Source organism: Helianthus annuus, chromosome 8, assembly GCF_002127325.2.
Source record: "Helianthus annuus cultivar XRQ/B chromosome 8, HanXRQr2.0-SUNRISE, whole genome shotgun sequence".
In the NCBI taxonomy this organism is placed as follows: Eukaryota; Viridiplantae; Streptophyta; class Magnoliopsida; order Asterales; family Asteraceae; genus Helianthus; species Helianthus annuus.
In genome coordinates this window covers 58,535,941-58,608,029 of record NC_035440.2, presented here as the reverse complement: position 1 = coordinate 58,608,029, position 72,089 = coordinate 58,535,941, and the positions used below count along the sequence as shown (strand labels likewise).

The 72,089-nt window shown below is 36.5% G+C and overlaps 3 protein-coding genes across 3 annotated transcripts; all 3 read left to right on the top strand.

Annotated features, from left to right (window-relative positions):
• Positions 1-37,038: 37,038 nt before the first annotated feature.
• LOC118480973 lies at positions 37,039-57,713 on the top strand. The gene is made up of 2 exons (XM_035976005.1): positions 37,039-37,701; positions 57,687-57,713. The coding sequence occupies exons 1-2, from the start codon at positions 37,039-37,041 to the stop codon at positions 57,711-57,713; spliced, it is 690 nt and encodes a 229-aa protein (XP_035831898.1).
• Positions 57,714-61,833: 4,120 nt separating this feature from the next.
• Positions 61,834-62,624, top strand: LOC110870063. Its single transcript, XM_022119263.1, has 2 exons — positions 61,834-62,529; positions 62,619-62,624. The coding sequence occupies exons 1-2, from the start codon at positions 61,834-61,836 to the stop codon at positions 62,622-62,624; spliced, it is 702 nt and encodes a 233-aa protein (XP_021974955.1).
• Positions 62,625-66,030: 3,406 nt separating this feature from the next.
• Positions 66,031-68,903, top strand: LOC110870062. Its single transcript, XM_022119262.1, has 7 exons — positions 66,031-66,266; positions 67,344-67,692; positions 67,822-67,923; positions 68,086-68,335; positions 68,407-68,442; positions 68,552-68,664; positions 68,736-68,903. The coding sequence occupies exons 1-7, from the start codon at positions 66,031-66,033 to the stop codon at positions 68,901-68,903; spliced, it is 1,254 nt and encodes a 417-aa protein (XP_021974954.1).
• Positions 68,904-72,089: the final 3,186 nt, after the last annotated feature.

Genomic DNA, 72,089 nt, shown 5'->3' with positions numbered 1-72,089 from the left:
GCTAGAGATGTGTGTTGAAAATGTGCTAGTTAAATTATTTGCAAAAACAGGTTCAGGATACGACTCAGGATATAGAGATGTATCTATGATCAAACAATGAGCAAAAAAGTAAAAGGTGATACGAGATGTACGAGGAAAGCCCTTGATCAATCTAGATCGCCGGCACAAAACCTCGGGAGCTGACAATCGCAGCTGCCTTGTTCTTCTATTACTTCAAATATCAGGATACAGTGCAGGATGTGATGCGGATCAACTAAGTGTTACAACGTAATCTGAGTACAAGTGTTTGTGTGTAGTGATTGCTAGTAGCTAGAGAGCAAAGTGTGCGAAAGACTGAGTGTCAAAGTGTCCCTTAACCTGATCCGATCAATCTATTTATAGTTAAACGAAAATAACTAACCATCCTAATAAACCGGGATGCTTCGAATATTCCCCAAGTGAACGTTGTAATCCACTTCTTCCGGGTTCAACGTCTCTTATATAACCAATTTGCCCGAGTCTCAAGGAGAAGAGGTCCACTTGACCGTTAAAGACTTGCACCTCCTAATCTGCACGTGGTTAAATCAGTCAGTATCAGGATATCGCATCAGGATGTTACCAATATCCTGATCCGGTATCCTGATGACAAATAAACAATCAAAAGCAGAATATTAGTCAGGATATATGCTCAGAAAATAGCCCATAACAATCTTCATGGATGATTTCTCGATTTTTGGGTCATCTTTTGATGCTTGTTTAGACCAATTAGAAGAAGTTTAAAAAGATGTGTTGAAACTAATTTGGTCTTGAGCTGGAAAAAGAGCCAATTTATGGTTCAAGAGGGGATTGTGTTGAGACATGTTGTGTCGAGTCGTGGGATAGAGGTTGACCGTGCAAAGGTGCAAGTTGTAACACCCCAATCACATAATACAACAACACGCCGCGGAAATATCGGGGAGTCACGTTACAAATTGCTCACAACCACTAGTACTAAATTGTTTCATTATTGTTAACATTGTTTTACAATACAAAGAATTCATGTACTTGTCTTTTGATTAAAGAAGTCTAAGGCTCGGATGCAATCCTATGTGTTGCATGCTTTAATAATCGAAAACCTGAAACATATGTGAAAATGAGAGTCTGCATAAAAGTTGGCAAGTACATTGGTTTTGTAGGCCAAATAAATGGCAAAAAGTTTTGTATTGCAATGCTTTGACAACTATGAGAGTTGTCAATTTGAAAATGAACTCTTTGAAGCCAAGGAATGGCAAAAAGGTTTTAGCATTGCAATACATTATCTTAATTGTGAAACTTGTGACAAAAGAGTTTTGCATATGGCAATATGATTATTACTAGGTAATTTTTATGCCATTGAAAATTGTACTTTGATCATTGTTACCACATTGAAATCGGTCATAAAACTTGTGTGAGTATTATTAGAAATCAATCAATGATTTGTAATAATACTTTGGATATCCTTCTAAGAATCTAACATATGAAAATATGGAAGATTCTACAAGGATTTGGATATTTGAACACTGAATCAACTAAACAAAAAAAAAATCCTAAAATGATTCGGATAGTGCTACAAGGGTAATACAATAAGAACACTTATATATAGGAAGTACCAGCGGCGTATCCACCATGTTCTTAGGGTATTACACTCGTTTCGTTATCTAAATCACTAAAAATCACATAAACACATAATCATCAACTTGTAAACACTCATTAAAGTACACAAAGAATCCAATCGAGGACTTCAATTTAGTACTTTAAACATCCCACAAGTATCTAACTATGAAGATAGATAGATACTATAAGGATCCGGTTTCGGTCACAGTGAATCATAACATACGCATTAAAGTACATATAGAATCCAAACAAGGACTTCAATTTAGCACTTTAAACATCCCACAACAATCTAACTATGAAGATAAAGAGATGCTATAAGGATTTGGTTCGGTCTCATTGAATCATAACTTACGCATTAAAGTATACAAATAATCCAAACAAGGACTTCCATTTTGTACTTTACACATCCAACAAGAATCTAACTATTAAGATAGATAGATGCTATAAGGATTCGGTTTGGTCACATTGAATCAATGAATCACAAAATCCTAAATCCTAACTGTGATGGTCATTTCACTTCTCATCTCATCTTGGGTAAACGTTTCAAACCGCGATGGGTACTCAACTTAATATTAGTACGGCTTTTCATCCTCTATCGGATGGTCAAACTGAACGTACTATCCAAACCCTCGAGGACATGCTTTGTTCGTGCGTAATTGATTTTGGTGGAAACTAGGATGTACATTTACCTTTGATAGAATTCTCGTACAATAACAGCTATTGCTCCAGTATTCAAATGGCTCCCTTCAAGGCATTGTGTGGTCGGAAGTGTCGTTCGCCTATTTTTTGGCAGAGATCGGCGATGCACAAATCACCGTTCTCGAGCTTATACAAGAGACGACAGACAAGATCCTACAAATACGCGACAACTTCCTCAAAGCTAGAAGCCGAAAAAAGACACAAACCCTTGGAATTCAACATTGGTGATCATGTACTCCTTAAGGTATCCCCTTGGAAAGGAGTTGTTCGTTTTGGTAAGAAAGGCAAACTTGCACCTTGCTTCGTAGGTCCTTTCAAGATACTCGAGAGGATTGGCAAAATGGCATATTGACTAGACTTACATCAAGAGCTCAACAATGTTCATCTGACATTTCATTTGTCTAACCTAAAGAAGTGCTTAGCCGAAGAAGAACTTAAAATTTCGCTCGATGACTTACAAATCAATGAGTCCTTACACTAAGTCGAGAAACCGGTGGAAATCATGGACCGAGGAACCAAACAGCCTAGGCGTAGTTAAATTCCCATAGTCAAGATTCGATGGGAAGGAAAACGTGGCGCTGAATTCACTTGGGAACTCGAGAATGATATGAGGACCACGTACCCACACTTGTTCGTTGAGTCTTCCTCTTGAATAAATTTCGGGACGAAAATTCCTAAAGTAGGGGAGACTGTAACGCTTCACATTTCTGTACTTTCCTTATTTAGAAAGTTGTAATCGTGCTTCTATTTTTAGAAACTTGTAATCGTATTGTACTCGTTATTCAATTCCGAGCTTGTAATCCAAGACTTCGATCATAATGAAATTCATCTTTTATACTTACACTTGTTATACTAATACTTATACGCAATCAATCTTTGGATACATGTTTGGTGAAACTGAGGCTTATTATATGCTTGATTCTTATTTATACATACATTATATGAAAACTCATACGCATTATACTCACATGATATCTTGTTACACTTAAAATACCTAAAAATGGGCTAAAATACAAGAAAATGGCATTAAATGAAAAACATTTCGAAGTTTGGGGGCCAAAATGTGAGAAAACAAACTTTTAGATGAAAAAGGGCTTCTCGTAGCCAGCGAGAAAATTCCCCTTTTTCCTCGCGGGTGGCGAGAAGACCCAATCCGCAGAAAGTTGTTTCTTGCATACGGGTTGGCCAATTTTCCACCTCCATTCTCACCCAATTACCTTCTAACTCCATTAAAACACAAACCCTACTTCACAATTATAAAACCAAGCCTCCTACACCTCCATTTCACTTTTCCAACTCTCTAAACACTCTCAAAACACTCTCAAATTTGCTGGAATATCAAGTTTGAGGAAAAATTCTCTAAGTGCAAAAGTGAGCCTTTACCTCACTTTCTTCCACATTTCATCTTTTCTTCTTCTTGAAAGCTTGGAACACCTCTAGGAATGTTTACAAAAGTTTACCACGGTAAACTAAGGTGGAACATCACCATTTTGAGGTCTAAACTTTTCGTTTTAAAGTTATATGTTACAAACTTTTTCATAAACTTAACTTTCTTGTAAGAATCTTGCACATATCTTGCTTCTAACCAAACCTATGGTTAGGGGGCTTGAATAGGGTTAATTCCCATGATTTTAGGGGTCCAAGAACCTCCTAAACTTTTTGTTTTGATAAGGTTCAAACAACCTACAAGTGTTAAGACCATCCAAGTTTCATCATCTTCAATATGGTGAGACTTGTGTTTTGGTGAAGGTGTGAACCATAGAAACCTTGGCTCTCCAACCTTGTTCCACTACCTCACTTGTTGATTTAATATCTTTATACCACTAAAACATAAAAAAAAATTCCATTAAAGGGACAAGGCTACAACGCGTCCCCAAACACTTTCCATGTTTGGAATGCACGCATCTAGCTTGCTCTCTTGGTTGTTTGTAGGTTTAGTAGGTTTAAGTTCTTATGTTCCGTGACCATCTGAATCATCCTTGTGATGATTTATGTATTGGTGAACATTCGGGTTAATGGATTCTTCCAACCCATGCATGACCATACTTGATTAACTAACACTTAGACTACTAACAAATTATATAAATATAACTACATATTAGCCGAACCTAAGACACTAACCAATCGATGGTTTGAAGTCATGAGGAACATGGTTAAATTATCTTGATTGAACTCTTTGTAATTTGGACTTCCAATAGGCAAACCGCCTATGAAGAACACTACACTATGGTGTCCAAATTTGGGAATTTCGTCAAAGATAAGATTTTATGTATTTTAATACTAGATAAGCACCATGCATTTTGCATCTTGATTCCAAACTCCGTCGAACTCATACACCTCGTTCATCCTTGTAGGATAACTCGTCGGTCTCACTCATCTCTCAAACGCATCAACTCACGTTTGTGGACTTACTACGTAAACCGTGAGTATACTCGATCCCATTTTCCATTTTACACACTTTGGGTGCAACATGTAAACATTATTACAAATCACATATCACAATCAAACTTGTTTACATACACACTCTATCCGTTAAAAACATGATACTACTTATATTCTTGTATTACATATTATGTTCAAACTTGTGTTCAATATGCTCATTAACTTTGCTAGCCTCCCTTAACAATTATAGCGTTATAAAATTCACGCACCGCCCGTATTCTTGTGGCATTGTTAAGTAAACTAATTATGGCCTTGTCGTTTCGGCGACAAGGATATGCACAATTGCAGTATTCTTTGATTTGACATATGGTTAGCACATGCTAGTATGATAATGCACAATGTATGTAATTTACCATGTTGGATATGAGACAACTTTTAGACACTATTATGCGATGTATTCAAACTTGTATACTCGTCAACTTTTGTTGATTTTTATTTTAATACATGTTTCAGGAAATTAGTTGATGACGGTTGAAGGAACGTACTTAGGGTGGGTTAGAAACACACCTAGACTTTAATTTATGCATTTTGCTTCATGTTGTTATGTTTATTTGCCAAAATGTGGTACTTTCCCTTTCAAATAATGTACTTGCCCTTTTTAGTATGAAATGAAATTGAGTTATCTAAATATTGTCACAATTAGTCGTTAGGAAGTCTCTTGCAATCTCGTTTTCGTACCGCTCTGATGTTTCCGCCATCGGTTGGGGTGTGATAGCCATGATCTGAGGTGGCTGGTGGAAAGGTTGGGTCACAAGTTGGTTACTAGGGTGGGATCGGTGTTGGTTAGGTACTTGTCTTTGAGTGGCGCGACAAGTATGGACCAGGTGACCAAGACGTCCACAACTGGTGCATTGTTGACAAGGGCTATGGGCTTAGTGATAGTAGTGACAGCTGTTAAACAAGGAGTAAGGACCAGTATAAGGCTTTTTGTTCGCGTAATTGGTAGGTGCGACTTGAGTTAGAGGTGTTGCAGTCACAACGTAGTTCTTGTCGTTTCCTTTTCGCTTCTTTTTGGAGCCAAACCGAGAAGACGATTTAGCTTTAGTTCCTTTCGTCTCTTTTGACTCTTCAAAAGGAGCTTTGTCAACTTAACTCTTTGACCCCTTTCGCTTAAGGTCACCAGACTTAACACGATTATCCATGAGTTCAGCTGACAAATAGATAGCAACCTCAAGTGTTGCCGGATTGCTACTTATCACTAGAAGACCCAAATGTGTTTCTCTATGAACCTAGAGAGAGGAGTGAAGAGATAAGGAACCAGCTGCCTCAACTCATGAAAACGTTTGTTGTAAGACATGTTCTCAACACTGTCTTGTTTCATGTTCCAGGATTTATCCTCTAGGCTCTTAATTTCATTCTGCGGAGAGAACTCTTGGGTCATTATCTCTTTAAGTTGCTCCCAAGTTAGTGCCACTTCTGCTTCAGCACGGCGGGTGTTCTTCTCCCCATTCCACCAAGTTAATGTGTTCCCAACAAATATCCAGTTGCGTAATGGACATTGTGTTTATTAGGACAGCCGCAGTTCAGAAAAGTACTATCCATTTCTTCAAACCAACGGAGAAGAGCAATAGCACCCTTAGTGCCTTCATAAGTAGGAGGGTCGCATAACCTAAAGTGTTTGAAGGAACACTTGGAAGAATTAGCAGCATCATCGTTCTCCTGATTGTAAGCCCCATGATTGTTAGGGATTGTTGGTCTTGAACCCAATGTTTGGGATGACCGCAACCATTTCTTCCGCTATGTGAGCGCCATCAAAGGCTAGAGTTTCCAATGTGTTTTCCGATGCAGTAACGTCTAGCAGACATCTACAGAGATCATTCGCAAAACAGTTCATGAGTTTTTTTTTCATAGAAATTTGATTGATAAGGTGAATAAAAATCTCCACAAAATATAAAACTTATGATAAAATGAATATCCAAAACGTGACGTCTCATGCAATATTAAAATCCAAAACTTAAAACCACATGGATTATGAGGGTATAACAAAACTTATGATAAAAGTGATATTTCAAAAATAAGATATTAAAAATTCCTAGGTTTGGCACATCATAGAGTCTGGTATGCCTTCTATGCATCACTTTCGTAATCATGTGGGCCCCCGCAATTACCGAGCCTCCGCATGGTCCGCATATGTTTACCCATTGACGTACACTAAACCCAAAGAAAAATTCATGAAATGGTAAGTGATTCGAGTTTGGGGTGATATGAAATGATGTTGGAGGGTATCCATGACTTAACACGGACATGTTGACTGACCAAAGTGTTGTTAGTTCAATTGATGTTTGGTGTAACATGCTTTGGCATAATAGGTTATTGTACTCTCATCGTTGGTCCCCAGGTAGGAAAACAGGTCCGTTGGTTGATTGGATTTATACGAATGCCAGCCTAGACAGGACGTCTTAACTATTGGTACTAAACCCTTCTGGTTACTACATGTCCGTCACATGAACTCACTTTGACGAGATTGAAAACTCAAATGAAATTCAAAACTCAAAATGAAAAAAAAATCCATGAATAATAGAAATGTATTAAGAAAATAAATCGATTTAAAACTTTATATAAATGGGTATATAAATTAACTATTATTGGAAGATTTAATATTTATATATAGTAAGTGTGTGCAAGTATGACATTTAAAATAATAAACTATGGAATAATATTAAAGCACACATTAGATGTAAGGCACATAATACCAAGCATATAACAACTAAAAGTTCTCACAAGCATACGTGTGTGACATAAGAAATTTAAAACATGTGCAATTTAAATATTTATAAGCTAGGACAAATAAAAAATTAAGCATATAAGGTACCTAAGACACCTAAGTAAACTACAATCTAAGTCTAGGGGTTAGAGTATAATAACCTAATTCCCTATAGTCATTTGCTCTAATACCAATCGGTCACACCCTAACCCACAACAGATTATCGATCGGAGCGACATGATTGTCTATGGCGCATGACAACTGTCATAAGTTTAAATATTCAAAGCATGTCCAAATTAAAATTTCACACGTATCATGAAATTTCCAAATATTTCTTACAATAGCCAAAATCATCAAACATAAAATAAAATCTAATTTATTAATCTAAGGCATGTCCTATATGTCTTCGTCTTTAACTCAATTCCACCTGGTTACATGTATCATGCGAAAAAATAGTTTTTGGGTCAACATAAAATTGGTGAATAGATCTAAATTTGAATAAAATATATTGCTACTATTTTTAAAGTAAATTAACATGCAACTTCAAGTGTAAGTGATATATTCATAACAATCCAACAATAACAACATCCAACACAACCAAATATGATAATGCGACCCAATGATAATGAAACAGTGCGAGATCAAGCCCCGAAAAGCAAATCTAAATAATGTTGACGATACCTAGTTCAACCCATGGCCGTGGGGAACCGGTCAACCAGTGGATCCACATGAAACAACGACACAAAGCGAGTAACCAATAGATACAAGTATATGAAACAAATATATACAAGTATATGTAACACTTAGCGACACTTTGATTTTGCATGTTGAGGATATAATAGAGAAACATATGAAACAGTGACACATGATACACCTCAAAATATTTAGTGATATAAAGGATAATGAAATAGATCTACTCACAATTTTGCGTTTGTTTGATCTTTAAGTAAACCACACAAGTGTTAGAAGAAAATATTCCAAAAACAAAATATTACCCTAAAGAAATAAATAACAAAAATATACTAAACAATCAAATCCAAAACTATAAAAATAAATCCTATAATTTAGGGCTTTTGTCTAACCAAAAATTATAAATAATAATACCAACATAACTAATAATTATTATTCGTAACTAGATAAATAATGTGACATGTTTAAAATATTAACTCAAAAAAATATTCATGTCAGTGTTTCTATATTGGAGTACTAGGTTAAAACCCCGTGTATTACACGGGTTGAATAAATGTAATTTTATATATTAAATAACAAAACTTATATCTTTATGAACCTTGTATATTGTACGGGTTAAATAAATGTGATTTTATATATCAAATAATAAAAAAGTTATATCTTTAAAAACCATGTGTATTACACAGATTAAATAAATGTAATTTTGTATACTAAATACTAAAAACGTCGTATCTTTAAAAAAACCTGTGTATAATCGGGTTGAAAAATCTACCAAATAATAAAAAAAAAATATATCCTAAATAAATTTAATTTTGTATATTAAATACTAAAAATGTCGTATCTTTAAAAAAAACTCGTGTATAGTCGGGTTGAAAAATCTACCAAATAATAAAAAAAAGAGTTAATTACATAGTTAGTCCCTGTGGTTTGCATAAAGTAACATACTTAGGTACTAATAGTTTAAAATCACATTCTAGGGTATTAACTTTTCATTTTGTAACGTTTGAAGGTATTAACGTTATTTGTAGGTTTAAAATCACATTCTATTAGTACCTAAGTATGTTATTTTGTGCAAACCACAGGGACTAACTATGTTAATACCCTAGAAGTTAATACCCCCAAACGTTACAAAATGAAAAGTTAATACCCTAGAAGGTGATTTTAAACTATTAGTACCTAAGTATGTTATTTTGTGCAAACCACAGCGACTAACTACGTAATTAACTCTAAAAAAATTATATCCTTAAAAACCTCGTGTTTTACTCGAGTTGAATAAACATAATTTTGTATACCAAATAATAAAAAAAATTATGTTTTTAAATAATTAGGATAACATTTAATATTAATTTATTATTTATATATTTAATATAAAATAAGTAGATATGAGAGGTATTTGTTTTAAAAATATATTAAATTAACAATTTAAATTTGAGGATAATATTTTATTAAAGTATGATAAGATTTAATATTAATTTATTATTTATTTATTTGAGTTAATTACATAGTTAGTCCCTGTGGTTTGCACAAAATAACAAACTTAGGTACTAATAGTTTTTGATAACATTCTAGGGTATTAACTTTTCATTTTGTAACGTTTGAGGGTATTAAGCTTATTTGTAGGCTTAAAATCACATTTTGTTAGTACCTAAGTATGTAATTTTGTGCAAACCACAGGGACTACCTATGTTATTACCATAGAAGTTAATACCTACAAATGTTACAAAATGAAAAGTTAATACCCTAGAAGGTGATTTTAAACTATTAGTACCTAAATTTGTTATTTTGTGCAAACCACAGGGACTAACTATGTAATTAACTCTATTTATTTAGATAAATATAAATTTAAGAATACCTTCAATGAATGACACGTATACAAAAGTTGGTTTCTTTTATTATAGTAGTTAGATATATTAAGTCTAGAAATCCTTTAACAACAAATATTTATAATCCAGTTCCAAGACATTAAGTTCACATCGAAAGATCTAAAATGGTGATAATAAAATATCAAGGCAAGATAATAACAAATTTATGCTATTAGAAATTGAAAATATCAATTTCAACAATTTAGTAAAAAATCATCTTCCAATTTATTTTAGTCCAAAAATCATCCTTATCTTATATTTTAATGAAAAGACTAAATGTGTGTTTAATATTTCATTAGACCTTTTTTATTTCTAAATATTTTCCATAGGTCATGCAATCTATGAAAAAAAAATCTGTGTTCTATTTATTTTATAGTAAATCAGAAAATAATGTCCATGAGGTTATATTTTGATAAATCCATTTTTATATAATTTTTCCATAAATTGTAACATGATTAAAAATTCAAAATAAATCTATAAGGCATCCAAAAATTCTTATAAATTACACATACCTATCTAATATGATAACGAACAATATCCTAGGTTCAATTTCATCAAAACACAATTCTAAATCAAAAGCCCCAAATTCTACATACTAAGAACCCTAAAATATTAAGAAATCGAATTCAGATTGTATATGACCTCTATCACAGAAATGAATAGAGGGGTTTCGTAGAGCTAACGTTGTGTTCCCGAGTTAAGTTAAGGGCAGAAAAGAAATGATTCTCTCATTTTCTTTTCTCTTCTCTCCGTTTCTTTCCAAATTGGAAAGATTAAATTTAGGCAAAAGACCTCTCATTTTCTCTTCTCTTATCTCCTCTAATGAAACTCTGAAACACAACTAAAAATTATTTCCTTTCAAATCTTTTCTTTTCTCCCATTTAATGAAACTCGGGAACACAGTGTAAAATTAACAAGTTTGGGCTTTGGAATTACCTGATTTGGTTAAAAAATAAAGGAGAAATCGATGCTTGAATTCCCAATCCCTAGAATGTTCTTAATCGAAATTCGCAAATTATAGTGATGTTAAACAGGTTTAGAGTGTGGATATTTGCGTGAAAATGGTCCAGAATGCAAATGATATAAGTTTTGCATATTATAATGAACGATTTGGATGGAAAATGATCAGTTGCTTAGGTTCTTTACTGGTGGTTTAAGGGAGTATTAATTTTGAGTTTAATGTATCCTCACAGGAGTCTCCCCCTTAGGTTATGTGTAGTGGGGCGGTATGCCCAACCATAGCGCCGGCATAGCGCCGGGCACACCGCCACGGAGGGCGCCATCAGTCGGAAAAATGGGGGAGGCGCGATGTGTATAGCGGCGCGAGATGGTGGTGATGATTTCTGCATTTTCCACTTTGGTCCCTGCATTTTACACTTTGGTCCCTACATTAAAACATTTTGGTCCCTGCATTTTACACTTTGGTCCCTGCATTTTACACTTTGGTTATGATGAGGTAGGGGCTTTATGACTACGGGCTCTAGTGACATAACGCCCCATAAAGCCCCTGTGTGACGTGGCACGACACGTGTCGCATAACGCCCACAAAAGGGCTTTATGACTACACATGGCCTTAGCTGGTTTAAGGGAAAGCTAAAGCATGTGCTGATAACCAACATGCATTTGTCCCCTTCGCCTTCGACACCTTTGGCTCCCTAGCTCCAGAAGCTATCCGTTTGTTGACTAGAGTCCAAAAGGTTGTCCACAGCAGTTGCTCATCAACAGGGGGCAGGGGTTTGTCTTTAATAGGCTAGGGTTTGCTATTCAGAAAGGGGTAGCGGCGCAGCTTGTTGCTCGCTTACCTGCGATATTGATGTAACTCGGCCAGTTGTTTATATATAAATAAATATAATTAACTATTAAAAAAAAATGTATCCTTAATTGATGTTTATGAAACATTTAGATGGTATACACATAATTCGCCATAAATGCGTATGCATTAAACCAATCTGAAGGCTAACTGACGTGGGTCAGTTGATAACCCACTGGGTCGGGTTTGTGATTCACGGGCCGTGTGCGCAGCGAAGAAGACGAAGAAGAAGCATGGTTGGGTTTGTGTTTATAAAGCGAATGGATAGGGTATCAACACCACTAGCGCAATAGCCCAGCTGGAGTGTGTGCCCGAGTGGGCCGGGTTCGAGTCCCGCTTCAACCCGATTCCACTTTTTTTTATTCTTTCTTTAATTTCAGTTTCAGAGATTTGCATATTTGGTCCCTTGTAATTTCAACTACACTAACTTGGTTTACTTAGGTACTGTTTGTTTTTTAAAAGATAAAACATTTACAATCTGCGGACCACAACTACAAACATTTGTAAAAGAAGAGGTGGGTCAAACATCTGCAGTCTGCACGAAGAAGACTGTTTTTTTTCCCACGTATATAGACTTATAAAATAAACTGGTGGTGGAGTACGAACGATAGTGGTGTGTGGTGGTGGGTGGTGGATGTGGATGGTGGTGGACGGTGGTGGTGGACGGTGGTGGTAGACGGTGGTGGTGGGTGGTCGACGATTGTGGTGGATATGGACGGTGGTGGGTGGTGGACGGTGGTAGTGTTTAACCCTCTGCAAACCTTAGAAGTTCTTAAAAGTGGTTAGGCCAAGTTTGCACCAAGAAGAGCTCGCGCAGACGTTTTTTAATGAAACGTCTTCGGAAAAACAAACAGTCTGCAGATGGCAATATATGCGCGTGGTCTGCGCGTCGCAAACAGAAGAGCTTGCGCATATCTTTTTTAGAAAAACAAACACCATATAACTTAGTTTAAGGTTTCCTTTTAGGCTAAATTGCATTTTACGTCCTTTATGTTTAAACGAAGTTGCAGGTGCTATCCTTAACTACGAAATTACACTGCATGTCTTTTATGTTTCTATCTTCCATCAGGCGGTGTCCTTATCTCATAACCTCGTAAGTTTTTGTTGTTAACTTCCACCACGTGCCTTGCATGTGAGGGTATTATTGTCATTTTATTCCCCATTTAAATATATATATTTAAAACATAAAATTAAAATTTTGAACCCCATTACTTATAATAATAAATTAATTAATATATAGAAAACTAATGCCCCTTTCTTAGAAGTCCCACCGACAACCTTCATGTCGGGCCACCCCACCCCCGGTCATCATCGTCGGCACCCAGTCGCCTGAAAATGCCTTGCTACCATCAACGGATTCATCATCTCCTGCACCCCCTTTATGAAACAATTTTAACCAAGAAATGATTTGGGTTGGTGATATGACCGGTCCACAACTCGACCCACAAACACCCTGACTCGCCCCCTTAACAAAAATACTTCTACTTTACCAATTTTACAATTCACTTCACCCCAAACCCTAACCAAGGGTTTCAAACAAAACCATGCCAGCCATGGCTTCACAGGGCAAAATCCACCAAATCGAACTCGAAAACTTCAAATTCTTCAAAGGTCACCAAATCATCGGTCTGTTTTATGCCTTCATCACCGTTACTGGCCACAACAGCTCTGAAAATTCTAACCTAATGGAGCTTTTGATGACCGTGAGAATGACGGAGGCCGTAAGACATAGGGCGGTGGTGGCGAGTTAGTCTTGGTGATGGCTAGAGGTTGTTGGTTTGCGACGGTGGCTGGATGTGGGTCGGATGGTGTGACGGTGGCTGATTTGGGTGGAACGACGGAGATTTAGTCGTCGAGGGTCTGTATGGTGGAGGTTTTGTGATGGTAGTTAGGTGGTGACGGAGGTTTTGTGATGGCAGTTAGGTGGAGGTGGAGATCACCCATTTTGTGTTCTTCTTTTAAGAGATCTGAGCTAAGTATTAGGGTAATAAAAATATGTCTGTATAATCTAGTATTATTTTTAAAGGGGAACAAAATGACCATTATGCCCTCATGTGAGTGGCACATGACCTGACTTAACGCTAAAAACAAACTGGGTTAAGGCATAAGGACACGGCTTGGAGAGAAACTATAACATAAAGGACATTCAGTGTAATTTCGAAGTTAAAGAACAGCGCCTGCAATTTCATTTAAACATAAAGGACGTAAAATGTAATTTAGCGTTAAATTCATACACAAAATATTAAAACATTAAAGATAACAAAATTTTGCATTTTTTTATTTATAACACTTCGGATTCGATTTAAGATACGAGTCGGGTTTCGGGGATCCGCTTTTGGCGGATGCTACAAACACTATCCCGGATTTGATCAAACTTCAAATTTCAAGTTCCAGCAATTTCAGTGACCGTTGTCACAAAACCTAACCAATTATCAGGTAAGGAAGACAACAAAGTCACAACCTGAGTGTCATCATCTAACTTCATGCCCACAGTTCTTAACCTGGACAAAATCGAATTGACTTCGTTAATGTGATCAACAACTGGTCTGCCCCGTTCATTCTCATTGTGGACAACTCCCTCATCAAGAACACCCTATTACTGGCAGACGGCTTCTCATACATATTTGACAGAGTTGTTATCATACCAGAAGCAGTTGTTTCTTTTATGATATAAAGGCAACGCTCCTCGTCAAAGCCAATGTAATTTTACATATTTCCTTTTTGTCCTTTGAGTCCCAAGTTGCTTAGGCAGTTTATCCATTTCAGCAGCTTTCTTTTCCGGTACCATATCCAAAATGCATTCACCAAACAACGCCTCTTTTGCATTCTCTACCATGCAAAATCAGTACCGTTGAACTTTTCGATTCGGAACTTCCCATCTTCAGCCATTGTAAATGAGAAAACCAAAAAAAATTCAAGCACCCAACGCTTGAGCAACCTTCAATAAAACAAAAACCCAAAGCACCCAAACCAGAAACTTCTCCTGCAACCCGAGCGAAACCAACGAATAACCAGTCTTCAAGAACTAAAACCCAATCGTAAAAGACACCCAAAATCACCAGAACTGCAACAAAAAACCCAAATGCGCAAACCCTAAACCTTACGAGTCGTACCCCGAGATTTGGTACGTGTCGTAATCACGTCAGCGGCGGTGGCGACAACATCAGATCTAGGCCTGTCTTCCAGCTCTCTCCCTCTCCTGCGATAACCGTGTGTTTAACTGAAACTACGGCTTTGATACCATGTGTTAGGGTATCAGATCAGAGTAGGCTCAAGCGGAAACGTAACAAACACACACATGCACACACTAGCAGAAAATAAAGAACACGAGAATTTATGTGGGTAGGTCAAGGTGACCTACATCCACGGGTTGCAACTAGGGTTTCACTTTTATTAGATGCTCACAACTGTTCACATAATGAGTAATGACACAGACTACAATCACATCATGTGTATATATAGAACAAGTTTAGAGCTAACTCCTTAGTCAACAAGTTAACTAAGTGGGCCTAAAACCTAATTAGGGCCGGCTATCAAAGCCTACGAACCCAATACATAAACTCACATAGTCAAAATTGAGAGTTTGAATCTTGCAGAATGCAGGTTCTTATGTATTTATCATAGAAAATCTAACAATTGTTGTTAAAAGAAATATACCACCATACTTCAAAGGTTTTGAACTCACGCCAGTTTTTGTTGTGCGCAAACATCCTCTAAACAACTAAGTAGTTGAATTTTTTTTTTTTAGAATGACAACTCACACACGCCCTAGTTTTACACTTTAACTATTGAGTTACAACTTTTTTTGTTCATCAAAGGAATTGAACCCTCACTACTTGGAAAAAAAGAGTTATACAACATCTTGGTCATGGTTGTAAAAATCCCGACTAGGCGTTGATTAATCACAATTAATTCTGAATCGTTAGTCCCCACTCACCAACCGACTAACAACTAGCAATTTCTAGAACCATGATCTTGATACAGCTGGGCAAAAGGTTCATTGTTAGGGTGTAAGGAGTGGTTAAACACTTGAGAGTGGCAAACTAAAAAATCAACCAATCAGAGTGCGCCACGTCAATCAGTGAAACGTGTTTAAACTTTGCTGAAAAGTGTTGGCAATGGTTAGACACTTGGTGAAGTGGTAAACTTTTTTTTTTAAAAAAATGTGTGATTGGTTGAGATTGGAATGGACCCCACCCCACACTACCCTCTCTCTCATACACTCCCTTCACCGCAGCGGCAAGCACTCACCGATTCATCTTTGATTACCGCGCGGCAAAGGGGTCGGCGGCGGTGTTGCCGCGCGGCAAAACCCTTTGCCGCTCAACTTTGCCACACCACTCCGGACAGCCTTAGGTAGTTATTAGCTATATGCTTTTAAAGAGTCTAGTGTAGAGGGTGCTAAATGAAACCAGAAGGTAATCTCAGCCTCTCAGGCCATTAAAGAAGAATGGCTCTCAAAGCCCATGACCCATCGAGTTAAAACAACCCATTTTCGATGCATTTGACCCAACACGAAGCTTGATCCAGTCATCCAGCTAGGTTTAGAGAAACTTGATAATTACTAGTACAAAATAAAATAAATATTTATAGAATGACTCCTAATACATTTAGAAAAAAATTGTTAAAGATAATTATTGGTACAAATAATATTAATATTTAAAGAATTACTCCTAAAATATTTAGAAAAAAAATTGTTAATGTAAAGAGGAATATTAAATAATTTATTCAAAGTTATTTTATCTTTACTGCCAACCAAATATAGGAACGACAATGAGACGTGTTTCAACATGTATTGGTAATTTTCGTCTATAGTTGATTGTAAATTACTCGTTGAGATTCCCAAGTACATTTCTTATTATTATAATTTTATTATTCAAGACAATTAGATATATAAAACTAAAAAAGTTAGTGGATTACCATATTACTCTTATTACACAAAGACAGAGGAAAAGAAAAAGAAATGAAAAATTTACGAGAATGGTTCGTAAAAATAGGTATGTGTATTTCGGATGATAGGGGCAATAAATACTACACTCAAAATAGTCTCAAATAAATGTAATCTAATCTTGTACCAGGTCTTATACCGAATACATGTCTCAATGTTTTGGATTTACGCGTTGTGTTCAAATTTAGGTTCATTTGCAATCAAACTCTTACTTTTAATAATTTCCGGATACCAAACATGTAAAAACATAATTCAAATTATACTTCTATAATTTTAATTATATTAAGTTCTAGCAACTCAAACACACCTACTAATTGACATATGGATTCATGAAAATTCAGCATGGTTTATCTAATACACGCCCTTCATAATTACAATAATATTTAAAAGGAATAATATATCATAGTTAATATGAGAATAATATATCATGATTAATTATTTACTCTCTATATCCCAGTATGTAATATAATTATCATCAAAATATTATCTAAATAATCAAATAAATGTGATTATTATCTAGGACCACCCTAAAGAAGAAAAGAAATAGAAATGAAAGGTGTAGAGTGGTCCAAATAGTCGTGCAACAACAAACCTCATTGTAGTCATCGAAGCCAAGGATCATAAACGACCCCACCAAATCATAATGATTGTACCCTCTCCTCCCATAAATAACACTTTTATTTTATAGGTTCAAGCAACTTCTAAGACATAAAGGAAACACATGTAAACTATTATGATAAGTTATTAATGTGTTTGGTTAAGGAAGCCGGTTTATGTGGCTAGCCATGTGGTTCGGACTCATATATGGTTCGGGAATACAAGTTCGGACCTATGAAGTAACTAACTATAGGGGGCTTCAACTCTTTAGATGTGCAAATTCACTTTTGGGAAACATTAGAGGAATCAATGTTGGTTGGGAGTTACGAATGAAGTCCGAAAGATTAAGCATAATAATGACGTAACAGTGAATGTACTTTAACAATGTAAGTGTGTGGTCGTTAACTAGTTCACATGAAGGTACCATGTACGTGTACTCTGACATTATACAATGCACCATAAAATGAACTATATATGTCAACAAACAATGTATCGACTTAGCGACATTAATAAACCACTTGTGAGGTAACTGAGATCGGTTTGCTATTTTTTTAACAGAACCAAAATGAAATCGAGCCTAAATTGATGTTCATTTAATGAATACGCTTGACTCGAGGCTTCGTATGCAAAGTTTAATTAGGTTCATTGGTTCAGAGAAGCTTACTCTTATTTAAATATAATAAGTTTGATTTAATATAATATTATGTATAATATATATCATTAATTATTATATATAAAACTTTTTAATTTAATGAATAAAGTTATAAGTATAAAAAGTATATATGTATGTAAATTATTCTAAAGTTAATATATTAAAATAATAATAGATATTAAAGTCGATATATGAATTTATTAGTATATATAAAATATGATATATGTATGTGAATAAAATAATCAAGTAAGAATAAATGAGTCGAACTCTGAGTTTTAAAATTAATCACGTGTCAAGCTGTTAACATTTTAACAAGATGAGCTCAATGTTATTCGTATGAATCGTTTACACCACTAGCCATGTATGCGATTTGTCGTTAGACATTAATCATTACTATATAAACATTAAATAAAGGATTTAGTATGTATTATGTAATCAAACTATATCAACACAATCAAGTTAAAAATCAAATCAAACCCAAATCACACCAAAACCAAATCTAGACAACCTATACTAGAATCAATTTAAACCTTAAAAGTGAAAAAAATAAACACTTGCTTGATTTCGTTTTTAAACTTATCTAATACCAAACTTGGTTTGATTTCATTTGATTAAATAGAATATTCTTTTGATTTGATTTTAGGTTTAAAAATAATGAAGACCATTGAAGAAGGTTATGAAGATGATTGGAAACGAGATATAATAGGCCTTTAAAATAAGCACGTGCACGGCACAAAACAAGCTTATTATTAAATGCCTCCGTTAAGTGTGGTCTTATTAGGGTGCATAAAAAGTTAGTCTCCAAACTTATTGTGGGAACCAACATTTTCTTAAGTGGCAAACAATTGCATAGGCTACTAATAACCACCGGACTATAGTTATCTTTATGTTGCTACTAATAACCAAGTATTATAACCATAACCAGCGCTCTAGTGGTAGCCACGGGTATTTAAGTTCCACATATAGTGGGTCTGGATGAGTTTTCCCTTCCAGGTCTCAAGTTCGAGTCAGGGTGATAGGAGTTTCTCGTTGAGGGGTTCAAATTGGGGATCCATTATGCGAGGGGGCTCTCTAGCGCGGACCCGGTTAAGATAACGCATGCTAGACCTCCCGACATTCGCGAATAATTCACACCTTTCAAAAAAAAAAAAAAAAGAACAAAGTACTATAATTAATTTTATAATGTATAAATAAACCATTTAACTATATGTATTGAGGTTTAAATTTACTCGTGAACTTTTTTTCCCAGATACTTTTTTTCTACAATTTTTTAAGAAAATCTAACTGAATCCACTCGTCTTATCAATTCTTAAACTTATACGATTTAGGTCAAAGACTCTTTCCGATTTGTGCAAGGATCAAGTTTGAACTAGAACTATGATAAACATTGTTAAGTATGTTTAAATATGTAAATACTATTTCACCAAAAGATAACAATAACATGTCTCATGGAGTCATGGGCATTTTACTCTATGTGGTATTTCCCCATTAGGCTTTCACCAATTGCAAAAAGTTTCCCATGGCCACCCCTCGCATGGGTCTGGTTTGTGTTTTAGTCTCAGTTAGACTAATAATCCTCTCAGATCCGTCATTGATGATCACCGTATTGACTAGTGGCAGAGCTTAAATGAAAAATCAGTGGGGGCTGAACTCTTATAATCCAAATCAGTGGAGGGCCGGACTCTTAAAAATCCAATATTTTACACTAAAAAATCGAAAATTTTCAATAAAATTAACACTACGAGCGAAAAATCGGTTGGGGCCAGGGCAACCCCACCCCCAATAAAGCTTAGCCTATGGTATTGACACTATAGCTAGCTAATCAAGCGTGTAACCTAGAGTAGATTACTCCTTTTGCTCATCGGTTTACATTGTATAAACAACTATTTTCAAGTATTTACGCGTTACTCGTCACTCGGCTAATTAAAATAGTACAATCAAATAACACTTACCTATCAAGTGTAACAATTTAACATATAAAATGGTAACATATATGTTTTCAAACTACACCATCTCAATTGCTCTTGCTAATTTGGTTTAACTAAGGGGTTGTCCTTGGCTCTATGCTTCTATGCCAATTTGTCAAGCCAATTTATGCTATAAACTTTATATATTTCCTTAATATTTCACACATGTAGCTCCACACTCATATTAATATGAGTGTTATTTAATATATTAATGACTATGTAATCAAGTTTTGAATGTGAGACATATCCACTATTCATTTTTTATTCACTTTTTTACTTTTATCTTTTAATTTTTATTTTACTATAAATTTCACTCCTTATACTATATATAAAATACGCTTTTAACCGGTTTAATTTTTAATCTTTTTTTACATAATAACTTTCGTTCGTTAGCTTTAAAAAAACTTAATACGCGGCTATCTTTAATTTTTGTTTCTCGACATTCCAGTATAATAGATTTTGTTGAATGCATAATCATAATCAAAGAATCTTATCTTTTTGGTATCATAAGCTATGATGATTGCTAGTCTCGTACCGTATCGTGATGAACCAAACTGATATTGATATCAGGTTTTATCGGAAGCGATATCGGTATTCGTTTATATAAACATGTGTCACATTTTGGCATATTAGGGCTTTATTTATTTATTTGTTTTCTCTTTCGGTTGATACACCAAATATCGGTACCGTATCAGTAACGAACTGAATCAATACCAACTGAAAATGAATTCCAACCGTGTGATGAGAGAAATCCTACTAGTTAGCTTTTAATTTATATTTAAGAAACTAGTCATTATACATTATTATATCATCTAAATGTATGAAATATAAACATACGTGACGATAACCTGTATAAACTATTAAAAATAAAAATTACGTAGCTTGAAAGATAAACTAATCAAGATAAAAATTACAGTCTGAAAATTTTACTGGAAAATGAAGAACTTGTACATTATTTTTAATTTATACGACAATTATAAATTAATTCTGATTACTTTTTATAATTTATAAAGTTTTGTATGTGTATAAATACCTAATATAAATTGCACGATTTACATATTTATATTACTTATTTAAAAACTATATGAGACTATCAAGAAAACCAAATTAAAAAAGGTTACCAATTTATAGCATCTATATTATTACCTTTTACCACGTGGGTTTAGATTTACGTAATAAAAGATCGGTTGGCAACTATGCTAGAATTAAAAAGAAGAGGAATGTTACTTCGCGGGGAAAAAGAAGAAGATGCCGATCACCAGTTCACGGGATGCTATGTTGCATTGGTGTTATGGCATAAAGTTAACACATGGTGTAGAGTACAACAAATTTTTTATTTTACAATGAAGGATCTTTTGGAATTTCACAAACAAATGACAATAGAAGAAACGAAAAGGAAATTTATGCAAGTAGTAATAATAGCAACATGTTGGGATATGGAAAGCGAGAAATGAAAGTATCTTTGGTGGGAAAAGAGCTAATATAGATGTGATTTTCGGTGAGATGCAAGCAACAACATACCTATGGATTAAATATAGAGCAAAAGGGCGCAGCATGGAATGGAATAATTGAAGACGTTTCGAGGTGTCGAACATCTAATTTTATGTAATGTTTTAATTTTATTTGGCGATCATAATAAAATGGTTGGCTTAGTTGCTTATTAACCATATAATTATGTAATTCGTGTAATGAAACTTTTGGGTGATGAATGACGTTTTTTGTCGTTCAAAAAAAGATAACAGGATTCAATCTAAAATCTGTATGTAACTTTATTTCCTTTTATTTAAACTAGCTTAGAACCCCGTGTTATACACGGATTGCATAAATTTAATTTTATATAATAAGCAATATAGTTATATCTTTAAAATACCCCGTATATTTCACGAGTTAAATAGATATAATGAAATTGATTAATACACACGGTCGTCAAGATATGTATTTAAATGATAAAGTTGATGTATTGTTTACTTATTAAAATTACTAGTGGGGAACCCGCGCGTTACTGCGGGAGCAACAATTTGCTTATTTTTTAGTTGAAATGATAGACAATTCCGCTACTTACCACCAGTGTGGGACTTATATAAAACTAACAAGAAGTAAAAAAAATCGTGAAAACTCTCAAAAAGATCAATCTATTCTAACAAATTTGTTGTTGTGAGATGCGTGACAACCTGATCTCAATTGATGCATCATCTGTGGTAGAGACATTTGCTTACTGAGCTCTTCAACTATATTCTTCTAACTATTATGTTTTTTTCTTTATAAAACTCCAAAAATTCAATATCTTCCTGGGTTTTATGATATTCGTTAAATTATACATGTTTAAGTCCCACATTTCACTTCCGTTTTAAGCATTTTTGACCGAAACTTCGTCATTTAGGTACCAAATCAGGTACTTTTCCATTTTCAGGTCTTAAACAGTGTGCCAAAGACAAAATTGGAGAAAACAGGGTGATTTAAGGACGTTTCTGATGAATTTTGCAGATTCTGATGATCTTCCAGATGTTGCACGGCCGTGCATCACAATTGCACCCCCGTGCATGACCTACGACCCGGAAGCACTGCCAGTGCAGAAGCCAGTGCCATTGATTACTCGGTACGCACGACCGTGTGCCCCAAGTGCACCCCAAGTGCACTCCCGTGCACTACCTGAACCTCAAATTCTGGTGAAATTCCAGGCATTCTGATGAACTTCCAGGCATTGCACTACTGTGCGACCAAGTGCACAACCATGCACATCTGAGTGTCAGAGATCAACTTGTCCACTAGTCCACTTGTCTGACAAAATGAAAACCGACGTCAACCGACAATAGATCTACACGGCCATGCACTTTAAGTGCACGGCCGTGCCGATCTAAAAATTGCCTATAAAAGGCAGCATTCGCTACTGATCAAAATGTTGGATTTTTCTCCAAGTTTCTGGGCGATTTCTGAGGGCGGAAGCTTTCCTGATCAGACCGATTTCAAGCCTCAAGATTGAATAGAAGCTTAACCAATCCAACCCATCAAATCCTTGCTTGTTTATGGTTTGATTTCTTGTTCTTAAACATGTATTTCTGATCATTCTTCAAGTATTGAGCTGATGTTATGTTTATGTAGTATTGTGTAATAGTTTTAATGAACTTGTTTCTTGAATAATCTTTAAGTTGTAATCTCGTTTGTATGAATCTTTAGTAACTTTTTCATGTTTAAATCTTCATGATTATGTGATGAATGTTTCATTGATGTTGGATTCTTGATTATGTTTGATTGTCTTGGATGATGAGTATGTGGTTAGTGAGGATTGTTAACAATTCCTTGATTAATCACTTATTTGTAAACTTTTAACTTGTTAATATGTTTACACCATGAAACCGGACCAGGGTATTGGTTTTGTCAAAGATAAATCTTTTTTTAATTAAGAATGCTTTCTTGCACGTAAGGGTTCTAACGAATTATATGGTGTTGTTACATGTTCTTGACGCGGTTTATGATCTTTGTTTAGTAGTTTTGGTTGAAATTGCTATCTTGGTAGATCTGTGTTCAAGACTTGTAAAATGAAACAGTTTATGGTATGATCTACTTTAATGCTTGTCTTCGTGGCTGTATTGTGACCATTGGTGTTACTTTCTTTGATAAGTGAGGTTAGGAATCCAGACCATGTAAATAACCTATCTTTAAAGATTCGCATGAGAGTATATCAATAGCTCGCTAAAGAATGATTTAAGGTGGTTAACGTGGGACCATCACATTAACTTTCCGAAGAATCATTATGTTAGAAATCTAGAACAGGTAACTAACTGTCTTGCAATTGGAAAGTTGATCAAGTGTTTTTGTGACATATCTGATGTAGATAACATGTTTAGGTTGTTTGTGAAACAAGGTATTATATATTTTTTCATATTTGGAGTCTATTATGTCTTAAATATAGTTTTAGATAGTTTTAGTTAAACACGTATTCACTTATCTTTTTATCCGGTAAATCAATGACAAAGATTTACTACTCAACTCCGCCCGTGTTCCATGGATCGATATCTGGTTCTTACCCATACTTTGCTACATATATGACAGGATACACTTGTCCTTTTGTGTATGTTTTAATGTTAAGGTATAAATCATTAAAACCGAGTTCGTGTGTAAATTAACTGTAAAAACCTGTGCACGCCGTTGCCGGGGACACGGCGAGTTTTCGGAACGATCCGAGTCATTCTTTTACCGGTGTACATGCTTGTGAATACTTGTGCATTTGTACTTATTTGTTTGTTCTTCATTTATTTGTTAATATTTTTATGTTCATTTAATTATTCTGTCATTCAGTTATGTGTTCGGAATTGAACCAATTTATTCTTTATTTATTTACTTATGCACGTGTTCGGAATCGAACCGATTATTTATTTATTTCATTTATTCATTTATTTCATTCATGTTTATATTTATATTTATTTATGTGTTCGGAATCGAACCATTTGTTTATTTTTTTATTTACTTACGTGTTTGGAATCGAACTGATTGTTTATTCGTTTATTTAATTCATTTACATTTAGGTTTATTCATTCATTTACGTGTTCGGAATCGAACCGGTTGTCTATTTATTTATTTATTTACGCTTATTTATTTATTTACGTGTTCGGAATCGAACCCATTGTTTATTCTGTCTTTTAATTCATTCATATTTATTTCTTTATTTCATTCAAAAAAAATAAAATTAATTAATTAATTAATTAATTAATTAATATATATATAATAAATAGATAAATAAATATATATATATATATAATAATATTATTATATTTTTTTTTCCGCATAATGCTTGTCCTTTATTGTAGGTTGATGTCCTCAACCCCCGTGCCTGCTATTGCTGAGCCGGCCAACGAACCAGAACGTAACCTAAGGAGAAGTAGGAGGCTTCGAGAAAGGTCTTGTATCGTTGCACAATGAATCACGGTCGCGATCGACGAACCGGTGACACTTTCTGATAGTGAGAGTTCACGGGACGAGAGAAAAAGCATCATAGCGGACGACGACCGACCGTTGAATGAGACCGGCCGTCCACGAGGAGAGGGGTTGCTGCCAAGTGCCAAGCATCGCCCGACCATAGTGGTAGCACCGAGTTTTGAGATAAAATCCAGCATTATTAACATGTTACAAAATTCGGTGCAGTTCGATGGAAAGGATCACAAAGATCCGGGTCGGCACATCGCTTCGTTTCTTGAGGTGTGCTCGACTTTCAAAATACGAGACGTTTCTGAGGACGCAATCCATTTGCAGCTCCTTCCGTTTTATATAACTGGGAGAAACGGAACAGAAACGTATTTTGTAAAGGTCGTACGATCGGATGGCATGTGTCATCCGGACGGATGATCATCCAGTCGGATGACCATCCGATCAGACGACTTGGTCTCTCCCAGTTCAGCTCGCCTATAAATAGAGACTAGGGGTTCATTTGTTAGAACTTTTGGCTAGTGGTTGTTTGATTGTCTCTGAGGCGAAGCTCTGTTCAACTCTCACCGGAACCTTGTATTTTCACAATCTTTGAATGAGAATTGAAGCTTTAAATGTAGAACTCGTTGTTGATTCTTCTTTGACACTGTATATGGATTCCGCACTTCTACAGTGATCGATCCGACCTGAATTGTTCAATCTAGAACCGAACCAACCGGTCCTCACAGGCTGATGCTTGTCTATTCTTAGCTGCCTCTAACAAAGAGACAGAGTTATGGCACAGGAGACTTGGGCACACAAATCTTAAGACTATCACTACACTCTCAAAACAAGGCCTACTAAGAGGTCTCCCACAAAAACTTTTTACTTGTTCTGAGCATTGTTTTTTCTGTCTAAAAGGTAAACAACATAAAAGCTCTTACAAGTCCATTGAAGAGTCCAAAACAACCAAGTGTTTGCAATTGCTGCACATGGATTTGTTTGGCCCAGTAAAAACCATGAGTTTGAAAAATAAAAGATATTGTTTGGTCATTATTGAATATTTTTCAAGGTTTACATGGACTTACTTTTTACGCTCTAAAGATGAGACTGCAGGTATCTTGCAAGATTCTGTTAAACAGGTTGAAAAGCAATTTGGCTTGCCAGTGAAAATCTTTAGAAGTGACAATGGAACAGAGTTTAGAAACAAGGAGTTGGATGAGTTATGTGTGTCAAAAGGGATTGTAAGGCAGTACAGCATCCCAAGAACACCAGAATAGAATGGGGTGGTTGAAAGGAAAAACAGAACTTTGATTGAAGCTGCCAGAACAATGCTTGCAGACTCAGGTTTACCCTTAAGTTTTATGGCAGAGGCTGTAAACACTATTTGTTATGTGTAGAACAGAGTTTTAATCAACCCCAGACATCAAAAGACTGCCTATGAAACTCTATTCAAAATCAAACCCCTGTCTCCTATTTCAAAATCTTTGGTTGCCCATGTTTTATCTTAAACTTAAAAGATTCAATTTCAAAATTTGCAGCCAAAGTAGAATGTGATTACCATCTGGGATACTCAATCACTGCCAAGGCCTATAACGTGTTTAACACAAGGACTAGGTGTGTGGAAGAGACTTTGAATGTGAAGTTCAATGAACTTTCATCATTAAAAATCCCAACAAACCCTACTGAACTGTTTGACCTTGATAAATTTACATTTGAAGATGTGTCTGTCAAGACTAACCCTGCAGGTACCCCACAATCTTCCTCACAAGATTATGGATGTGACATTATGATCCCACAATACAAAGTCACTACCACCACAAGAGCAACAGATGATCAAAACTCTGCCACCACATCATCTCCAACATCTGTTGATAAGAATCCATCAACAGTGGATAAAAATCAACATTGTGCCACACCCATTCCTCCACCTCCATTTCAAACAAATGTTGGTTTTTCAAAATCACCAACAGATGTTAGCTCAGATGATTCACATATGCAGCCCTCACCTCTCAATGCCATTGTTCCATACAAGGGGGGTCTAATCTTCCTTAAATCTCATCCACCTGATCAAGTGATTGGCAACATCAATGAAGGGGTTCTAACAAGAAGTCAATCCCAAAACATTGTCTTTTTGCAGGCTTTCTATCACTCCATTAACCAGTCAAGTACCAAGAGGCACTGAAAGGCAATAGTTGGGTAGAAGCCATGCAAGAAAAGCTCCAATAGTTCAAAAGACAACATGTAAGGGAACTTGTACCATTGCCAAAGGATGTAAGTCCAATTGGCACAAAGTGGGTCTTCAAGAACAAAACAGATGAAAGGGGCATTGTTGTCAAGAACAAAGCCAGGCTTGTGGTTCAAGGTTATAGACAAGAAGAAGGCACAGATTATGATGAGACTTCTGCTCCTGTACCAAGGCTTGAAGCAATCAGACTGTTCTTAGCCTTTGCTGTCAACCGCAACATCAAGGTGTATCAAATGGATATCAAGTGTGCTTTCCTTTTTGGCAAAATTCAGGAAGAAGTGTATGTTTTCCAACCTCCTGGTTTTGAGGATCCTTTTTATCCAGATCATGTTTACAAGCTCAATAAAGTTTTGTATGGCTTGAAACAAGCACCAAGGGCCTGGTATGAAAATCTTTCCACTTTTCTCATCTCTATAGGCTTCACAAGAGGTAAAATTGATAAAACACTGTTTTTAAAATGGAGAGGAAAAGATTTGATGATTGTCCAAATTTATGTTGATGACATCATCTTTGGAAGCACATGTAATTCCACGTGTGAAGAGTTTAGGCAACTCATGACAGCAGAGTTTGAAATGAGTGAAATGGGTGAACTCTAATGCTTTCTTGGTCTCCAAGTGAAGCAATTGCAAAATGGAACTTTCAATCATCAAAACAAATATGTAAAAGATCTTTTAAACAAATTTGAGATGAATGATTGCAAACCATGTAGTACACCCATGGCAACCACAAAGCTTGTCATGTATGATGAAAAAGATGACTTGGTTGATCAAACACTGTACAGAAGTATGATTGGGTCTTGATTGTACCTAACTGCTTCAAGGCCAGACATCATGTTTGCAACATGTGCCTGTGCCAGATCTTAGTCAGCACCTAGGAAGTCTAATCTCATTGCTGTAAAAAGAATATTCAGATATATAAAAGGTGCTCCCACACTTAGTATCTGGTATCCTGCTAATGGGAATGTCAAGCTTTCAGGTTATTCAGACAGTGATTTTGCTAGATACAACACCACCAGGAAGTCTACATCTTGAGGGTGTCAATTCCTAGGCAACTGCTTAGTGTCTTGGCAAAGCAAAAAGTAAGCAGTTGTTTCCACATCCACTGCTAAGGCAGAATACATTGCTGCTACAAGCTGTACAGCCCAACTGTTGTGGCTTCAAAACCAGTTACTGGATTTTGGTATAACTGCTGTAAAGACTCCTCTCATGTTGGACAGTCAAGCAGATGAAAATATTATCAAAAATCCAGTATCACATTCAACCACCAAACACATTGACATCAGACATCACTTTGTGAGGGATTGCTATGAAAAAGGTTTGATTTCTCTGCATCATGTTCCAACAAAAGATCAATTAGCAGATGTGCTAACAAAAGCATTAGACACATCTACCTTTGAAAGTTTGATCTCAAGAATTGGCATGCTTAACTTGGATTAGAAGGTAAAAACTTCTTTTCCTTGAATAAAAAGCATTAAAATGTTTTCAACAAATAAAAAATTCATCCTTAAAAATAGCTAAAATAAAAATTTTTCATGAATCCTTAAAAGTCTGTCCATATCCACTGTTTGTTTTAAACCTCTGTTTCTCATTTCCTTTGTTGACCACTATTGACAAAACATCAGTTGTTTCAACCTCTGATGTCTATCCACTGATAGACAAAAATCAGCCACTGATATTTCATACACTATTCCCTACCACTGTTGTTGCCTAACAGTGGTTTCCAAACAACTGTCATCCACTTTTTCATTTGAGGTTGCCACGTGGGCAGATGTTAACCATCTGATCTTTGAAACCGCTGCCACGTCAGCATTCACTTTTCCCTTTTATAAAACCCTGAACAGAGCTTTTACTATCGTATCGAATTCAAAAATTCTCCAAAGCGGTTACCATCTTCTTCTTCATTCTTCTTCAACCTCTCGTAATTTCTACTTCCAATCATGGCTCTAATCATCAAACACCCCCACAACTACCTCTGTACGTTTGAGAAAACAAACAAAAATACAGAGTTCCACTCAATAATTGACACTTTGTCATCCTCCAAATATAAAACTTTAATCACTGCTGATGCACCCATATATCAAGACACCCTACGTGATTTCTAGGCAAATGCTGAAGTTCAAGAACAAGACAAAAAGCCATGGGGAATCACTTCAAAAGTAGGAGGTGTCCTGGTAGCAATAACCCCCATTACCATTTCAGAAACATTTCAGATGAATGATCTTGCAAGTAAAACTTCTTTTCCAATAAGTGAGTATCAATTGTACTTGATTGAACGGGGTTATGATGGACAATTAACTAAAGCAACAATGTTTAAACAAAATTTTCCACCACCCATGAAATTTTTGTTCCATACCCTGCTTACTTGTCTGTTAAACTAAACCACTGCTTTTAATGAGATACCCTTAAAAATTCAGTACTTGGGGTATGCAATTATGTCAAAAACAGATTTTAACTACTCACAAGCACTGTTTACAGATTTGGTCAATAATGTGAAAAACATTAAAGATGGGAAGAATACTGTTTTTCTTTTATTCCCAAGGTTTTTGGGCTATTATTTGCAACAAAAAGTTCCACAAAAAGCTTTTGAGCAAGGAAACCTTTTAAAATAAACAGTCTTGTTTCTGAAACCTTTACTCACCTAACGACAAAAGAGTCAAAAGTTTCTAAAACAAAAGCAAAGGGGTCTGAGCAAAATTTAGATGAGTCCATATCTGCTCCAAAAACATCTGTTTTTGAGCCTACTGCTCATGGTGATCACAACACCACAACCACTGCTGTGAAACCCCCACCATCCAAACCCAGAAAGACCAAAACAAAAACCAAAAAACCCACCAAACCCACAAATAAGGGTCCTCTGGAAGATGAGATCACAGAGGTTAACCCTGTGACAACACCAATGTCACTAGAAACCACTGTTGCTACTTCCTTACAACAGTTGGAAAGATCTCGACCTGAAACCTTAACTCCTCATGATTCCTCACAAAAGGAACATGTTGTAAGCACAGGGACACCACAATATGAAACATTACCCTCACTTGAGAGTATGTTTAAAAGCCCTTCTCCTGGGGCAATGTCTCTTTCAACACCACTCCCTTCATCTCCTATTCCACCTACCATCATACCACTGCTTGAGGCCATTGAAATTCAGACTCAAAATAGTCCCTCTCACCAACACATTACTGAGAGTATAACTTCAACATTAGCAGTGTATGAACCTATTCAATTGGCTAACCCACAAACAGTTGAGGAGGTTACACCACTTGAATTTCCTGAAATTCTTGTTGGTAGTTCAAGTGGAGCAGCTACTACAAATGTTGGATCCACTGATCTACATTTGGATAGTAGTTTCATCAGTCAGACTCCCTTGAAGGCAACCACTGCTGTGTCTACCAAGGTAACCACTGGTGTGTTTAAGTTAACCACTGGTGTGTTTACTAAGGTAACCACTGATGCAGAGGGAAGTCCCCAGAACCAAGAACAAGGGACATCTGCTAATGAAAATTTGGAGACTCCTCCTATCTCAAAAGCAGATACAACCACCTCTGGTGGGAATTCAGATGATCCTATTAAGATAGGTGATGAATTAATATACAAGGATTTGACAGAGAGGATGTCCAATATTGGAACAACTGTCGGTGAAATGAAAGATCTAATGAAGCAGTTGGTAGATGCTTCCAAAAGTCAACCTTCTCATCAGCAGTTATCCCAAGAGCTTTGGAACTCAGTACAACCCATTCTTGCAGCTCAAAGGGAACTGGCTGAAATCAACCACAACTCACACATGGAGTTGATCAGAGTTATGGTTGATGCAAGATACAAGGATACCCAGGCAGATATCAGGGGTATCAAAGAGACCTTGGCAAAATTAACTGGCTTTACCCCTGCACCTATCTTTGAAAAAGAAGATCAGTATGATGCCAAAAAGGGGGAGAATGATTCATTGAGAAAATTGTATGCTGATCCAAAAGCTAAACCAGAAGGTCAGCAACAACAAAAGCAAGGATCTGCCAAAGACACTTCTGCAAAATATTCTGAAACATCTGATGCTGGAAAGAAAAGGGGAGTTGATGAAACCCTTAACAAACAGACAGATGAAGAGATTTTAGAAAAGTGGAAGAGAAAAGAAACCAAAGAAAGCAAAGCAGATGTTTGAAGAAAAGAACAGGAGAAAAGAGGAAATGGGAAATCAAAACACAAAACCTTGGCACTTCAAACAGAAGAAAATCATTCAGAAACAACAAACCTCCTATTGCCACATTTCCTAAAACCACTGTTGGTTCTAAAAAGCCAAACACTGCTGCATCCAAACCTAAACCTTCACCACAAAAACCACCTCATAAAAAGCAAAAAACAACCTCATCACCACCACCATCTTCCAAAGCAACAGATGTTGATGCACCAAAAGCACCAGCAGATGTTAAGGCAACAGCTGTTGAGACACCAGTGGTTTCAACAGTTGTTAGTCAATCCACTGCTCCCATTCAATTTGATTCTCCACCATCAACAAAACCACCAACACCTCTAAGATTCCCATCACAATCAACATTCTCACCCAAACTACCATCTCTATCTAAAACTCATCCTCCTCCAAAGTTTGCATATGCTAGAAAAAGGAAATTTGTGGTGCTTGATGATGAAAAAGATATACCTGCACCAATTCCTTTATCATATGTTCCTGCCTCATCATTCATTCCACCCTCATCACCAAAAACCAACCCAATCAAACAACCACCCACTAGCTACATCCCACGAAACATTTCCCCTGGAAACTCAATTTCTTCTTGAACTAATTGCAGTCTAATCTAAAATGGAACAATTCTACAAAATAAAGGATCCATCCCAAAGAACCTTCCCATCTCTGTATGGCTTTAGAACTCCTCAAAACATGGATGAATACCTAAAGTTGAAAGCCAACCAAGCTCATAGCATCGCAAAAGAAGAAAGTAAAGGGCAAGGTGACAGGAGATACCAAAGTCTCTATCAACATGGGCTAAGTAAAGTCAGGAAACTGGAAGACTTTGCTAGAGACTTGAGTAAATCCATGTCTGAGTTACCACCAAGTGTTGGTCTTCAAAAGGAACTAAAGGTTGACTACTTGGATCTCATCATGAAAGACAAGCCCTAAAAAGCCAACAGGTCTCAATACAAAGACTGGTCTCTATAAGCTCTCAAAGAAGAAGTAAACAAAATTGAAATGATGAACAAAGATCCTCAAATGAAGAAATCTGCACCCAACTGGAACAAATTCAAAAGTTTGATGTGGATGATGCATTGAGGTACAAGAGAAATAGAGCAGAGCTTGTTGCAGCTAATTATGGAACTGCTAGATCCATTGCAAAATGGTCTAGAAAGAATGTTGATCTAACTTATAAAAAGTTAGAAGAGCTCAGAAAGACAGATCCAACCCTTCCTCAGAAGCCAGTATATGATGATGAAACCACTGCTGATAGGCCTCAGCAGACCCACTCTCTTAAAAAGTTGTTCTCATCATCTGCTCCACCCATCATTGCCTTGAATCAACTAAAAAGGCAGAAGCAGATTGATGAGGAAGATGAAAAGGGGGATGCTGAATATAGAAAAAAGGCTATTAGAAATCAATTACAATTTGGATTGGCTGATGCTTCTCTACAACTTCAAGCTCAATTGGCTGAAACACTCAAAAAGTTGGCAAGCAAACCTCAATCCCCAAACTCATCACAAATAAAACTTCTCCCTAGAAACCCATCAGACCCAAAAATACTAAAGTGGAAGTCTGACAAAGATACCCACATATTGACTCTGCTCAGGTCTGATGGTAGAGTTGAAAAGCTGTCAAGGAAGGCTGCATATGGTCTGAATCAGATGACCTTCAAGATTTAATGAACCTTCAACTACAAAGGGATGAAGATGACACAGATTCCATGGATTTTGAGCTCCAATTCAAAGGGAAAATCCGGGGACTGTTGATGAGAGAATAAATATCATAATAATGAAGAGTTTTGGCATCATCTGTTCTAGGGGAGATTGTTGGCTCATGTAATCCTTCCTTGAAGAACAAATGATACAAAGCCAAAACTGGTTCTACAACAACTGATCCCAATAACAGTGCTTGAACCTTATTTCCCTCCAATGGTAGTGGCTCTCAACAACTGATGATCTCTAAACTTTGATTGAATTATAAAGACTGTTATGCCAAGCTCTGTTGGATGCAAAGACTGTTGAAGACCAATCATCTGTTGAAGACCAATCATCTGCTGAAGTCAAAGTACTGCTGAAGTCAAAGGCATGATCAACCTTAATGGAAAGCATTGCTCAGCCTCATCAGTGGTTGAGCATCATCAGCGGATAGCCTTATCAGAGTTTAATTAATCATTGTATTAATGTAATAGTGTCTATAATTCATCAGTGTTTAGAGGTTGTTAAGATTGTTAGATGTCATTGTCTAGGTGATGTCAGCAAAGATGCCACAGTGTTTAGGATTGTACTATAAATAGACAGTTCCTGTACTGTTCTATTTGCTCTTTTCACACACTTGCATCTTATATGAACTAACATTGTGAGCTCAGGCTGAGGGAGAGATAGTGTTCATGCATGCATAGTCGAAACATTGTGTATTCAATCTTTTAATTAAAAAGCTTGTATGATGAAAACTGTTCTTTCCTTGATTGTATTATAAAGTTTTACTTCATTCCGCTACAAATTATTCCACTGTTTTATCTTCTTCCATTTCCATCTTATTAAAACAACACAATCAAGTAAACTCAGATCCTAACAAAAACAAATAATTAACTCAATTTCATTACATATCGAAGAGAATGGCAAACCTCATAATCTTGGGTGTAAACTTTGAGACTGTTTCTTTCCCAACTGGTAGCATTACTGGTTGCGAAAAATCTTTGTTTCCTACTTTCCTCTTGATATTAGGTTGCAAAACCTCATGTGTTCCATCTTTGGCTGCAGCATAATCAAACAATTTATATTCCATAGAGATTTCTAGCATTAGTTATTGTGATGGTGATCTAGAAATTTTCCGGATGTATATAGATGAGTGGAAGGATAGACCTTTCAAATTACCGTTGTTAATTTCACAATCTATTTAATTAATTTTTCTTCTTCAATTTAATAATTATATAGAAAGACCACTTTACCCTCAACTAACCTCATTTAGTATTTGTACTGTAAGCATAAAAATTTGTAATTTTGCAATCATCCTTGTAAAATGTATTATAGTGAAATGTATTATAATATAGTATAGATATTATAGTCCATATAAATATATTTATTATATTTATACATACTATTAAATCATGAAAATCTCAAAGGTTGCATGTCTAACCTTTAATTTAGGGTAAATTACTTTTTGAGTCCCTGTTGTTTTATGTGTTTTAACTAGTTGAGTCTAAAAGTAAAAAGTTTAACGACCTGAGTCCCTATAAGCAATTTCTTTAACCATTTGAGTCCATTTTTTGGATGTCTGTTAAGTCAGTTGTTAAGTCTCCCCACGTGCAGTCCATGTGAGGGGTATTTTCGTCCATTTAACCCTATTAAGCCTTAACTCCACCTGCATTTATGTCACCAACCTCAATTAAAACCCTATTTTCACCCCCCAAATCATTCATTCACTCACACAATTCCACTGATAAACTTCAAATCATCCCGTCGATCATCATCCACAAGAACGAAGAACAATGGCGAATCTTCACGACATCCCAACGTGGTGTATTCATGGTTATGGACAACATTTCGATCCATATGTGGAGTATGGTAAGCAACTAATAACCTAACATTTCGATCCATATGTGGAGTATGGTAAGCAACTAATAACCTAAATCTCATCTTTGTTTTAACATGAAACTTTTTGCAGTACTTTCAACTCTGTTCTACTTCATTTCAGTTGGTGAGCCTACAATGTTCAGCATTCACATTTTTCATGGTGGGGAGTTTGTTGTTAAACCTGTGTTGAAGTATGTAAAAGGTACAAGCAACCATATTGATTACATAGATGCTGATGAATTCTCAGTTATTGAGTTTAACACAATGTTTAAGATGCTGCATTATCCGAAGGATGAAGTTGTGTATTACCATTATAGGATTCCGGATAAAAGTTTGGATGAAGGTATTAGGGCTTTAGGGACTGCTCAGGATGTGATAGATATGTGTCAATATGTTGGTAGGATTAGAGAGATTGAGGTGTATGTTGAACATTGGACGACAAAACTTGACACATATTTTCAGTCACCACCTAAAGCAACATAAAATGTGGTAATTGAAGAAATTGTTGAAGATGCCCCATCAGTTGGGAATGTTCCTGTTCGTGCTAGTGCCAAACCTAGAGCTTGTGTTAGAAGACTTGCAATTGAGTGGTTGGATGATAGTGGCCCATCAGGTGTGAATGATGTAAAAGAATTAGGTGTGAATGAGGGGAATGACTTAGAAGGTGGTATTAACTTAGGACTGAATGGTGTAAATGACATAGAAGATGGAAATGACTTAGGTGTGAATGGTGTAAATACTGACTTAGGTGCAAAAGATAGTGAACAACATGAGGAGGATAATCAAAATGGAAAAGATAGTGCACAAGTAGTTGTGCAGGATACTGAAAATGCAAGTGATGATACTGATTCATCATCTTTGAAGTTTACTGATGATGAAGAGGATTCCGATGATCCGGATTACAGGATGGAACATGAGGCACCCAATACGGATGAGGATGATGACCAAAGTGTGCATGAAGGTAAAAAGGATAGTAAAAACAATAATGATGACAGTGATGAGTTAGATTACAATATTGATAAACACAATGTGATTCAAGAACTTGAAGTGGATACAGATACATTTAAAGCAGTTGTTGAAACAGAAAAGGTACCTACATTCTGGTCAATAGTTGTCGTGACCCGTGAACCGTTGGAGAAACTCGAGGAAGCGTTACGGAGGTCTTACATTCTGGTCAATAGTTGTCAAGATCGAAGCTACCTATACTTGCTTGCCATGGGATGGAATATAGTTTACCAATTCAGAAAGGCCCAAAATGAAATCGATCGTTATTTGAAGATTATTCCACTCATCACTCTTGTAGATAATGCTCGAGTCATGGTAAAAATTCCATCTTTCAATTTCTTTTTTGTAAACGTGAGAATCCATAAGGGGCTTCTGTGTACAAAAAAAGGCACATGACCAGATTTAACCAAAAAATCTAACTGGATTTGGCCAAAAGGACATAACGTGCAAGATTTTAGAACATTAAGTACAAAATTTGTCAACTTTTGCGCTAAAGGACACCGCCCGCAATTTGGTGTAAACATAAAGGACAAAACTTGTAATTTACTCATCAATTAATTCCTTTAATTTAATCAATTAGTGAATTCAATTGAATGCATTATTTACAAGAGCTTAAGAGTTCCTTGTAATTAATTTATGAAGATAATTAGTGTCATTCTTAAAACTTTTATTTAATTACTTAATTTAATTCGATTAATGGGAGATATAAGTGGGCATGGATTCCAAGGATCAAATGTCTAGATTGCCCTCAAAGTGTCTTAAAACTTTGGACAATGTCCAAGTTTCTCCCCTCTAAAATACCTTGTTTCATTTGTACATGGTGCTTCAAAATTTGTACCTATGGCAAAATTACCAAAAGGGTAAACAACCAACAAGAATATAACCAAATCAAATCCTATGATTTTGGGGACTCTTGTTAACATAAATATAATTTTTACTAAGTTTTTATTATTCGCAAGGTATGTCTTGTTTCACCATGGTTTCCTAGATCTTGACAGATCCAGATGAGATCAAAGATACATCATCACTTTGAAGGTTTTCTTGATAGTCTCATATAGTTTTTAAATAAGTAATATAAATATGTATATCGTGCAATTTATATTAGGTATTTATACAAATACAAAACTTAATAAATTATAAAAAGTAATCAGCCATGGTTAGGTTTCCAAAGCCCACATGTGAATGGGATCTTCAGGTTTCTAGATCTCGAAATGAGCAGCCATGGTGTGTAAAAACTTTCCTTGATAATCATACTTGTTTGACCATAAGAAAGGTTAGGTTATACACTGTATCTGCTGTAGCAAGAGAAGTGGAGAGCATATTAGGTTCCAACCCAGGAATTCCACTATTGGCATTCCAAGATCATTTGGAGAAGAAAAACCAGATTCAGTTAAGTTTGCAGAAGACATTCAGGGAAAAGGTAATGGCTTTACACAGAATAGAAGGTGATTTCAAAGCTCAATATTCTATTTTAAGGGAATATTGTGAAGAGCTCCTTAGATCCAATCCTGGCACAACAGTTAAGATAGATGTGGAAAGGGAGTGCAATCGTGCTAGTCCAACAAGACAGTTCAGGCGAATTTACATATGTTTGGGTGCTCTCAAAGAAGGGTTCAAGGTAAATGGGAGGCGGATTTTAGGATTAGATGGGTGTTTTATGAAGGGCCCATTCCCTGGGCAAGTACTGTCAGCTGTTGGAATTGAATCAAACAACGGGATATATCCTGTTGCATACTCAATAGTTGAGGCTGAAACTAAACTCAGTTGGGAGTGGTTCTTAGGGAATCTTGGAGATGACTTAGGTCTTGATCAACATGTAACGCCCTGCTTTTTCATACTTTCCATAGTTAGAAAGCTCGCCTTGTAATGCTATTGTAGGTCCCTCGGAGGTAGAGGTTAAACCTTATCCTTGTTATGTTTAACACTCTAGCAAGTGCGGAATCCAAGCTAGAATGCAAACCGATAGTTTAGATGAGAACAAAAGCTACAAAGAGAAAGAGTAGACACACAAGATATCAAAGTTTTCTCTTGTATTTCAGTGGACACGGTTACAGCCCTTGACCAAACTGAAAATGCTCTCTACAAGACTTGGTTCACTCACAATGTCTATCCAATGTCTCACAAATGTCTTACAACTGTCTAACTGAAGTGAACCCATATATATACCCATAACAGATACACTGGTCGAAGGATCAGAATGTCTGGTCGAAAGATCATCTATCGACCAGAAACTCACCGAAGGATCCACATATACCTCGAAGGATGATATATCCTTCGAGGTCCATTTGTATCCATCGAAGGTTATCCTTCGAGGTCATCGAAGGATATAAACAATCCTTCGATGACATCCTTCGACACAACATATGACAAAACCATGTGTTAACTGTTTGGCCAAGTCAAACCAGGAGGATGGTTGACTTGGTCAAACTTACATCAAACACACATAATAACAAACCTAAGACGTAACCCAGACTAACAAACGACATCGTTTTGTATCATGACAAAATACAGACAAAGTACAGACACAAGTGCACCAACAAACTCCCCCTTGGCTGTAGCTTTGTCTCGATTTTCGTGTCTTCAAGTCTCTGACGTCCTTTCAAGTCTTCAATGTCGGAGGATCTTCAAAGTCTTCAAGTCTTGAAAGCAGAAAGTGTATCAACAAACTCCCCGTTTCATGTAGGAAGTGTGTTGACAAACTCCCCCTTAACACAAGCTCCCCCTTGAGTTATGCTCGTGAAAGACTTGATCCTTATAGCTTGAGATCCTTGTGGTGTTGATGATGGTCAGTGGCAACTCGATCATTTTCATCTTTTGAGGGCCTTCACGTTGTGTCTTCATTCCGAAGCTTGTCATCGACCATGTTCTCCTTGCCTTTAGAATCTGCACATGCAAGAAATCTAAACGCGTAATGAGAACAACTGCTTGGAATAGAGTTTATATAAACAAATGACACACGAATAACCATGTCACAATCAAACACCGTCCGACAGTTTGAAAGTTTAGTAAATTTGTCAGTTTTAGTTTCTAACTTTCAAAACTTGCAAATTTCGACCGTTTATGAAGATTTAGTCAGTTCGGTTTTCAGTCAGGTTTCAGGTAACGAAGACTCGAGATCCAACATCGTACGATCGAAAATAAAGAAGAAATAAAATCTTTTTGGCTTTTATAAAGTTTATGTTAAAACACACCTAAAATCTTTTTGGTATTTTTGAATAGATTAAAAGACAACAATTTTAATATCCTTTGAGTGTTATCAAACGACATCACCGCTAATGTCGTGCTGATATGCACCAAACGACAAAACTGTTTAAAATAAGACAATAAACTAAGCAGTAAATAAATATATACAGACATTCTTTTTGCGAGTTTCGAGGGTAAGAGAATCATATCAGTGCACGGTCAAGCCAAAACACTCTCTTTGTTCAGTTAGTTAACATTAAGATAAGCATCCTATAACAATTATCGGTATTGTTGTCCACTTAAGCTCAACTTATCAGATGTAATCATGGCGAGGGGATACATTAAGGTATGATTTATACTTACCGACCGGTGTTCATCCACATCACGACACATTCCCGTATCAAGGTATGCACGAGGGTTCATCTTACCGGTGAGTATACCGATTATCATCTGTTTGACCGTATATGATGTGAGATTCTCACTTATTTTGATTTGAAAACAAGCCCTATGTGATAGAATCACTTATTGATGAGGAACTTGATTTTCATATGCATGAGGGCACAGGAGCAAGTCCGTGAACAGGTCAGTACTTCCGTACAGCAGAGAGACGAAGTTTACTCCCGGATAAATGTGATATTTTATCACTTATTTGTTTGGACATGTGATTGTTTATCACTTATTGAGGTCGAATGCAGTATGTACACGTATGTATAGTATCATGGAAGATCTAGACTTGCGTCCCCGTTATTTTTCGGTAAAAGATACAACCATGATACCCAGATGATAAGCAGCATAAAGACCGAATATCTCAGAACCTCGGCAATCTATCAAACGAAATTTCGGTACTAAGACCATATGCCAATGAATGGTTCCCACCTGGTCTTCAGTCGATTTAAGATTTATATCACCCTGCACACTTTAAAATGATTGTGAGCCTACCGATACATCTTATATAGAGCTGCTTATCGTTTTTCATTTAAGGTTTAAAGAGGTTTGGATAGACCACTGATGTACTATCATTTTCTCTTTTGCTCGCCAGGAAACTCATTTTTGTTTTTCTATTGTTTTTGTGTTTTTGAAATTTTTCGATGTTTTTGGATTTTCAGATTTTTGGATTTACTCCCCCTAAAATCAATAAGCTAAGACAAATTTAAAACACAAAGGTATTTACAAAAATGATTTTCCGATGTTGGTTTACTCTTGCTTCACCTTTATGCCGTTTACCAAAAGTAAATAATCGAATCTTGATTTATCAAATGCTTTGGTAAAAAGGTCGGCACGTTGGTGATCGGTATGAATGTGAACCACATCGATAAGTCTCTTTTCAAAGCAATCACGTATGAAGTGATATTTAATATCGATGTGCTTCGTTTTTGAGTGCTGTACAGGATTTCTAGTGATCTGTAATGCAGCAGAATTATCAACATAAATAGGAGTAGTTAGGAATTCAAAATCGTAGTCCCGCATCTGTTGTTGGATCCATAGAACCTGGGAGCAGCAACTAGACGCAGCAACGTATTCCGCTTCACATGTAGATGTAGCCACACATGTCTGCTTCTTGCACTGCCAAGTGACTAGGCGATTGCCTAAGAACTGACATCCTGCTGTAGTTGATTTGCCATCTTTCTTGCAGCCGCCGAAATCAGAATCACTGTAAGCCTTGAGATCGAAGTTATCATCCTTAGGGTACCATAACCCGGTGTCAGGGCAACCCTTCAGATAACGAAAAATCCTTTTGACAGCAGCATAGTGAGAGACCTTCGGATTCGCTTGGTATCTTGCGAGAAGACAAGTTGGATACATAATGTCGGGTCTTGATGCGGTGAGATACATTAAAGATCCAATCATAGCACGATAAAGTGAAGAATCCACAGCATCCCCTTTTTCATCCGGAGTAATCCCGTGATTCTGCGGAAGAGGAGTAGAAATTGGCTTCGAATCGGACATCTGGAACCGGCTCAAGATGTCTCCGACGTACTTGGTTTGATGGATAAAAATTCCAGATTCGGACTGATTAACTTGCAAACCCAAGAAAAACGTCATTTCACCCATCGCACTCATCTCGAATCGATCTTGCATCACCTTCTCAAATTCCTTGCATAACTTATCATCAGTAGAACCAAAGATAATGTCATCGACATACACTTGTACCAACAGAAGATCTTCACCTTTTTCTTTGATGAAGAGGGTACAATCGATCAAACCCCGTCTAAACCCGTTGTTCAGCAGGTAGGTAGACAGTGTCTCATACCAGGCTCGAGGCGCTTGATGAAGACCATATAACGCCTTGTTAAGCAGTAAAACTCTGTCAGGATGTAATGGATCTTCAAACCCCGGTGGTTACTCGACATATACTTCCTCTTCGACTACTCCGTGAAGAAAAGCACTTTTAGCATCCATCTGGTACACCTTGAATTTCTTGAAGGATGCGTAGGCTAGAAAGATTCTAATAGCCTCCAGACGTGCAACAGGTGCATACACTTCATTGTAGTCAATACCTTCGATCTGACTGAAGCCTTGAACAACTAACCTTGCTTTGTTTCGGACAACAACCCCACGGTCGTCCTTCTTGCACTTAAACACCCAACGAGTTCCGATCTTCTTGTAGTTGTCGGGCCTATCAACCAATTTCCATACGCCCAACTTCTCGAACTGCTGAAGTTCTTCTTGCATGGCTTCCACCCAGGAATCATCTTTCAATGCCTCCTTCCAAGATCTAGGCTCTTCTTGGCTAACATAGCAGGCGAAAGACCAATCATTTTGTTGTCCCGATTCTCGTATCTCAGCATACAAGCCAGCATTTTCGTTATTTCTGATTTGATTCCTTGTCCTTACACCACTGAGAACATCACCTATAATATTCTGCTGAGGATGAATGTTATGAATTCGGGTTTCAGAAACTGGAGGAATTTCAACATTTGACCTCAAGTTATTGATATTTAAATTCCCGATATCATTCTGAAGCTGTTGAGTTGTAGAAGATGATGCATTTTCTTCTTGGACAATTGGCGCAGACACTGGATCCATTGCTTCTGAAGTACCTTGAGCCGGACGCAGTGCTTCACCATCATTTGCATCAACATACTCCTCATCTTCCGATGACAGATTGTAATCGACAACATCATTAAACACCTCATTTGAAACGAGATTGTTGACAGAAGAAGATGCTTGTGAGTCAACAATGATTGGGCGAGCTAACTGAGAGCCAGTCGCATTCTCGCTTTCAAACAACATTTGAGCAATTGCATTGTCATCATCAAATGTCGGCAGATTGAATGAGTCGAAAAGACCATCATAATCGAACATCCATGGATCTCCAGAAGGCTTCGGAGGATTAGAATATCTTTGAACTCTTACTTCACCCCATTCTTCAATCTTCTTGGTAGTCAGGTTCCATACTCGCAGATTAGGGGTAGCATACCCAAGGAAGTAACCTTCGATAGCTTTGGCACCAAACTTCCCGTCAGGCTCAATCATGGTACATGGTGCACCAAAAGGTTCTAGATATTCCAAGTCAGGAGTCTTCTTGTGTAGGACTTCGAAGCACGTTTTGCCATGTCTTTTCACTGTGAGAACCCTGTTTAACGTGTAGCAAGCCGAGGCAACAGCTTCAGTCCAGAATCGAACTGGAAGCTGAGACTCAACCAACATGGTTCTTGCAGTCTCAATTAAGGTTCTGTTCTTTCTTTCAGCCACTCCATTTTGTTGTGGTGTGTACCGAGAGCTGTATTCATGAAGGATTCCTTTTGCAGTGCAAAATTCATCCATAACCCTGTTTTTGAACTCGGTTCCGTTGTCGCTTCGAATTCGCCTCACCTTTAGATTATAAAGATTTTCCAACAAGGTGATCAAATTCTTTAGAATTTCTGGAGTCTCGCTCTTGTGAACCATGAAGTCAACCCATGAAAATCTTGAATAGTCATCAGTGACTACCAAGCAGAAAACCTCCCCGTGCACACTCTTGTGTTTGACTGGGCCGAAAAGGTCCATATGCAGACGTTCGAGTGGCATGTTTACAGTGTTAACCTTTTTCAATGGATGTGATTTCTTGATTTGCTTCCCTTTCTGACACGCCACACAGACATCTTGAAGTTGAAAATTCTTCACATTGACACCTCTCACCAAATTGTTTTTGACAAGGTGATTCATTTTTCTGAGGTGAATATGACCCATCCGTCTGTGCCAAGAGATCGTCTCCTTTTCAGTGGCTTTTGAAATAAAGCAAGTAACTTGTTTGGACTTAGTTATTGCTTGGCTCATATCAAGGACATACAAATCATTAACTCTTGGTGCTGATAAGAGAATCCATTCTGCGGGAATCTTGAATCCTGGCTTCAGCACATAACAACCGGCATCATCAAAATGCACGGTGAACTTCTTGTCGCAGATCTGAGAAACACTCAGGAGATTGTGATCCAACTGTTGCACATAATTGATTTTGTCGAAACTCACAATTCCATTTGAGATCATTCCCTCGCCGGTGATATACCCTCCTTTGTCTCTAGCAAACGCAACATATCCTCCTCTTATACTTCGCACATCGAAAAGAAGACGATAGTCGCCCGTCATGTGCCTGGAAGCCCCACTATCAACAATCCAATGACTATTAATAGTTCCTCCTGGAGCCGCCTGCACATGCAACTAACTTATCAGTTTGAGAGGGGGACCCAAGCCTTTGTGGACTTGGGTCGTCCTTGATCATCAAGGAAGGTGATCTCAATCACTTGATGATTAGGAAAAAGAACTTGTGGTGCTCCCCCTGATTGAATTACCTGCTTTTGCTTCCAAGCTGTTTGTCGTTTACCAGTATTTGAATTTATTGTTTTAGCATTTACTGGTTTTACAGTTTGAGGTTTTGCTTGTACAGGTTTTTCTTCTTTGACCTCCGATTTTAAGGCCTTTTCAATTACCTTTTGATTCTTTTGCTTTAGCTTCTTTTCCCTTTCTTTCAAGACACGTGGGTCCTGTTTCGGGGAAACTGGTCGTTTTTGGTAATTGATTTCTTGGGGAGCACTCGTTTTTGACTTCAGCTTTTTCAGGTATGGGCAATATATTACAATATGCCCAACTGTGCCACATTCAAAACATGTTCTCCGCTCTACAAACCTCGGAGAAACATGTTGATGACCAGACGAAGAACCAGACAATGAACTTTGTGATCTAGACGTACTAGGACCTAAATCACATCCGTTGGTGTGTTGGGTGTAATTATTTTGATCATTTCGTTTTAAAATTCTAACTTGTTTTACAAAATCAACATTAGATTTATCCTGAAATGTTTCAAGTTTGTCTGAACCAGTGGATCCAACAAAGTTCATTTATGGTTCTTGTTTCTTAACAGGAGCTCTTTTGTTTTGCACCTTTTGTTGTTGAACCTTAGGTTGCTCAACCCTTGATTGTTGAATTTTAGGTTGTGCAGCCTTAGGTTGAGTAGCCTTAGACTGTTCAACTTTAGGTTGTTGAACCTTTGGTTGTTCAGTCTTAGGCTGCTGAACTTTAGGTGCTTGAACATTCTTGTTCTGAGCCTTCTTTCCCTGTACCTTACCCTTTCCGGAGTTGACTTGTTGTTTTCGCTCAATTGGTAGTTTTTGGTTTCCGTATTGTTTTCTAATTTGTTCACACGGAATTGGATCACATTGAGTGACTGTAACTTTGCCACTTTTGTTCCCTAAAAACTTATCAGTGCATCCTTCAAAAATTTGCTCAACTAAATCTTGATTTACATTTTTAATTGGAAAATCTTTGTTAGAGTAGATTTTGCTATCTCCTTTGAGCGTATACAACAAGTTATTCCATTCAGAGCTAACTACAAGGGATTCCATTGCTTTTGACATTTCAGTCTTACTCGGTTTCACTGGTGGATCACACAGAATGTGATTCTCGATAGGAATATCTGTTGTAACCGAGTTACACTGTTGTTTCACAATTTCTTCAGATTCATCGTCCGAAGAATCAGCATCCTCAATAATGGGAGAACTCTGTTCCTTAACACACGATGTATCTGTCACGTTCTCAGATTCTGATTGACCCGAGGATGATGTACCAGTTGTGAACCCGAGGCCTGCTGCAAAGTCATCTAGACCGAGTGGCACAGTAGGTTCAAAACGGGGCATATCCTCGTCATCAGGCAATTTGGAGTAATTGTGATTCATTGGGGGAGGACATGATTTGAAACCAACACATTTTGCATCCCCCTTTTTCCTTTGAACGTCAATGATGTGATCCAATACATAGCGGGAATTGGAATAGCTTTCCAATTTCGGCTTAATTGTCTCACATTCACATCGAGCTGTTGCTAACTCTACCATTTGCTTTTCAATTGTGTCAATAAGATTATTGTTAGCATGTTGTTTTCGCAAAACAGCCTTTTGTAATTCTGAAACATCATGTCTTAATGACGCAATTGTTGCTTTAAATTCCTTTTCATTTCTGGTTAAAAACAAGTTAGCTTCGGTTGCTTTAGAAAGATCTACAATCAATTCTTGATTGTGTTTGTGTGTGATTTCAAACTGACTTTCCTTTTCTGCATATTTTAAACACTTTGCACATTCAATAGGAACAGAAATAGAGTCAGAATTAGTATCACATACCTGAGAAGTCTGACCTTCTACGTGAGCCATAAAGGCTGTATGAAAAGAAAAAGATCCATCTTCAGAGAAAAACTGGGCAAGCTTCTCGGAAGTTCCAGCAGATTTCTGGCAGAGAATAGATCTCCTCTTGCATAATACTTCAGCTTCAGCCAAAAGCTCATCAACTTCCAAATCTAAAGCATCACTTGATAAATCACCAGCATCAAGTGATTCCCCATCCATGCTCCCACTATAACCCGAACTATCTTCATCTTCTGAAGATTCACCAGCAGACACGGGTTCCACTACCTTCTCAATCACTTTAGCATAACATGCTGTTCCACCATTTCCTCCTTCTCCAAGCTAAAGGTTCCAGTTACAGATTTCATCAGCTTGAACAACCAATCCTCTGTGGGGATTAGTGTTTGTGGATCCAGATGCATTTCCTCCAACAGGAACTATTGATCTGACAGAATTGTTGTTCTGTTGCTGTTGTGGCTGTCCTTGATTCCTGAAGGGATTCTGATTTCCTTGCTTAGGTGGCTTCTGACACTCCCGCTTGAAGTGACCCTTTTCACCACAATTAAAGCAAGTGACAGCATTCTTATCAAAACCATACTTGGTGTTGTTGTTGCTTTCCAAGTTGGTTCTCCCCGTCCTTTCCATAAACTCCTTTGCTCTTCGAATTGCACTAGCAAGAGCCCATTTGATATCCATCATTTCAAACTCTTCTTTATCCACTTGCTGATAATCTTCATTGGTTAGATTGATATTCCCAATCTGACCTGCAACTAATCCACAATAAGCACTAACCAAGGTATTCAACATCTCCATATGCTCCTTGGCTATTTCGACAGTGACTTTGGAAAAGTTGGAAGTGTCTAATCTGACTGTGTTCGGATTGGAAGTGGCTTGAAAATTTGAAGAGTTTCCATAAAGCCCTTGCTGTTGCGGTTGTTGCTGTTGAGCTCTGCTTGGGTCTAAGAAAGGCGGTGGTGTGAATTGCTGAGCTGTCTGTTGTTGTTGAGAAGAAGAATCTGGTCTTGAATACATCATCGTGTATGCTGAAGGATCAAACTGATTTGTTGTGGAAGGTCCGGTGTTTGAGATGAAAGCTGTTTGAAGCTTCGCGTGTTGAGAGGCTGGTTTTTCTCCACTGATACCTCCTGCAATCCCATAGTACATCTCTGGATTTTGAGGAGTTAGTGTTCTTTTTGCTTTAAGCTTTTCTTCTACATCCTTATTCTCCAATCTTTGAATTAACTCATAAACGATGATTGTGTCTAGAACACCATTTTCTTTAAGGATTTCAAGAAAACTGCTCCACTTTGATGGTAAGCTATCAGCAAATCTCTTCACCATTTCTTGTGGAGTGGCAGTGACTCTAAAAGCAAACATCTCGCTCAATAAGTGATGGAATCTTGTAGATAACTCTGCCAAAGTCTCATTCTCCATACACGTGAATCCTTAAAACTCTTTCTTCAGTAATTCTTGCTTGATCTTTCTAGATTGAGCATTTCCTTCACATCGTAACGTGAGCATATCCCACAAGCTTTTAGTAGTTGTGCAGTAAACAAACTGGTGGTAAATGTCTCTGTGAAGAGCTTGTGTGAGAATCATGAATGCTTTCTTTTCTAACTCAAATTTCTTCTTATCATCATCAGACATAGTGCTGTAAGTTTCTGGATTAGATCCTGCAACTTCCAACTCATTTTCAAATGGGGTGAAGAAACACATCCATAGATCTTGACCTTGCCCCTGAACATAAGTTCTCAGCCTTTCTTTCCACCATCCCCAATCATTGATGTGATTTAGTTTTGGCGGTTTTGTGCTTGTACCAGTTTCACTGTCGTTCTGCATCATTGCTTGAATGCTGCTGCTTTGATTTGTGACCAATGCCCATTGATTTGCAGTTATCATTGCAGCTTGAGGTGGGGCAATAGCCTGCATCCATGCAGTTTTGTTGAAATCTGACGCAGATTGTGTAGCTGATGATTGCGTAGCTGATGACTGTGGAGTCAAAGTTGTTGTAGTCCACGCGGTTGGATCCCACTGACCGTTTGTTCCCATTTTATAAAAATTAATATATTAAGTGAAAATTAATTTAAAATTTGAAAAATTAATTTTCACAAACTATGTTAAAAACTTGAATGATAACAAACAGCCGAAAGATCCTTGATCGGAAGACCTGAAAAACACAACTGTTAAACTTAAACAGATAAGGATCGAAAGATAACCCTTGTTCGAAGGATCAACAGTGTTCGAAAGATCACTGTTGAATTTCGAACAATGACTTCGAAAGATTCTCCAAGACGAAGGATCCTTATCTTTCGAATGATAACTGTAGCTCGAATAATATATCCTTCGAAAAGATTCCTTGGCTCGAAAGATAACTCACAGACTTCGAAGGATGTTCGAAGGATGAATATCTGTCGAACCTCCTTGATCGAAAGATGATCTTTCGACTTCGAAGGATATCTTTCGAACAGACCTGACTCAGCTAACAAAAGGTGACAGGTTGGTGAAAAAGGTGATTGGTTGGTAGACAACTTTCGGCAGAAGGTATGTTCAGACCTTACCTTTTCACCAACTCAGATTTGACTAATAAAAAATTGCCTAAAATAGAAGGTTCTTATCCAGAAACCGGTCACCGGAGTAAGCCGGAATTTTGGCCGGAAATTACCAAACCTTTTAAAACAAGATTTTAAGTTACCCAAACTTTCCTTTAACACACCCGGTTAGTTTAGAACACGTTTTTACGTCAAGAAATCCAAGAAAAACACTAAAAACGGGTGCTAAACCAAGTGAGTTTTGTCCAAACACTCCAAAGTCTTGTATAAACTCGGTTTTTAACAAGGAAAAGAGCCACGGCTCTGATACCACTTGTAGGTCCCTCGGAGGTTGAGGTTAAACCTTATCCTTGTTATGTTTAACACTCTAGCAAGTGCGGAATCCAAGCTAGAATGCAAACCGATAGTTTAGATGAGAACAAAAGCTACAAAGAGAAAGAGTAGACACACAAGATATCAAAGTTTTCTCTTGTATTTCAGTGGACACGGTTACAGCCCTTGACCAAACTGAAAATGCTCTCTACAAGACTTGGTTCACTCATAATGTCTATCCAATGTCTCACAAATGTCTTACAACTGTCTAACTGAAGTGAACCCATATATATATACCCATAATAGATACACTGGTCGAAGGATCAGAATGTCTGGTCGAAAGATCATCTATCGACCAGAAACTCACCGAAGGATCCACATATACCTCGAAGGATGATATATCCTTCGAGGTCCATTTGTATCCATCGAAGGTTATCCTTAGAGGTCATCGAAGGATATAAACAATCCTTCGATGACATCCTTCGACACAACATATGACAAAACCATGTGTTAACTGTTTGGCCAAGTCAAACCAGGAGGATGGTTGACTTGGTCAAACTTACATCAAACACACATAATAACAAACCTAAGACGTAACCCAGACTAACAAACGACATCGTTTTGTATCATGACAAAATACAGACAAAGTACAGACACAAGTGCACCAACAGCTATTTTTGGAAATCTTGTATTATTGTAGTCGTCTTTTCGTTGTAAAATCCGAGACTTGGATCATAAATAAAATTCGTATTTCTTTAAATTCGCCATCTACATATTCAAACATGTTCATACGTTGGAATTCATTGTACATCGAATCCTTATTTGTAATTCATACTTATACGATACTTATTCACGATGCATGTCCATGCTTGTCCTCAAATTGTTACCTAAAAACCCCTAATAATATGCTTATTTATACAACGGTTAATCATCTAATATGTGACATATACTTATCACTTACAAACATGTTACATACTTGTACATTACACTTTTTACCTAGTTAAATCATGTTTTATTTCATATTTCACCTTGTTACAAGTTAGGGGAAACATTGTTGCATATTATTACACAACTTAATTAACAAAATTACTCATTATAATGTTTTAAAAGAATAAAAAAATAAAGAAATATGGCAGCCACAATTCAGCAAAATTCAGCCCCATATAGTTGGGTTTTGTGGGCTAGTTTCAAGGTGTAACCCATTCTAAACACTTCCAAAGCCCAACCCATTGAAACCCTAATCCTTCCCCCTATAAATAACACTTATAACCAGCCTCCCTACCACTTTTGCAACACTAAAAACTCTCAAAACATCCTCCAAACCGTAGCTGAAAGCAAGGGTTCGAGCAGATTGACACCCCTTCACGAAAATGAGCATAACTCACTCATTTCTTAACGAAATCACTTGATTCTTTTTCCTACTTACTTGGATAATCATGGGGTTCGATTCCTAGACTTCTCCTTGGAGAAATCAGACCTGGAAATGCCCCGAAATCGTCCATAAACTTTCTGTTTGTTTTTATGTTCATCAAAAACTTGTTTAAACCTATGTAACTTGTGTTCAACACATCTCATACCTATGTCCTAATGCTTACAACTTATCCCATGGTTGGTTAAGCTTAAAAACAAGGTTGAGACATTTAAAATCAGAGGATTAAACCTCATAAACTTGGTGTTTTGTTTAGGGTTTCAACCCACAAATCATGTCAAACATAGCCTTTGATACATGAGTGATTATGGAACGACTTGGGTTGTCCTACATACAATCCTCACATGATTTGATGATTTCTCTATAGTTAGGTTGTTTATGTTATTGTGCAAATCCTAGTTCGTGACCCTCCTTGGTTGTTGTTACACCAAGTGAAGTGGTGAACATTCAAGGGGTTCCTAAATGGAAGCATGTCCTTCCTACCCCATACATGACATCTATAATAATACGAGGTGCCTAAATGAAGATCCTAATCTTCTACCTCCTACTTGAATTATTGGACTAAATAATATGTAGTACCTAACCTAAGTATATATATACACTCATTCGAACCTTTGATGTTGAACTTGTGTTTATATGTTAAAGTAGTAGAACATCACCTAAGACCTAAACCTTGTTGTGATTCTTATGGGTGTTCAACTCATGAAAACATTATCAAAACCCTTGTGGTTACCAAGTGTCATACAAGGGTTAAGTGTTGAAGATGATTATTTTCACATGCTATTCTCATATCTTACTTTTATGTTGTTTTAAATACCGAATCTCGACTCTAAGCATACTAGAACTTTAACCCTACACATTCAACTTTCTAACCCCATCAAGTTCGTCACATTGGATAATCGGAAAGCATATGCAAATTTGTGAGTATACTCGCAACCCCCTTTTTTATGTTTACCACTTTTTGGGGTGTAACATGTTTTACTATTAAACTACACTTAAACTTATTCTTTATGCAATGCACAAAACAATCCTTATACATGAATACTATGTTATGATACTTGATGCTTACGTGGACCATACTTATGTGATATGTTTTAGTCATTAGCTCTCACGAGCCTCCCTTCGACATGTATAGCGCTATAGGAGTAACGCACCGCCCCCTTAAACTTGGGTCATGTTGAATTAATTAAACTTACTTGCGTAAACAGAGGTTGGCTAGAAATATTGCATGCCACGATAGGTTGATCTCGTATAAACTAAGTTGCCATGTGGATTCGTTTTAAACTTTTATACTTATACTTATACTTATGCTTAAACTTGTATACTCGCCTTTGCTTTTGCATTGAACTTTATTTTAAACATGTTACAGGTTGAGGATGATGATGCTATGAAATGAAGTAGCGTTGATGCCTAGATACACATATAGACGTTTAGGTTTAATCGTTGTATCAATTTTGATTATGTTGTATTCTAATTCCTTTGAACTTGACGTTATTTGATTTCTTTGTAACGTTGACAAATGAATTATGAAATGAAATCGGTTTATTAAATATTGTCACAAATAGCGTTATGATGTCTCTAGCAATCTTCACACTTCGTCTCATCCCGATGTTTCCGCCATTGGTTGGGGTGTGACAGATTGGTATCAGAGCCATAACTATAAGGAATTAGGAAAAGTAGGAATGCTTTAACCTAGTCTATAGTTCTAGAGCCTTATTCGTACGTTTTACTAAAAAAAACTACTTGCATGCTATCTTATTTGCTTTTATTTATTCTCTTGATCTTGTAAGCATATGTGTCACTTATGCGTTAATACTTAACATGCTATACTTATTTTTATTATGTGTTAATACCTGTTTCATCGTCTTATCCTTTATGTGTGTTCTTGACATACTTTTTATGCATTAATATTCGTTTCATCATTTCACTTTTATTGTGATATTCTTGACATGTTATACTTGTTTGTTTAATCTTTAATATACACTTTTCCTCACGCGTTTTACTCGACTATTCTAAAACCGACAACACACATATTGCACAAACGAGACGAGTCAACCAAAATAGGCGTGAAACCCACAATTTGGTGAATGACTCTCAATCCTTCTAGCTTTCGTTTTACACGGAATTCACCACCAAGTTAGGAGTGAAATCCTCACCTTGATGGAGAAATTCGAATTTCAAATTCTAGTGGACCCTCGTCAACACGTCGAAATTAAATTTTGACCCGACGAGTACCAACCACACTTAGGATACGAAATCGTCAAGTTAGGGGTGAAACCCGCACCTTGTCGACTAGTTCCACTCCTTGGCATTTTTTTTTCATAAATCCCGCCAAGTCTCGAAATTTCGATTGATTTGGGACATGTAGTAACCGGAAGGGTAAATACCGTTAACCGACTTGTCGGCGAGAGTATTTTACCTATTAGGCCAAAGCATGCTCCTCAAATTCAAAAGACTTTTCGACCACTTTGGTTAGTCAAAGTTCCGTTTTGGAACACTCCAAACTTTGGTCAAACATGTGTTTCTATTGTTCATTTTATACGATGCAATCTTTCAACCTCGAGTTTACCTTTGATTTCTCTTTTCACACGCACAACATATCGAACCTTTTCGATACATTTATATATGCATGATTTTCATATAATTTAAATTTATATTCCTTGTAACAACTAGTGGAGAGGTATCATCGAGATTGGAGTGATTTCCTTACCTTGATAATTAACTCCACTCCCCTTTTCTTAAAAGCGACCTCACCAACGAGTTAGGGGTGATTCCCTTACCTAGGTGATCGTTACCAAAACGTCTCTTCAAAATATCTTATTATGCAAACTCGATCATATTTTATACCCAAATTGTTTATCATTATTCAAAATACCCACTCATACCAATTTCAAAATACATTGATTTGTCAAAACGTACTCAATTCATATACACGAGATTCTTAATCATGTCTTAAAACATTTTATTACGCAAACTTCAAAACCTTACGAAATGCTACCTATCAATTTAATCAGCCCAATGAAACTCTTGCCCATGAACTTCGTATTCGACTTAATCACTAAAACTTGCTCACATTATATCGTCATACTAGAGACTTCCATTCTTAATTGAAACCAAACCAACCTTTCTCAATTACCTATAGGATCTTATAGATATTATGAGATCGTTTTACCAAAGAATATTTCCAACATCAACGAACCATTTGTCAAAACCCTTTAAAATGAACACTAAGACCTTTGATAAATCCCTTTTCCAAGGATCAACGTATTCACAAAAACTCCAAAATTTCTTGTTTTGATGAAACGAACTTACCTTTTTCTACACCTATTTTTCAAAACACGTGGGCAAGAAGACTCCATGGGGACCGACCATCTTCGGATTTCGTAAACTCTTTTAAAACAAAGGTAGCATTTCCATTCATTACAAAATACGATATGCATGACCAATAAGTACTTTATATCCTCTTACATATGCAAACTATATTCTACCTTTCAAACCAAGCTCAATCTAAATTTGATTCAATAAACTCAACGTTTCATTTAAACAACTATACATGCATATCATCGTACACATTTTGGTCGATACCTCGCGATAACATCATTTATATCATTCGTATTTACGTACTCGACCTTTTGAATGTTTATTACACTTAGATCCGTGATGTCCCAACGAACACTATATACGCAATATTTATTTTTCATGCCTACACCTATGTTCATACGTTTTATGCTTGTACTCATACACATACTACTTATACGTTTTACGCTTCTGCTTGTACACATACTACTTACACATTTTATTTTTATGCTCATACATACATGCGTATTCATACTTAAACTTATGCTCATACTTTCATCCTTACTCATGTTTCATACATTCGTACCTATACGCGAGCGTAACCTGAGGGATTCGCTTGCGTGGGTCCCACACATACTTAAACATGGACTTGCTTATATACTATATTCTTGTACGTACACATTCTAAACTTTTTTATGTATACCCCGATGCATACACAACTAGTACAAGCTATGCGGATCATGCGACGATCAAAATAATCACGGGTGCACACGGGATTATAGTGATAGGCGTATGAGAACCATAGAGTGTGCTACTGCGTATGGTAATACACGGAACGTAACATGACACCGAAGACGAAACGGACGTAACATGGTCAAAACATGGTGGATACGCCGCTGGTACTTCCTATATATAAGTGTTTTCACCATGTTACCAAAATTTCGTAAAACGTGCCATGGGAAATTCAGTGTTTTACAGACCTCTTGGACCTAATACAAGCATTAAGCAACTCACAAACACATTATGTCCGATTATCCATGACGAGACTTCATACTTAACATGCTACTTTCATCTATCTAATGCCCATATCATTCGTATACTTGCGTTCATTTAGTGTCAATTGTTCGCCCCATGCTCCTATTTCCTTCCTTTCATACGAACCTCGTTCACAATCAAACTCGTTTAAGCATTCAAATCCTAACTTATCTTATTACCCTTAGAACTTTCTAATTATTAGCCATTACAAATCGTTTTACCTATACCTGTTTACCCCTGCTTATGCCTCAAACCCATTTCGGCTCGACAAATCATTTTACAAACTTATCTTTATCTTCCCAAAATCTCGTACTTTTCAAAACGTTTCAAAATCTCAAGTCTCGAACTGTTACCAAAACTCTTTAAATCTACCTCTTAAATAAATTTCGGGACGAAATTTCCTAAAGGAGGGGAGACTGTAACGCCCTGCTTTTTCATACTTTCCATAATTAGAAAGCTCGCCTTGTAATGCTATTTTTGGAAATCTTGTATTATTGTAGTCGTCTTTTCGTTGTAAAATCCGAGACTTGGATCATAAATAAAATTCGTATTTCTTTAAATTCGCCATCTACATATTCATACATGTTCATACGTTGGAATTCATTGTACATCGAATCCTTATTTGTAATTCATACTTATACGATACTTATTCACGATGCATGTCCATGCTTGTCCTCAAACTGTTACCTAAAAACCCCTAATAATATGCTTATTTATACAACGGTTAATCATCTAATATGTGACATATACTTATCACTTACAAACATGTTACATACTTGTACATTACACTTTTACCTAGTTAAATCATGTTTTATTTCATATTTCACCTTGTTACAAGTTAGGGGAAACATTGTTGCATATTATTACACAACTTAATTAACAAAATTACTCATTATAATGTTTTAAAAGAATAAAAAAATAAAGAAATATGGCAGCCCCAATTCAGCAAAATTCAGCCCCATATAGTTGGGCTTTGTGGGCTAGTTTCAAGGTGTAACCCCTTCTAAACACTTCCAAAGCCCAACCCATTGAAACCCTAATCCTTCCCCCTATAAATACCACTTATAACCAGCCTCCCTACCACTTTTGCAACACTAAAAACTCTCAAAACATCCTCCAAACCGTAGCTGAAAGCAAGGGTTCGAGCAGATTGACACCCCTTCACGAAAATGATCATAACTCACTCATTTCTTAACGAAATCACTTGATTCTTTTTCCTACTTACTTGGATAATCATGGTGTTCGATTCCTAGACTTCTCCTTGGAGAAATCAGACATGGAAATGCCCCGAAATCGTCCATAAACTTTCTGTTTGTTTTTATGTTCATCAAAAACTTGTTTAAACCTATGTAACTTGTGTTCAACACATCTCATACCTATGTCCTAATACTTACAACTTATCCCATGGTTGGTTAAGCTTAAAAACAAGGTTGAGACATTTAAAATCAGAGGATTAAACCTCATAAACTTGGTGTTTTGTTTAGGGTTTCAACCCACAAATCATGTCAAACATAGCCTTTGATACATAAGTGATTATGGAACGACTTGGGTTGTCCTACATACAATCCTCACATGATTTGATGATTTCTCTATAGTTAGGTTGTTTATGTTATTGTGCAAATCCTAGTTCGCGACCCTCCTTGGTTGTTGTTACACCAAGTGAAGTGATGAACATTCAAGGGGTTCCTAAATGGAAGCATGTCCTTCCTACCCCATACATGACATCTATAATAATACGAGGTGCCTAAATGAAGATCCTAATCTTCTACCTCCTACTTGAATTATTGGACTAAATAATATGTAGTACCTAACCTAAGTATATATATACACTCATTCGAACCTTTGATGTTGAACTTGTGTTTATATGTTAAAGTAGTAGAACATCACCTAAGACCTAAACCTTGTTGTGATTCTTATGGGTGTTCAACTCATGAAAACATTATCATAACCCTTGTGGTTACCAAGTGTCATACAAGGGTTAAGTGTTGAAGATGATTATTTTCACATGCTATTCTCATATCTTACTTTTATGTTGTTTTAAATACCGAATCTCGACTCTAAGCATACTAGAACTTTAACCCTACACATTCAACTTTCTAACCCCATCAACTTCGTCACATTGGATAATCGGAAAGCATATGCAAATTTGTGAGTATACTCGCAACCCCCTTTTTTATGTTTACCACTTTTTGGGGTGTAACATGTTTTACTATTAAACTACACTTAAACTTATTCTTTATGCAATGCACAAAACAATCCTTATACATGAATACTATGTTATGATACTTGATGCTTACGTGGACCATACTTATGTGATATGTTTTAGTCATTAGCTCTCACGAGCCTCCCTTCGACATGTATAGCGCTATAGGAGTAACGCACCGCCCCCCTTAAATTTGGGTCATGTTGAATTAATTAAACTTACTTGCGTAAACAGAGGTTGGCTAGAAATATTGCATGCCACGATAGGTTGATCTCGTATAAACTAAGTTGCCATGTGGATTCGCTTTAAACTTTTATACTTATACTTATACTTATGCTTAAGCTTGTATACTCGCCTTTGCTTTTGCATTGAACTTTATTTTAAACATGTTACAGGTTGAGGATGATGATGCTATGAAATGAAGTAGCGTTGATGCCTAGATACACATATAGACGTTTAGGTTTAATCGTTGTATCAATTTTGATTATGTTGTATTCTAATTCCTTTGAACTTGACGTTATTTGATTTCTTTGTAACGTTGACAAATGAATTATGAAATGAAATCGGTTTATTAAATATTGTCACAAATAGCGTTATGATGTCTCTAGCAATCTTCACACTTCGTCGCATCCCGATGTTTCCGCCATTGGTTGGGGTGTGACACAACAATCCTACTTCACATTCATATCTGATAGACAAAAGTTTAGTTGTTTATTATGCAGTCTTCTTTATTATGCAGTCTTGATTATTATGCAGTCTTGGTTTATTATGCAATCTTGCTTATTATGCAGTATTGGTTCTTTATGCAGTCTTGTTTATTATGCAGTATTGGTTTATTATGCAGTCTTGGTTTGAATTAACATTGTCATGTGTGCATAATAGGGTTTAATACCACCACTTGCAAAGATATTCCCATTTGCAAAGTATAGGTTCTGTTTACAACACATCCACAAGAATATGAAACCAAGATGGAGTGGCAATTTATTCAAGTAAATGTTATGGGATGCTGCATGTGCTACTACAATGCCACAGTTTAACAGAAAAATGAATGCCATAAGACTGCTTGACAGTGACTTGTTTGACTGGTTAAGCCAGATTCCACCAAAATCCTGGGCAAGATCACATTTCACAGGTTTGGTTTGTTTCATTACACACTAACAATTTTTTTGTTATGTTTTAAATGTTAAATGTTCTGTTTGACAGGTAGGGCCTAGAATGATGTCTTATTGAATAACATGTGTGAGTCATTCAACAACCAGCTTGTAAAGGGGATAGACAAACCAATAATCACCTGTCTTGAGTATATAAGAGAATATCAGATGAAAAAAATTGTTGTGGTTTACAAAGTCATAGCTAAATGTAATGGACCTTTAACTCCATATGCTACAAGAGTGTTTGATGAAATCAAGGCTGATGCAAGTCAGTATTCAGTGTTGATGGCTAGTAGGGGTAGATTCCAGGTTAGTGGTGGATATGCTGATCATTGTAAGGTAGATGTTAATGAGAGAACCTGCACATGCAAAAATTGGCAGTTAACAGGTATGCCATGTAAACATGGTGTAGCTGCCATATGGGATATGGCAAGGAATGGTATGAATGTGGGTGTTTTAGAGTCATGGGTTGATAAGGTTTATTGGCTTCAAACCTGGAAAATGTTCACATGCACCCAATTAAACGTATCAGTGGGAGAGAGTACTAGGCACCTTCAGAATGCCCAACAATCCTAACCCCTCCAATTCATCATACTCTAGTGGGAAGGCCCAAGAAGAAAAGAAAGAAGTCAGAGGTGGATATTTCTGAGCTTTTGATAGTCAAGAAGGGGAAAATGACAAGGAAAGAGTGCCTAAAACTTGCAAGAAATGTGGGAATGTTGGCCATAATAAGAGGAGCTGCAAAGGTCAGGGTGCAGCTCAAGGTCAGGGTCAAACAACAGCTCAAGCTCAGGGTCAAACTGCAGCTCAAGGTGAGACTCAAACAACCAAGGCTGGAAGAGGTGGGAGGGGTGGAAGAGGGGCCAAGGCTGGAAGAGGGGCCAAGGCTGGTAGAGGTGGGAGGGTTGGAAGAGGAGCCAAGGCTAGTCAAACTGCTTCACAAAGTGCTGATCTTTAGACTCTTATCTTGTTAGACATATGATGCTTTTGTTATTTAGTATGTAATGTTATGCAACTTTGGTAACTTAACTAAGATATTGTACTTTTGGATGCTTTTTTATGTAATGTTTGAAGTGTCTTTTGGTTTGGTAATGTGTCTTTTGTTTAGGTCATCAGTTTTGTTTCCAGGTAATGTCTTTTGGTTTGGTAATGTGTCTTATTGTTTAGGTCATGTCTGATTTTTCCAGGTAGTGTCTTTTATTCCCAGTAATGTCTTTTAGTTTGGTCATGTCTTTTGTTTACATTTTTTAGGTTGTGGTAATTGGTTTAGTAAAGGAAACAGTCCGATAGCCAAAACGTTAGTTGTCCGATAGACAAACACAAAGTAACTTGTTGTCATTAGCATCATACTTGGTACACTGTACAGTGCATAAACATAAGTCAAAACGTAAGTTGTCAGATAACCAAAACGTAACTTGTTGCTAGCCGAAACATAACTTGTTTTCATTAGCAACATATTTGGTACAAAAGACATCCCCACTGGCCATTTACAATAATTTTGACAAAAAAGGTCAATAGGATAAGAAGGGTACAACTTTCATGCCGACAACATATACATTACACACAAAACCCAAGTAACCCCTAACACAATCTTCAACCTTTTCACTTCGAGGTCCTTTTTTCTTGCCATTTCTTCATGACCGTCGATGGATCTTAGTAATCCATGTATGATTTCCATTGCTCGTGCACATAGTGGAGGTTCAACCCAACTTACGAACCCACAGTTAGTTCCCTGCAACCCATAAAACACAAGAATTAGGGTTCTTTACCTGTAGATCGTTATATCAAATCAACTACCTCTCTTGCACAACAATGGAATCGATTCCCTCGATTTTTTTGCAGTCCATGAGGTTCGAATGATAGTTGCATACCCACATGCGCAAACAACCTGATTGATCATGATGAAGATTTAGGGTTTTAATTTTGTGGAAGAAGATAAAAGGGAGAGATCATGTTGAAGATTTAAGGTTTTTAGTTTTTGTGGAAGAATATGAAAGGGGAACCTTTATAAAGAGAGACACAGGAGCTTAAATGGACGAAAATACCCCTCACGTGGACTACACGTGGGGGGACTTAACAGCTGACTTAACAGACATCCAAAAAATGGACTCAAATGGTTAAAGAAATTGCTTATGGGACTCAGCTCGTTAAACTTTTTGCTTTTGGACTCAACTAGTTAAAACACATAAAACACAGGGACTCAAAAAGTAATTTACCCTTTAATTTATTTAATCAATTAAGAGTAAATTACAAGTTTTGTCCTTTATGTTTACACCAAATTGCAGGCGTTATCCTTTAGCGCAAAAGTTGACAAGTTTTGTACTTAATGTTCCAAAATCTTGCACGTTATGTCCTTTAGGTCAAACTAAGTTTGATTTTTTGGTTAAATCTGGTCATGTGCCTTGCACATGAGGGCATTATTGCCTTTTCATCTCTTCAGGGATTATTATGTACAACAACTAATATTAAGGGGCTATTGTGTACAAAATAAAAACATAATAAAAGAACTTTGCACTCTCTCTCTTCCTCCCTCACATGCTCTCTCTCTCTCTCTTCTCTTTCAATTTGTAGATGGTAGAACAGATTGACTCCTGGAGATGCAGCTTCCATTATTATTATTATTATTATTATTATTATTATTATTATTATTATTATTATTATTATTATTATTATTATTATTATTATTATTATTATTATTATTACTTGTTTCTCTTTTGGTAAATCTTTCACTTTCATTAGACAAAGAAAGTTAAAGCTTTAACATGGAATCTATGAGATCTTTGATGAATGGTTTATTTTCAATTATTTGACAATTTTTTAAACCAGATTTTGTTGTTGATTATCAAGGGGATTGTTCAATTGTTTGAGAATCTACACAAGAAAAACATAACCTTTGAGAAAATAGCAAATTGAGATGAACTGATCAATTTGAGAAAGATAAGAAAATTAGGGTAACTGATTTGAAGAGGGTGAAGAATGGAAAGAGCATGGGATCACTTTGGGGAGATAGCAAATGTGGCCCAATTAACCGGGCTAGATGCGGTGCGGCTGATAGGGATGATTGTTCAAGTGGCTAGCACGACGCGTATGCACAAGAAAAAGTACAAGCAGTTTGCAATGCATTTGAAGTTAATTGGGAATCTTTTACAACAACTGAAAAGGTATCCGGAGACCCGTGAACCATTGGAGCAACTCGAGGAAGCGTTATGGAGGTCTTACATTCTAGTCAATAGTTGTCAAGATCGAAGCTACCTATACTTGCTTGCCATGGGATGGAATATAGTTTAGCAATTCAGAAAGGCCCAAAATGAAATCGATCGTTATTTGAAGATTATTCCACTTATCACTCTTGTGGATAATGCTCAAGTCATGTTAAAAATTCCATCTTTCAATTTCTTTTTTGTAAACGTGAGAATCCACAAGGGGCTTTTGTGTACAAAAAAAAGGCACATGACCAGATTTAACCAAAAAATCTAACTGGGTTTGGCCTAAAGGACATAACGTGCAAGATTTTAGAACATTAAGTACAAAATTTGTCAACTTTTGCGCTAAAGGACAGCGCCTGCAATTTGGTGTAAACATAAAGGACAAAACTCGTAATTTACTCATCAATTAATTTCTTTAATTTAATCAATTAGTGAATTCAATTGAATGCATTATTTCCAAGAGCTTAAGAGTTCCTTATAATTAATTTATGAAGATAATTAGTGTCATTCTTAAAACTTTTTTTTAATTACTTAATTTAATTCGATTAATGGAAGATATAAGTGGGCATGGATTCCAAGGATCAAATGTCTAGATTGCCCTCAAAGTGTCTTAAAACTTTGGACAATGTCCAAGTTTCCCCCCTCTAAAATGCCTTGTTTCATTTGTACATGGTGCTTCAAAATTTGTATTCGCAAAAGGGTAAACAACCAACAAGAATATAACCAAATCAAATCCTATGATTTTGGGGACTCTTGTTAACTTAAATATAAATTTTACTAAGTTTTTATTATTCGCAAGGTACGTCTTGTTTCACCATGGTTTCCTAGATCTTGACAGATCCAGATGAGATCAAAGATACATCATCACTTGGAGGGTTTTCTTGATAGTCTCATATAGTTTTTAAATAAGTAATAAAAATATGTATATCATGCAATTCATATTAGGTATTTATACAAATACAAAACTTAATAAATTATAAAAGGTAATCAGCCATGGTTAGGTTTCCAAAGCCTACATGTGAATGGGTTCTTCATGTTTCTAGATCTCGAAATGAGCAGCCATGGTGTGTAAAAACTTTCCTTGATAATCATACTTGTTTGACCATAAGAAAGGTTAGGTTATACACTGTATCTGCTATAGCAAGAGAAGTGGAGAGCATATTAGGTTCCAACCCAGGAATTCCACTGTTGGCACTCCAAGACCATTTGGAGAAGAAAAACCAGATTCAGTTAAGTTTGCAGAAGACATTCAGGGCAAAGGTAATGGCTTTACACAGAATAGAAGGTGATTTCAAAGCTCAATATTCTATTTTAAGGGAATATTGTGAAGAGCTCCTTGGATCCAATCCTGGCACAACAGTTAAGATACATGTGGAAAGGGAGTGCAACCATGCTAGTCCAACAAGACAGTTCAGGCGAATTTACATATGTTTGGGTGCTCTCAAAGAAGGGTTCAAGGTAAATGGGAGGCGGATTTTAGGATTAGATGGGTGTTTCATGAAGGGCCCATTCCCTGGGCAAGTACTGTCAGCTGTTGGAATTGATTCAAACAACGGGATATATCCTGTTCCATACTTAATAGTTGAGGCTGAAACTAAAATCAGTTGGGAGTGGTTCTTAGGGAATCTTGGAGATGACTTAGGTCTTGATCAACAGTCCTACTTCACATTCATATCTGATAGACAAAAGGTTAGTTGTTTATTATGCAGTCTTCTTTATTATGCAGTCTTGATTATTATGCAGTCTTGATTATTATGCAGTCTTGGTTTATTATGCAGTCTTGATTATTATGTAGTATTGGTTCCTTATGTAGTCTTGTTTATTATGCAGTATTGGTTTATTATTCAGTCTTGGTTTGAATTAACATTGTCATGTGTGCATAATGGGGTTTAATACCACCACTTGCAAAGATATTCCCATTGGCAGAGCATAGGTTCTGTTTACGACACATCCACAAGAATATGAAACCAAGATGGAGTGGCAATTTATTCAAGGAAATGTTATGGGATGCTGCATGTGCTACTACAAAGCCACAGTTTAACAGAAAAATGAATGCCATAAGACTGCTTGACAGTGACTTTTTTGACTGGTTAAGCCATATTCCACTAAAATCCTGGGCAAGATCACATTTCACAGGTTTGGTTTGTTTCATTACATACTAACAGTTTTTTTTGTTATGTTTTAAATGTTCAATGTTCTGTTTGACAGGTAGGGCCAAGACTGATGTCTTATTGAATAACATGTGTGAGTCATTCAACAACCAGCTTGTAAAGGGGAGAGACAAACCAATAATCACCTGTCTTGAGTATATTAGAGAATATCTGATGAAAAAAAATTGTTGTGGTTTACAAAGTCATAGCTAAATGTAATGGACCTTTGACTACATATGCTACAAGAGTGTTTGATGAAATCAAGGCTGATGCAAGTCAGTATTCAGTGTTGATGGCTAGTAGGGGTAGATTCCAGGTTAGTGGTGGATATGCTGATCAATGTAAGGTAGATGTTAATGAGAGAACATACATATGCAAAAATTGGCAGTTAACAGGTATGCCATGTAAACATGGTGTAGCTGCCATATGGGATATGGCAAGGAATGGTATGAATGTGGGTGTTTTAGAGTCATGGGTTGATTAGGTTTATTGGCTTCAAACCTGGAAAGATGTTTACATGCACACAATTGAACCTATCAGTGGGAGAGAGTACTAGGCACCTTCAGAATGCCCAACAATCCTAACCCCTCCAATTCATCATACTCTAGTGGGAAGGCCCAAGAAGAAAAGAAAGAAGTCAGAGGTGGAGATTTCTGAGCTTTTGATAGTCAAGAAGGGGAAAATGACAAGGCAAGAGTGCCTAAAACTTGCAAGAAATGTGGGAATGTTGGCCATAATAAGAGGAGCTGCAAGGGTCAGGGTACAGCTCAAGGTCAGGGTCAAACAACTGCTAAAGCTCAGGGTCAAACTACCGCTCAAGGTGAGACTCAAACAACCAAGGCTGGAAGAGGTGGGAGGGGTGAAACAGGGGCCAAGGCTGGAAGAGGTGGTGGAAGAGGGGCCAAGGCTGGTAGAGGTGGGAGGGGTGGAAGAGGAGCCAAGGCTAGTCAAACTGCTTCACAAAGTGCTGATCTTTAGACTCTTATCTTGTTAGACATTTGATGCTTTTGTTATGTAGTATGTAATGTTATGCAACTTTGGTAACTTAACTAAGATATTATACTTTTAGATGCTTTTTTATGTAATATTTGAAGTGTCTTTTGGTTTGGTAATGTATCTTTTGTTTAGGTCATCAGTTTTCTTTCCAGGTAATGTCTTTTGGTTTGGTAATGTGTCTTATTGTTTAGGTCATGTCTTGTTTAGGTCATGTCTGATTTTTCCAGGTAGTGTCTTTTATTCCCAGTAATGTCTTTTAGTTTGGTCATGTCTTTTGTTTACATTTTTTAGGTTGTGGTAATTGGTTTAGTAAAGGAAACAGTCCGATAGCCAAAACGTTAGTTGTCCGATAGACAAACACAAAGTAACTTGTTTTCATTAGCATCATACTTGGTACACTGTACAGTGCATAAACACAAGACAAAATGTAAGTTGTCCGATAGCCAAAACGTAACTTGTTGCTAGCCGAAACATAACTTGTTTTCATTAGCAACATATTTGGTACAAAAGACATCCCCACTGACCATTTACAATAATTTTGACAAAAAAGGTCAATAGGATAAGAAGGGTACAACTTTCATGCCGACAACATATACATTACACACAAAACCCAAGTAACCCCTAACACAATCTTCAACCTTTTCACTTCGAGGTCCTTTTTTCTTGCCATTTCTTCATGACTGTTGATGGATCTTAGTAATCCATGTATGATGTCCATTGCTCGTGCACATGGTGGAGGTTCAGCCCAGCTTATGAACCCATAGTTAGTTCCCTGCAACGCATAAAACACAAGAATTAGGGTTCTTTACCTGTAGATCGTTATATCAAATCAACTACCTCTCTTGCACAACAATGGAATCGATTCCCTGGATTTTTTGCAGTCCATGAGGTTCGAATGGTAGTTGCATACCCACATGCGCAGACAACCTGATTGATCATGATGAAGATTTAGGGTTTTAATTTCGTGGAAGAAGATGGAAGGGAGAGATCATGTTGAAGATTTAAGGTTTTTAGTTTTTGTGGAAGAAGATGAAAGGGGAACCTTTATAAAGAGAGACATAGGAACTTAAATGGATGAAAATACTCCTCACGTGGACTGCACGTGGGGGGACTTAACAGCTGACTTAACAAACATCCAAAAAATGGACTCAAATGGTTAAAGAAATGGCTTATAGGGACTCAGCTCGTTAAACTTTTTGCTTTTGGACTCAACTAGTTAAAACACATAAAACACAGTGACTCAAAAAGTAATTTACCCTTTAATTTATTTAATCAATTAAGAGTAAATTATAAGTTTTGTCCTTTATGTTTACACCAAATTTCAGGCGTTGTCCTTTAGCGCAAAAGTTGACAAGTTTTGTACTTAATGTTCCAAAATCTTGCACGTTATGTCCTTTAGGTCAAACTAAGTATGATTTTTTGGTTAAATCTGGTCATGTGCCTTGCACATGAGGGCATTATTGCCTTTTAATCTCTTCAGGGATTATTATATACAACAACTAATATTAAGGGGCTATTGTGTACAAAATAAAAACATATAATAAAAGAACTTTGCACTCTCTCTCTTCCTCCCTCACACGCACTCTCTCTCTCTCTCTCTCTCTCTCTCTCTCTCTCTCTCTTCTCTTTCCATTTGTAGATGGTAGAACAGATTGATTCCTGGAGATGATGTAGCTTCCATTATTATTATTATTATTATTATTATTATTATTATTATTATTATTATTATTATTATTATTATTATTATTATTATTATTATTATTATTATTATTTGTTTCTCTTTTTGTAAATCTTTCACTTTCATTAAACAAAGAAAGTTAAAGCTTTAACTTGGAATCTATGAGATCTTTGATGAATGATTTATTTTTAATTATTTGACAATTTTTTAAACCAGATTTTGTTGTTGATTATCAAGGGGATTGTTCAATTGTTTGAGAATCTGCACAAGAAAAACATAACCTTTGAGAAAATAGCAAATTGAGATGAACTGATCAATTTGAGAAAGATAAGAAAATTAGGGTAACTGATTTGAAGAGGGTGAAGAATGGAAAGAGCATGGGATCATTTTGGGGAGATTGCAAATGTGGCCCAATTAACCGGGCTAGATGCGGTGCGACTGATAGGGATGATTGTTCAAGTGGCTAGCACGACGCGTATGCACAAGAAAAACTACAAGCAGTTTGCAATGCATTTGAAGTTAATTGGGAATCTTTTACAACAACTGAAAAGGTATCCGGAGACCCGTGAACCGTTGGAGCAACCCGAGGAAGCGTTACAGAGGTCTTACATTCTGGTCAATAGTTATCAAGATCGAAGCTACCTATACTTGCTTGCCATGGGATGGAATATAGTTTAGCAATTCAGAAAGGCCCAAAATGAAATCGATCGTTATTTGAAGATTATTCCACTCATCACTCTTGTGGATAATGCTCGAGTCATGGTAAAAATTCCATCTTTCAATTTCTTTTTTGTAAACGTGAGAATCCATAAGGGGCTTTTGTATACAAAAAAAAGGCACATGACCAGATTTAACCAAAAAATCTAACTGCGTTTGGCCTAAAGGACATAACGTGCAAGATTTTAGAACATTAAGTACAAAATTTGTCAACTTTTGCGCTAAAGGACATCATTATTTCCAAGAGCTTAATTTCTTTAATTTAATCAATTAGTGAATTCAATTGAATGCATTATTTCCAAGAGCTTAAGAGTTCCTTATAACTAATTTATGAAGATAATTAGTGTCATTCTTAAAACTTTTAATTAATTACTTAATTTAATTCGATTAATGGAAGATATAAGTGAGCATGGATTCCAAGGATCAAATGTCTAGATTGCCCTCAAAGTGTCTTAAAACTTTGGACAATGTCCAAGTTTCCTCCCTTTAAAATGCCTTGTTTCATTTGTACATGGTGCTTCAAAATTTGTACCTATGGTAAATTACCAAAAGGGTAAACAACCAACAAGAATATAACCAAATCAAATCCTATGATTTTGGGGACTCTTGTTAACTTAAATATAAATTTTACTAAGTTTTTATTATTCGCAAGGTACGTCTTGTTTCACCATGGTTTCCTAGATCTTGACAGATCCAGATGAGATCAAAGATACATCATCACTTGGAAGGTTTTCTTGATAGTCTCATATAGTTTTCAAATAAGTAATATAAATATGTATATCGTGCAATTTATATTAGGTATTTATACAAATACAAAACTTAATAAATTATAAAAAGTAATCAGCAAGGGTTAGGTTTCCAAAGCCCACATGTGAATGGGTTCTTCATGTTTCTAGATCTCGAAATGAGCAGCCATGGTGTGTAAAAACTTTCCTTGATAATCATACTTGTTTGACCATAAGAAAGGTTAGGTTATACACTGTATCTGCTGTAGCAAGAGAAGTGGAGAGCATATTAGGTTCCAACCCAGGAATTCCACTGTTGGCACTCCAAGACCATTTGGAGAAGAAAAACCAGATTCAGTTAAGTTTAAAGAAGACATTCAGGGCAAAGGTAATGGCTTTACACAGAATAGAAGGTGATTTCAAAGCTCAATATTCTATTTTAAGGGAATATTGTGAAGAGCTCCTTAGATCCAATCCTGGCACAACAGTTAAGATAGATGTGGAAAGGGAGTGCAACCGTGCTAGTCCAACAAGACAGTTCAGGCGAATTTACATATGTTTGGGTGCTCTCAAAGAAGGGTTCAAGGTAAATGGGAGGCGGATTTTAGGATTATATGGTTGTTTCATGAAGGGCCCATTCCCTGGGCAAGTACTGTCAGCTGTTGGAATTGATTCAAACAACGGGATATATCGTGTTGCATACTTAATAGTTTAGGCTGAAACTAAAATCAGTTGGGAGTGGTTCTTAGGGAATCTTGGAGATGACTTAGGTCTTGATCAACAGTCCTACTTCACATTCATATCTGATAGACAAAAGGTTAGTTGTTTATTATGCAGTCTTCTTTATTATGCAGTCCTGATTATTATGCAGTCTTGATTATTATGCAGTATTGGTTCTTTATGTAGTCTTGTTTATTAGGCAGTATTGGTTTATTATGCAGTCTTGGTTTGAATTAACATTGTCATGTGTGCATAATAGGGTTTAATACCACCACTTGCAAAGATATTCCCATTGGCAGAGCATAGGTTCTGTTTACGACACATCCACAAGAATATGAAACCAGGATGGAGTGGAAATTTATTCAAGGAAATGTTATGGGATGCTGCATGTGCTACTACAAAGCCACAGTTTAACAGAAAAATGAATGCCATAAGACTACTTGACAGTGACTTGTTTGACTGGTTAAGCCAGATTCCACCAAAATCCTGGGCAAGATCACATTTCACAGGTTTGGTTTGTTTCATTACATACTAACAGTTTTTTTGTTATGTTTTAAATGTTCAATGTTCTGTTTGACAGGTAGGGCCAAGACTGATGTCTTGTTGAATAACATGTGTGAGTCATTCAACAACCAGCTTGTAAAGGGGAGAGACAAACCAATAATCACCTTTCTTGAGTATATTAGAGAATATCTGATGAAAAAAAATTGTTGTGGTTTACAAAGTCATAGCTAAATGTAATGGACCTTTGACTCCATATGCTACAAGAGTGTTTGATGAAATCAAGGCTGATGCAAGTCAGTATTCAGTGTTGATGGCTAGTAGGGGTAGATTCCAGGTTAGTGGTGGATATGTGATCAGTGTAAGGTAGATGTTAATGAGAGAACCTGCACATGCAAAAATTGGCAGTTAACAGGTATGCCATGTAAACATGGTGTAGCTAGCATAAGGGATATGGCAAGGAATGGTATGAATGTGGGTGTTTTAGAGTCATGGGTTGATAAGGTTTATTGGCTTCAAACCTGGAAAGATGTTTACATGCACACAATTGAACCTATCAGTGGGAGAGAGTACTAGGCACCTTCAGAATGCCCAACAATCCTAACCCCTCCAATTCATCATACTCTAGTGGGAAGGCCCAAGAAGAAAAGAAAGAAGTCAGAGGTGGAGATTTCTGAGCTTTTGATAGTCAAGAAGGTGAAAATGACAAGGCAAGAGTGCCTAAAACTTGCAAGAAATGTGGGAATGTTGGCCATAATAAGAGGAGATACAAGGGTCAGGGTGCAGGTCAAGGTTAGGGTCAAACAACAGCTCAAGCTCAGGGTCAAACTGCAGCTCAAGGTGAGACTCAAACAACCAAGGCTGGAAGAGGTGGGAGGGGTGGAACAGGGGCCAAGGCTGGAAGAGGTGGTGGAAGAGGGGCCAAGGCTGGTAGAGGTGGGAGGGGTGGAAGAGGAGCCAAGGCTAGTCAAACTGCTTCACAAAGTGCTGATCTTTAGACTCTTATCTTGTTAGACATATGATGCTTTTGTTATGTAGTATGTAATGTTATGCAACTTTGGTAACTTAACTAAGATATTGTACTTTTGGGTGCTTTTTTATGTAATGTTTGAAGTGTCTTTTGGTTTGGTAATGTGTCTTTTGTTTAGGTCATCAGTTTTGTTTCCAGTTAATGTCTTTTGGTTTGGTAATGTGTCTTATTGTTTAGGTCATGTCTTGTTTAGGTCATGTCTGATTTTTCCAGGTAGTGTCTTTTATTCCCAGTAATGTCTTTTAGTTTGGTCATGTCTTTTGTTTACATTTTTTAGGTTGTGGTAATTGGTTTAGTAAAGGAAACAGTCCGATAGCCAAAACGTTTGTCCGATAGACAAACACAAAGTAAGTTTTTTTAATTGGCATCATATTTGGTACATTGTACAGTGCATAAACACAAGACAAAACGTAAGTTGTTCGATAGCCAAAACGTAACTTGTTGCTAGCCGAAACATAACTTGTTTTTATTAGCAACATATTTGGTACAAAAGACATCCCCACTGACCATTTACAATAATTTTGACAAAAAGGTCAATAGGATAAGAAGGGTACAACTTTCATGCCGACAACATATACATTACACACAAAACCCAAGTAACCCCTAACACAATCTTCAACCTTTTCACTTCGAGGTCCTTTTTTCTTGCCATTTCTTCATGACTGTTGATGGATCTTAGTAATCCATGTATGATTTACATTGCTCGTGCACATAGTGGAGGTTCAGCCCAGCTTACAAACCCATGAAGTTAATTGGGAATCTTTTACAACAACTGAAAAGGTATTCGGAGACCCATGAACCGTTGGAGCAACTCGAGGAAGCGTTACGGAGGTCATACATTCTGGTCAATAGTTGTCAAGATCGAAGCTACCTATACTTGCTTGCCATGGGATGTAATATAGTTTACCAATTCAGAAAGGCCCAAAATGAAATCAATCGTTATTTGAAGATTATTCCACTGATCACTCTTGTGGATAATGCTCGAGTCATGGTAAAAATTCCATCTTTTAATTTCTTTTTTGTAAATGTGAGAATCCATAAGGGGCTTTTGTGTACAAAAAAAAAAGGCACATGACCAGATTTAACCAAAAAATCTAACTGTGTTTGGCCTAAAGGACATAACGTGCAAGATTTTAGAACATTAAGTACAAAATTTGTCAACTTTTGCGCTAAACGACTGCGCCTGCAATTTGGTGTAAACATAAAGGACCAAACTTGTAATTTTCTCATCAATTAATTCCTTTAATTTAATCAATTAGTGAATTCAATTGAATGCATTATTTACAAGAGCTTAAGAGTTCCTTATAATTAATTTATGAAGATAATTAGTGTCATTCTTAAAACTTTTATTTAATTACTTAATTTAATTCGATTAATGGAAGATATAAGTGGGCATGGATTCTAAGGATCAAATGTCTAGACTGCCCTCAAAGTGTCTTAAAATTTTGGACAATGTCCAAGTTTCCCCCCTCTAAAATGCCTTGTTTCATTTGTACATGGTGCTTCAAAATTTATACCTACGGCAAAATTACCAAAAGGGTAAACAACCAACAAGAATATAACCAAATCAAATCCTATGATTTTGGGGACTCTTGTTAACTTAAATATAAATTTTACTAAGTTTTTATTATTCGCAAGATACGTCTTGTTTCACCATGGTTTCCTAGATCTTGACAGATCCAGATGAGATCAAAGATACATCATCACTTGGAAGGTTTTCTTGATAGTCTCATATAGTTTTTAAATAAGTAATATAAATATGTATATCGTGCAATTTATATTAGGGATTTATACAAATACAAAACTTAATAAATTATAAAAAGTAATCAGAATTAATTTATAATTGTCGTTTAAATTAAAAATAATGTACAAGTTCTTCATTTTCAAGTAAATTTTTAAAACTATGTAATTTTTATCTTTATTTAGTTTATCTTTCAAGATAGGATAAATTACACTTTTTGTCCTTTTATGTTTGTATCAGATTGCAATAGATGCCCTTTAACTTTAATAATTACTGTCACAATCCTTTATTTGTAAAATCATTACGCTTTAGGTCCTTTAGCAATAACCATGTTAAAATTTTAAGTTAAGTTTATTCATATAAGGGCAACTTAGTCTTTTTACTTAATTATTTATAATATGAAAAAGTAACTAAAAGCAAATATAACATTTAAAAACTTTGTTCTGCCAACGGATGAGCTTGTTATGTCTTCAAGCATTATACTTTCACCTGTCGAATCTCAATATGGGATCAATACCCTGCAAAGATCAAAATATTAAACGATTGCACATATTTTTCAAGAAATTGCATTTAAAGGGCTAATTAATGGATCAGGCATAAAAAAATCCTTTAATATCATTTATGATTGAGTTAATTACTGTTTTCGTCCCTGTGGTTTGTCAAAAATCACTATTTCAGTCCATTAGTTTAAAATAATTGCGATTTCAGTCCCTGTAGTTTCACTTTTGTAACCATTTCAGTCCACCGCGTAACCATTTCAGTCCCTGTACTAACAGAATAAATGGATTGAAATGGTTACGAAAGTGAAACCACACAGACTGAAATCGCAAAATTTAAACTAATGGACTGAAATAGTGATTTTTGACAAACCATAGGGACGAAAACAATAATTAAATCTTTATAATTAAAACCAGAAAGCATTTGCACCACCAGAACCAACCACCACCGTAACCTGAAACTTAAACCCCAACCACCACCATAACCATCAAAA

What these genes read in the sequence shown, in the direction of transcription:
- LOC110870062 (XM_022119262.1), top strand. Translation starts at nt 66,031, where the DNA reads ATGGAAAGAGCATGGGATCATTTTGGGGAGATTGCAAATGTGGCCCAA. An exon ending in TCATATCTGATAGACAAAAG is followed by an intron (nt 67,924 to 68,085) that starts GTTAGTTGTTTA and finishes TGTGCATAATAG; the next exon opens with GGTTTAATACCACCACTTGC. An exon ending in GGCAAGATCACATTTCACAG is followed by an intron (nt 68,336 to 68,406) that starts GTTTGGTTTGTT and finishes TCTGTTTGACAG; the next exon opens with GTAGGGCCAAGACTGATGTC.
- LOC118480973 (XM_035976005.1), top strand. Translation starts at nt 37,039, where the DNA reads ATGGTTAGGTTTCCAAAGCCCACATGTGAATGGGATCTTCAGGTTTCT. An exon ending in ACTTAGGTCTTGATCAACAT is followed by an intron (nt 37,702 to 57,686) that starts GTAACGCCCTGC and finishes TCTGTTTGACAG; the next exon opens with GTAGGGCCTAGAATGATGTC.
- LOC110870063 (XM_022119263.1), top strand. Translation starts at nt 61,834, where the DNA reads ATGGTTAGGTTTCCAAAGCCTACATGTGAATGGGTTCTTCATGTTTCT.